Below are 72,089 nucleotides of genomic sequence, written 5' to 3' on the forward strand. Positions count from 1 at the left end.
ATGAATAAAGAAAGACAGGAAAAGAAGAACAAAGAAGTGAAAAAATAACCAACAAACATATCCATCATGTAGCAAGTGTATCCTCATAGCTTCCTTTCAACAATGCACAGATAAGATATTTCGTAAATGTTTATCAATCACTGCAAATGATAGAGTACCTCACTTAAGTACATAAAATAGATAACTAAAAATAAATGAATCATACCAAAAAGAAATTCAACAAAATGCATTCTATACAACAATGAGACAGAGCAATTCCAAGCAAACAATTTCCATGCAATGCCAAGTGACCACTAGTGGCTTATATAGGAGTAAAAGGAGCACAAGAATGTCTAGCACTCAGTAAGAGGTGGACCAATATGTGAAAAATCTCAAGGTAGATATGTTTACTCAAAGGGCAAAAATGAATGATACTTTTGTCATGGTGATTGCCGAAGAACCTTCACAAAATTGTTCAACAGTGCTTTGAATTGCTCATTCTTGCATCTCCATCTTTTCATCTCTAATCAATTTCAACTAAGTTGTCTAGCAAACTCAACATTACATTAAAGAGTAATTGGTATGGGCAAAACTTTTAAGACTAATAGTGAAGCATTTTGAAAAATCTTTAAAAAACTATACATATAGTAAAATTTATTAGTGATAGATTCTTATTGGTCTATTACTAATAGTTTCAAGAGCTAGATCTAACTTTTGTTATATTTGCAAATTCTTTTGGTTTGGTTGATAACTATATTTGCAATTTTTCCTGCATCAAAATAGATTCATCCAACCAATTACAATCCAATAAAATAGCAAACAAACTTAACTTGAACAAGATAGCAAAAATTTCATTTTATTACTGTTGGGTAAAAAAGTTTCCAGTAACAAGATCAATGGAAACTCCATTTAACTATAAATCCAAAATAAAACTTGTTCAGCTGCTATACAATGATCCACCATCATCTTTTAACACTACAAGAAAATGGAGCATTCCCGACGCCGAAAACGACGTCGGCATAAAAAACATCGGGAATAAGGGCTTTTCCGACGCCGTCAACAACACGTCGGGAGATGCGTCGGGAAAACAATCTTTCCCGACGTACCACGAAGGCGTCGGTAAGAATACGTCGGGAAAAGGGTAAATTAATTTTAAAAAACGAACTATTCCCGACGCCGTGAACAGTGCATCGGGAGCGACGTCGGGAATAGGGGTTTTTCCCGATGCCACATGAAACGTCAGGAAAAACATTTAATGAGCGTCGGGAATTCCCCTTTTCCCAACGCATTTTGAGGGATTTTCCGACGCCACGTCACTGCGTCCGAAAATCCCCTTTAAAATCGTTTCAGTTCTGTATTTTACAGAACCGAAACTGAGAAGGAAAAGAAAGGAGAAGCCGAGATCGTCGTCGCGATTTCCGTCGCCCTTCCGCCGTTGTTCCGCCATTGTCCGTCGCCGCCGTCAACCACTTTAGGTAAGTGGAAAATGAAAATTTATTTAGTTTAAGTTTATGTTTTAGGGTTTTTTTTTATGAAAATTAGTTTAGGATTTTCTTTTGGAATAGATTTTTGTTTGTTAAACGTATTTTTGTATAGAGTGTGTGTAATTTGTGGTTGAATTGAAATTGAAATTTAAAATTTGAATGGTTTAGGATTTTTGTTTTAGAAAATTGAATTGAGAGGGGATTTTATAGTTAAATGAAAATTGAATGGGGGTTGAATTGGAGGAGGGGGTTTATTGTTAAATTGAAAATTGAATTGGGAGGGGGGGTTTATATTTGAATTGAAAATTGAAATTGAAGGGGAAGGGGGGTTAATAGTTAAATTGAATTGGGGGGGGGGGGGGGGGGAGGGGGATGTATAGTTAAATTTAAAATTGAATTTGAGGGAGGGGGTTTAAGTTAAATTGAAAATTGAAATGGGGGGGGGGGGGAATTTATAGTTGAATTGAAAATTGAAATGGGGGGGGAGTTAATAATTAAATTGAATTGGGAATGTAATATGTGTGTTAAGTTTTGTTTTGGCTATCCTGCAGTTATGGTAGCCTGTTTGTGTTGAATATTTTTATTGTTGATTTGAGATGGCTATCCTGCAGTTATGGTAGCCTTTTTTGTTTTGAATTTCCTGGTTTCAAGGGGTGGTAGTAGGATAGCTTGAAGTTTTTTGTTGTTAATAATTAGGTTGTGTTGGCTATCCTGCAGTTATGGTAGTCTCTGTAGTTTGGAGGGGTTTGTAGGATGCGAAGATATTTTCAAGTATTTTGTTGTTAATAATTAGGTTGTGTTGGCTATCCTGCAGTTATGGTAGCATCTATAGTTTGAACTTAGTTATTGAAAAATAGTGAAAATTCATGGGAGTAAGTTATGGATGTGAGAGAGTGAGAGACATATGTTTCTAATCAAACCTATTTATGTTTTAGGGACTTAAACGATGGATAAGGGTTGGATGAAACTTAGAAATAAGTTATCCCTTGAGTATAGACATGGAGTGACCCAATTTTTAGAATTTGCCAAATTTCACGTTGATGCTTACGGACGATTGAGGTGTCCATGCAAGAGATGTTTGAATTTAAATTGGAGCTCATTAGAGGGTGTGGAACGACATCTGCTGACTATTGGAATATCTCCCTACTACACAGAATGGGTGTATCATGGAGAGTCATTAAGCTATAGAGGTACAGAAAACTTTGAGGAAGGAACTAGTAGTAATCCTTTTAATGAAGGAACTAGTAGTACACAATTTAATGAAGAAGGTGATATCTTTGGTATGCTAAATGATTTACAAGCCCCTATTGAACATGAAGAGGAAATAGAGGAGTTTCGTTTTGAAGATGAAATGACGATGAATGTTGGGGTAAATATAGATGAAGATACAACAAATAATATATTTCAGGACTTATTGAATCAAGCACGTAATGAGTTGTACCCCGGTTGTTCTGAATTTTCGTCGTTGAATTTTTTGGTTAAGTTGATGCATGTGAAAGTTCTAAATGGTTGGAGTAACAAGTTGTTCGACATGTTGTTAGAACTCTTAAGAGCAGCATTTCCAATGTGTAATAGTACTATTCCTAGTTCATTTTATGAAGCAAAACGAAAACTTCGTGACTTGGGCTTGGGATACGAGACTATTCACGCGTGCAAGTATGACTGTGTATTGTATTGGAAAGAGTTTGCTGATTTGCAACATTGTCCTACATGTGGCGAGGCTAGGTACAAGGTTAATCATAATAGAGGGAAAAAAATTTCGCATAAGGTATTGCGCCACTTTCCTTTGGTACCTAGATTACAACGCTTGTTTGTATCGCAGGAAGGGTCTGCTGACATGAGATGGCATAGGGACAAACGTGTTGAAACAGATGATGTCTTGAGACATCCAGCTGATGCAGAGGGGTGGAAGCACTTTGATTCTGAATTTCCTGATTTTGCTTCTGATCTACGAAACGTGCATTTGGGCTTGGCTTCAGATGGGTTTAACCCATTTGGTCAAATGAGTACTTCGTACAGTATGTGGCTTGTTGTGTTATTTCCTTACAATTTGCCACCATGGAAATGCATGAAAGAGACAAATTTCTTTATGTCACTGCTCATACCCGGTCCTAAATCTCTCGGTAGGGAAATTGATGTGTATCTCTAACCATTGATTGAGGAATTGAAAGACTTATGGACGTTAAAGGAGTATGTTAGAAACAAAGCACATCCTGAGGGGTCAATTGCAGAAGGCTATGTCATGAATGAATCTAGCACCTTTTGTTCACGTTACCTACGTGGTATAGAGACTCGATTCACAAGAGATGAGCGAAATGATGATACCATTGTAGAGAACGAGGTAATTGGTGACTTTGAAATTTTCAAGCAGTAAGTACGACCCTTAGGTGCATCCATTGTAAATTCAAAGTGACTTTGAACTGGACGAAGTGTTGCACGTATAATATCCGTTGGAAAGAAATGTATGGCTATTTAAGTGTCGGTGGTATGACACAGACGTAAACAAAAGTCAAAGAACACATATTGAAGTAGGGTACAAATCTCTCAACACATCCCGTTTTTCGTACGCGGAGGAACCTGTAATTCTTGCAACTCAAGCACATCAAGTTTTTTATGTAGATGATCCAAAAAATGGTAGCAATTGGAAAGTTGTGCAAGTTATCCAAAATAAGTGTATTTAGGACGTGCCAGAAGTGGAGGATGTTCAGAATGACCATATTAATATACTAGAAGTTGTTGTAAGCCACCAAGTGGATGACCACATCGAGGATGACACTCTATGCAGAAATGACGTTGATCCCACAATCGTTGAAAGACCGGTTGTGCGTCATGTCACTAATGACTTCATCGACGATGTGGATGAACACTTGTCACATGCAAGCGATGAGGAATTATAGTGACAAATTAAACCACGTATGCACATATTTATATCTAGTTTATATATTTTTATTCTAGCTATGTGTTCGTATTTGGTTATTGAATGTTTGTTTTCTATATGTCCATAGTCATTATGTCATATCAACGATCAAATTTTATGGAGACGGACGATATGTTCCTCCAGTTTGAGGATGATTTAGATAACATTGCGGGAGGGTCGTCATCTGTGGGCGACAATACGGGTGAGTCTAAGAATTTTCTTCATTTTTAACTTACAAATATTTCATATAGGGGTTTCTAACTTTATATGTTATTGTCTATTTATTGAGTAGGGTCTTCTTCTCAACAAACGACTCCGACTCCTAGGAGACGTACGCAGTCTCGACTCTTGGAGTTAGAGCGCCACGTTACAATAAATGGGCACATTCCGATGACGATCGTCCCTGGAGCGGAGAAGCTTATTTCTCCACACGTCGTTCGCTTCAGTCAGGCGATAGGCGTGTGCGTGCGAAAGACATTTCCCGTCCGTTGTCTTAAGTGGACGAACGTAGAATACATTGAGGTCGTCAAGGGCGACCTCAAGGTAATTAAATGCACTACACATTTATATATGATTTCATGTGAAACATATCTAACTTTAACCAATCTAATGTGTTATGTTTGTAATGTGTAGCGATTGTTTGTGCTTGATTTCAATGATCAAGCAATGAACAGGTTTGTTGAGCATCAGATGCTCACGACCTTTAAAGAGTTCCGGGTCGACTGTCATAGACATTTCAAAAAGTACAGCGACCCGGAAGAGGCTCGTGCCAACCCACCAAACGCATTGGTTGGACGTGATGAGGATTGGCACTTCCTCTACGACCATTATATCAGTCGTGCATTCCAGGTATTTGTCATGATTAATTATGATAACAAGTTTTAATATGTATAAGAAATAAACAATATATTTGTTTTAATGTAGGAGCAATCACGGACAAACAAGGCTGCTAGACAGAAGCAGCCTTACAATCATAGTAGCGGGTCCAAGTCATTTCTACAACGACAGTATGAGCTCGCTGAAAGAAGAGGGCAGCTGGTCGATCGTGTGGAATTATTCCGGGAAACACACGTTCGAGCTGGGACATTCGTGTCGCAGGCCGCCGAGGATGCGCATGTAAGTTATACCCTTATTAATTATCCACTTTTATTATATATTTTTGTGCGTTACCTGACATAATTTTTAAATTTGTTGCAGAATCAAATGCTGGAACTCTAATCTCAGCCTACCCTAGAGGGTAGTCAGCCACTCTCTGAGGATGAGATATGCGATCAGGTGTTGGGTAGACGACCAGGCTACTCAAAAGGCCTTGGTTGGGGACCCAAGCCGAAGGCCCGTAGAACGACAAGTGCAAGCAGTTCGTCCACATCTTATTCGTAGTCCACAGAAAAAGAGATTGAATTACAAGCTAAACTTCATGAAGCTTTGGAACGGATTGAAGTACAAGATAGAAATCACCAAGCATTAGCTTCACAAGTGGAAGCTATGAAAAAGATGATAGAAGAACTAACTCGTGCACAACAGGGACCACCACATGATCCCTAGCTCTGCGGTACGCCGTATATGTCTCTATTATTCTTAAGTTTTTGCAATATATGATTATGTATTAAACTTAGTTATTTTTATACCATTTTTAGGACCGAAGGTGTAGAATGACGCACATACGCACCTCGTTGGGAGACTTTTCATTATGTTTATGTTTTTTCTATTTTGAGAACTATATTTTGTTGTAGTCAACTTATTCGTATTATTAATTTTAATTCTATTTTTTTAATTTGTGTTTGTATATTTATTAATTTATTTTAATTTAATCCAAAACGTCGCAAAATTTTTTTGAGCAATCCGAACATCATTGTGAATGTTTGAGAAAAATATTATAAGGAAAAAAGTAAAAATAAAATATTTAAAAAAATATATAAAAAATATTTCCTGACGTTCATTACGTCGGGAAAAAAACGTCGGAAAAGAGGTTTTCCCGACGCCGGGAGATGCGTCGGCATAGACGGCGTCGGGATAAGGTTTTCCCGACGCCGTCTATGCCGACGCCGTGTTGGTACGGCGTCGGGAAAGCCTCTCGCGATGCATTTCTCCTGACGTTCTTCCCGATGCCGTTTTGTACGCTGGGATATCCTTTCCCGACATACTTTGCATTTTCGCCGACGTATTTGTGCGTCGGGAGTACCCCCGTCTCTTGTAGTGTAACTTGCTCCAAATCTTTTAATTGCAAGCTATAAGTTGGAGAAGTGAAATTTTAATTTCCTTACATATATATTAAACCATAAAGAAAAATATACACTAAACCACCATTTTACGCAACAAATCTCTATACAGTTAGTAGCCATGAAGGAAAACAAAAGATAGTATATATATATATATATATATATATATATATATATATATATATAATGCATACTTGATGTCTAAACACATTAGGTTATTCTATTCCATTTGTATCCCTTAAAGTGCCTGTTAATATTGGACATGTATGGATTGATAGTAACATTAAAAGACATCAGCTACCAACCATCTTACTCAATATGCTACCAAAGAAAATATTATCTTACCAAACAAATCGCTATACTGATAGTACTCACAATGGAAAAATTGAAGATAATTGAAAAGGCAATATAATCCAAACTCGATGTCTAAACACATCAGCAAAACTAAGCAACTTTGTTTAGAGCATTGCATTATGAACTTGCTTTCCACTAAAAAATTACTCAGACCACTAAGAAACACAAGCGTCCTAATTTATCACCTAAGAAAATTGAAAATTAGACATAATTTTGAAGTCATTGACATCTCCAGTCAAACTTCTAAAGCTTTCTTTAAACCTAACTTTTGAACATGGAACTTTAGAATCACATTTTAAATCCCGTTTCATATCCTTTAAATCTAGCTTAGTAGTTAGTATACCCATATAGAAAAGTTTAAACAAAATGATTTTCCTAAATAAATTTTTTTTTCTTTAATCAATTCAAACAAACCGTCATAATTTGTGGTTATAATCTACAAAGTTCTGTTGAAAATTAAACATGTTTTAAATATATGAGTTATATGTGAGTTAATTTATGTGAATTAGAGAATGATGTGAGTTAAAAATGTTAGGAATAATTTAGTAAGAGTTTCACATTAGGAATAATTTAGTAAGAGTTTCACATTTATTTAAATGTAGGATTTAATTTGTTGTATTTAATTGTGATATGAGTTATTCTCATGACAATCCTATAAATAGAATTAAAATGTTGTAATCTAAATCATTTAAGTGTGAGTTGAATACGCACAAGCATTCCAATAAGTTTTTGTTTCCTCTCAAATATTCTATTTGGTGATTATTTATTTAGGGTGTTCATCGCACGTACACTTACAACAAAGTGGTATCAGAGCACTTTGCTGTAAGCGTGTGATGAACACCCCAAATAAATAATCACCAAATAGAATATTGAATTTCGAAGAAGCTTCGCTGGATGAAGAGATAAAAGCCCATAAAAAAGAATGATATGTGGGAACTTTCTACTCTTCCAAGTGGAAAGAAAGCAGTAGGTGTCAAATGTATGTTCAAGATAAAGAGAAATGAAAAGGGAGAAGAGGAGAGACACAAAGCAAGATTAGTTGCAAAAGGATATTCTCAAAGAAAAGGCATTGATTATGATGAAGTATTTGCTCTCGTTGCTCATTTGGAAACCATAAGGTTGTTAATTGCTTTTGCTGCTCAAAATAATTGGAAGATCTTTCAGATAGATGTCAAATTGGCATTTTTTAATGGATATCTAAAAGAAGAAGTCTACTTAGAACAAACTCCTGGTTATTGTGTGAAAGGCCAAGAGGATAAAGTTCTAAAATTGAAGAAGGCATTATACGGATTGAAACAAGCACCAAGAATGTGGAATAACATAATCAACAAATATTTCCTTGATAATGAGTATTTGAGGTGTTCTTATGAACATTGTCTTTATATTAAGGCTAATGGTCATGGAGATATTTGGTGGTTTGTTTATATGTGGATGACTTAATTTTTACAAAAAATTGTGCAAGTATGTTTGAAGATCTCAAGAAGGCGATGACCCAAGAATTTGAAATGACAAATATAGGGTTGATGTCATATTATCTTGGCATTGAGGTGAAGCAATCAGAGGAAGGTATTTCATATCTCAAGAATGATACACTACAGAAATTCTAGAGAAGTTCAATATGATCAATTCTAAGCCCGTCACAACTTCGATTGAAACTGGGACAAAACTGTCAAAATATGAAGAAGGAGATGATGTTGATCTTTCATATTTCAAAAGTTTGGTTGGGAGTTTGAGATATTTGACTTGCACACAACCAGATATTCTTTTCATCGTTGGATTGGTGAGTCGATTTATGGAATCTCCTACAACTACTCATTTGAAAGTGACAAAGAGAATTCTTCGTTACCTCAAAGGTACGCTTGACTATGGGTTATTTTATTCTTCATCTAAAGAATTCAAGCTTGAAGGCTATTGTGATAGTGACTGGGTTGGAGATACTAATGATCGAAAGAGCACTAGTGGATATGTTTTCTTCATTGGTAATACCACATTTACTTGGAGTTCTAAGAAGCAACCTATTGTGACATTATCCACTTGTGAGGCAGAATACGTTGCTGCAACTTCATGTGTTTGTCATGCAGTTTGGTTAAGAAATTTGTTAAAGACAGTTGGAATTTTGCAAGATGATCCAACTATGATCCATGTAGACAATAAGTCAACGATTGTTTTAGCAAAGAATCCTGTGTTCCATGATCGTAGCAAACACATTGATACAAGATTTCATTTCATCAGAGATTGCATTTCAAGGAAGGAGGTTCAAGTTGAATATGTGAAAACTGAAGATCAAATTGCAGATATTTTCACGAAGCCACTCAAAGTTAATGTGTTTAACAACTTAAGAACTTTGCTTGGAGTTTTTTTTTAAAAAAACATGTTTAAGGGAGGATGTTGAAAATTAAACATGTTTTAAATATATAAGTTATATGTGAGTTAATTTATATGAGTTAGAGAAAGATGTGAGTTAAAAATGTTAAGCATTAATTTAGTAAGAGTTTCAAATTATTTATGTGTGTGATTTAATTTGTTGTATTTAATTGTGATATGAGTTATTCTCATGACAAACCTATAAATAGGATTAAAATGTTGTAATCTAAATCATCTAAGTGTGTGTTGAATACACGCAAAAAGTCTTCCAATAATTTTTTGTTTCCTCTCAAATATTCTATTTGGTGATTATTTATTTGGGGTGTACATCACATCTTTACAACAAGTTCAATGCTATCAATCCAACAATATTTTTCAAAATCATTCAAAATGAATGAAAACATGATGAAAAATCCAATGGTGAAGGGGGATCTTAAATTTGATGTTTTTACATAGATGACTGCAATAGTCCATATGAAAGAAAGCAGAAGAGAAATAGAAAGAGAATCCAATCAAAAACATAAAACAAAAAGAAATTAAACTTTATTATAAAAACTAAAAAAACATAAATCTGTGCTTAAGCCAAGATTTCACCTTCTGCAACCAACAGATCTTGGCACCAAACAAAACTTGACTATTGTCCAAACCACAGCGAGACGATGTGGGCACCAAATGAAACGCGAGATCATCTGGGTGTGTCCAAACGACAATGAGACGATCTAGTGAGACAAACTGCTGTTCGAACAAAATGACGGTGCGATGTTCTTCAAGATGGTGGCGCGACTTACTTTGACAGATCTTCGGCGGTGGTGTTTTGACAATGGAAGAGTGAGTGATTAAGAAGAGAGGGTTTGGGGAGTTAAGCGTGAGAAGAGAGGGACGGTGGGAGAGTGAGAGTAAAGTGAGAAGGAGATTTAATTTTACAAAAATTAAAAAAATATGATAGTTTTATTGTTAGTTTTAAACCAACATTAATTCTTCCTCTTTGATGTTGGTTTAAAAGCGGCATTAAATATCCGCATTTTAAAAACTGATATTAAACATCCGTTTTCATTTTTTCCATCTGACATCATAGGTCATATTTCTTCTAGTGCATGTATAAGAGAAGTATAAGTTTTCTATAACGTCGATGAGTTTGGTTGGACTAAGTAAGTTGTTGTGCACGCGTAAGTCAAATGTATGTTTAATCAAGAGAAATCAATAATAATCAAAATTGCACAGGAATCCCTCTTAGTAGGGTTGATTGTCGGTCGGACAGGGTGGTTTTGTACAAAAACTGGAGCTAAAAATCGGCCTAGTAAGTTTATACTAAGGGAAATCGACAATCAATTTCAATCGTCCGATTTTTCCAATTCATTTTGGTCTGTTCAATTTATTTAATATTTAGGTTCGATCAGGTTCGGGTAACAAGGCAGTCAGTTTTGGTCGATTTTTTTAAAGCTTTTAATTAACCAACCACCGACCATATTTTTAATAAAATCAACTATTGGATGTTGGCTTGGTCGATTTCGTTCATTCGGATTGATTTTTCGGATGTTGATGCTCACTCCTACCTTTTATACTCTCATAAACTAAATTTTTTGATTTCTAGGTTAGAATTTCCGCTTGTTTTTACTTTTATGTTTTTAATTTTATATGGTTTATATTAAGTCCAGACACAACCCTTCATAACTCGTGCTTTCCAATAAATGGATCGGTACTTCTGACTAAAAATGCGTTGAGTAATAGTAGTAGAAGAGTTGGGTAGATATAAATGTATTTGATTAGTCTTTTGGTAGGGACGGAAAAAGCTACCATCACCCTTACTTCATTCGGAATTAAAACTTGGATCATAAAATCACAAAAATGATTTTTTTTTTTTTCTTTTTGTTTAAATATTGAAACAATGAATATTTCATATATAGTAGGAAGTTGGGATAAACATGTGGGAAGCATGCAGACAAGAGTTATAGGTCTTCTCAAAAGGACAAAGGATTGTAAGTTTTTTTTGTCAGGTTCAAATGAAAAATGTATGAACGGCTCCAAACTACGGCATTGAAAGCAAGTGGGCATCACTTGTGGGGTGGCGTTTTTTCCTCTTTTTTTCTTTTTTTATTTGGAACTTACATTAATAATTGTCCTTTTTATTTCCTATTCTTGACACGTGTGCATTATCCCCCTTTCACCTCCTACCATGCACTTTCTTCTAACTATCAACAAACAAATTTGAAGGAAGCAAAAGTATTATGGATTCCATTTTCTAAAAAAATATTTAAAAGAAAAACGAAATGATTATTAAATATGGTCTTTGCGCCAAAATATTTATCTTGTATCAAATCATTTCGAAAACGAAAAAAAATTCACAAGCTCACGGTAGAAAATATTAAAAATGTCTCGTCAACCACGCCATCGACGATATGCGTAATATATTTGGTACACGATCGTTTAGATTTGATTATTGTTTAATAGACGATCGTTTATATTTGAATACTCGTTAAATTTAAACGATTTATTTTTCCAATTTTATCGGTTTGGTTACACAATCATTTTGGTAGTCAAATGTAAACAATTTTTCTTTTCAAAATTTGGTATCTAATCATTTAGATTTAACTAAACGAATTTTCTCATGATTCTTTTGATACAGTTTAGATTTATTTATTATTTTATTATTTTTTTTTCAAGATTTTTTGTATACAATCATTTAGATTTGGGCGTTTTTAAAATTTTTTTTTGTACATGATCATTTATTTCGATCGTTTAGATTGGTAACTCAATCTAAAAGATTTTTTTCAAAATTCTTTATACACAATCCTTTAAATTTGTGTATAGTTTTGGGTTAGACCAAATCTAAACATCTAAACGACTTAAAAACTAGGAAAAGAAATATGGAAGGGTAAATATGTAATATTTAAAATATGATTAATTTGATGAACTTTGTTAAACAAACCGGTAAATATTTAGGAGTTTGTTATATATTTATAGAAAAAAATTCAATTTAAATAGGGTTGAGATAAACTAATAAAAATACATTGAGTATAAATAATAATAATAATAAAAAATAGAATGTAACACGAAATCAAACCCCTAAAAACGTTGGAAGTGATTCGTAAAAAGCACTTAAAATTCATTATCTAGAAGTTGCCATTGAAACCCATAATTAAGGACATGCCTTAGCAGCCCCACCAATTAGTCTCTCATGAGCTGATAAGGATCAACCAAGCCAATCCAAAAACGACACTCCAACTCATCTCCATTCTCATCCCCTCTCTATTTATACTCTCTCCACACTCTTTCATACCAATTTCTATTTCTCCTCTTTCTTTTTTCCTTTTTCTCTATGATTATTAATTTCTAAATTATCATTTACTTTTTTACTTCCAATTTTCACATCACTATGATTCGCTTTGTCCGATCTTCATCTCCGAATCTCATCCACCGAATTCTCAACCGAAACTTTCACTGTTCCGATTCTTCAATGGCGGTCCGGTGCGGGCGTCGCCGGAAGGATTACTCTTCCGGATTTCTTTGGCCGACATGTCGTTTTGAATCCACCGAAGCTGCGCGACATGTGGATCAACTTTATGTTCCTAACCATGACGATCAGGTTTGGTTGTTTTGTTGTGTATTGGTTTTTTCAACTTTTTGTGTTTCATGCATGTGATTCTTTTCTCTTTTATTAATTATTATTATTTACATTCTTCCTTTTCTCTCTCTCTCTCTCTCTCTTCTAATTTTATTTGCTATTTCCTCAACTTGATGGTGACATTATGGATGTGGTTTTAAATTAAAATAAATGTCATACTGAGGGAGTTCAAATTGAATATTCATAGTCACTGATTAACCCCTGCACTTAGGAACAGATTGCATCTATAACTTTTAATCAATTTCCAATTTCTTAAACATATTTCCAAGTTGATGAAACGGATCTAAAATTAGGTAGACTTTTAAACAACAGAAATCAATATTAAATCAACAATGCTCTTTCTTTTTTAAAATAAAAACAAAACAAATTATTGTTGTTGGACTAAAATAATATTTTTATTTGAGAAATAAATTATTTTAATTTGTTATAATAAGAAAATAGTAAACACTGCAACAAAAAATTAAAAAAAATGCATCTAAAGACATTTAAAAATAGCCAGAAGAGATAGTTCTACAAATAGTGGCTACTTATAGCATTGACAATAACTCAATTAATTCAATTCTGTTCATACTGTTAAGTACTAATTTAAGCTAACATTAATAACTAAACCAACTTTTTTACAAAGACATAATAAATGTATCATTTACTAATTTATCTTCGCACTAATTAACATTTAAAAAGGTTTTTCATTCCTTTTTGAAAACAAAATAATGTGTGTATGTATTTATTTGTAGGATAAGTTTTTAATTAAATTTGTTTTGAAAAACTTAGAGACTAAAGTGTGTAATTCAAAAGGATGAAATAAAATTATTCTTTTTTTTTTTTTTTTTTTTTTTTTTTGTTCACCATTATATTCATGAATCATGTTTTCACCTCTCCAAACAAATTTGTTTCGTAGCCATTTTGGTTAGCTATACCAATTTCTTCTCCCTCCACATTTATTTTTCTTCTCATCTAACCATCTCTTTAACGTTTTCGTTTTCTCTTTTCCGTTCATTTTCCCACCAACTTTTTCTTACAATTAACTTTTCTTATACTTATCTCTTTATATATCAACATTTCCTTTATTTATTTATTTATTTTTTATGAAAAGTAACTTTTAAATTCAACATATGCAATTTTTATTAGAAGTAAGAGGATATATATATATACTCTGCTGAAGTGTGCAATTTTTTCCTTTATTCTTTTCTGTTAATTATTATGATCCAAAAAAAAAAAGAAAAAAGAAAGGTACAACGAAATGTTAAATATAATTTAGGTTTGATTTTATTTAGAAACAATAATTTGGTTACATGTTTTATGAATAAAAAATATTGCAGTATTGTATGATATATGTTGATTAGAAGGAAAGTTTATTGGCGTAGGAGTTGGATTTTCCGGGAGGAAGCGTTCCATTTAGAAATGAAATGAGATTCATTTCGGAGTCCACTGAAAAGCGAGTTCCATGTTATCGTGTGCTTCATGAAACTGGGGACATCATTACACCAAACAATTTCAACCAGGTCTTACTATTGTTATTAACTAAATACAAATATTTCCATTTCATTTATATCTCTCTACATATTTCTTTTCCTAACTTTTTATATAACCCCTACAATCATATAAACTTTGAATATCTTATTTAATGAAATTAATAGTTTCCAATCAATGAAATATATACACACCTTTACTAAGTGTACAGTCACAATTTTCTGTTTATATCTACTTATATTTATTAATTAAAACAAATTTATAATAAAGTATTCTCTCGTACGACTTTATTGTATAATTTTATTATTATAATATGTTGGTTGTTTTACTTCTTAATCGCTACATCTTTGTTCCAATTGATAGTTGACCAAAGATGTAGCGATTAAGATGTACAAAGATATGATTACTCTTCAAATAATGGACAACATATTCTACGAAGCACAAAGGCAAGGAAGAATCTCATTTTACTTAACTTCGTCTGGAGAAGAAGCCATCGCCGTTGCTTCTGCAGCCGCACTTCTTCCCGACGACGTTGTTTTGGCTCAGGTAACAAATGAGATTATATTTTCATATTTAATTCCTTCTTTCTAGACCCAACCATGATTGAGATTTACAAAAATTATATTGAATCTCTCATCTTATCAGTCCAGCAAAATATATATCTTAACCAATTAATCTATAATTTGCAGTACAGGGAGCCTGGTGTGTTATTATGGCGTGGGTTTACGTTGCAAGAATTTGCAAATCAATTGTTTGGAAACAAAAGAGATTATGGAAAGGGTAGACAAATGCCTATTCACTATGGCTCCAACCATCACAATTACTTCACCATTTCATCTCCCCTTGGGTAAACTCTTACATTCTATTAACTAACTTCTATATATCATATGTATGTCACAACAAATGCTTTTAAAAATAAAGTACTGGACATTAACTAATATTCATATAGGGGTCTACTAGTATTTTTGAAGATAAATTTATAGTGTAATCGTGAAGAGTATGACACTTTTGTAGTACTGTAAAATTTCCTTGATTTTATTCTATGAATCACACACAAATATTAAATATACTTGGTTTTAAATCATTCCCATTAAAAGTTTTCACTTATCCATGTTAGCTACAAATTGGTGTTATAACTGTGTTTTTAGAAGACTTTAAACTTGTGTGTGTGTGTGTGTGTGTTTTCTTTTTGATATATTTTAGATTTGAGAACATTTATTTTGACTAAACTAACGATTTATTATAAACTAAAATTTTAATTTAAATAAATCTTCAAGGAATAAAAAATTGTAAAAAGTTATACCAAGAATATGTTAGTTTTCAAAATTTGACATTATTATACAAATTAAGGATCTGAAATTGATCCAAAAGACTGAGAAGAAGAATAAATCGTTTTTCATTTTTGTAGAACACAACTTCCACAAGCAGTTGGAATTGCTTATTCTCTTAAAATGGACAAAAAAGATGCATGTGCTGTGGCTTATTTTGGAGATGGTACCACTAGCGAGGTAAATAAAGACTCCAATTTTGAAATACTTTGAAAATTTGTCAAAAAGTAACCCTCACCAAGTTTCATCTTTCACAATATATAAATCTTTTCACTCAAAACGAGAACCACGGTTGAGATTTGAATACAGAATTAACTTTTTTGCTAAATATTCAAATTATCAGTCTTAGTAAACTTTGAGCATGCATAACCAAAATTTACATAATTTTCTAAATCTTATAAAATATTATTAAATTTAGAGAAGATTTGAAAAGATAATTGGTAAATCCATTTAGATAATTGATGTTATAACAATTTGAAAATCGTGTAAATAGATATTGGTTACTGAGGTTTGTGTCAACCCACTAAAAACGAATGTATGGTTTTATAAATAGTTTTATTTTTATCTTTAATAAATTAATTAATTAATGCAAGAACATTAAACTTTCCATTTTGAAAAATGTTGCAGCAATGATTAACAAAATTTATATTAAAGAATTAGATAAGAATAAGATATTTATGTGCAAGAATATTGTTTCTAGCTACACTACCTTATCTCTTACTTAAAAAAAGAAAGGAAAAGAAAAGAAAAGAAATTGTTGACATATATGACTTGGGCTCAGGCATTAAAGGTTGATACGTATAAGTGGCCTTTTCTTTTTTCTGGCAAGTATGGATAATGGAATCTCAAAGCTTGGTTTTATGATCCCTTTTTCTAATCTACCAATATCATCGACTTTCAACTTCTTTTTAAAAATTGAAAAATATACCAAAATAACTGAAAGTTGATTCAAAATTATGTATGATTTTTATTTTAAAAGATGATTTGTTCGTCTAAATATCACTCAAATTTGAAAGAAAAATTAAAGAATGAAATTGAAATGATAAACAGGGAGATTTCCACGCAGCATTAAACTTTGCAGCCGTATTAGGAGCACCGGTGATATTCATCTGCCGCAACAACGGTTGGGCAATCAGCACATCAATCGAAGAACAATTTCGAAGTATACAAAAGATCCTTAATTAGAATTTCACCAAATATCACTTCTTCTAAATACTAAACCCTAATTAAGATGCTGGCCTTGATTTTTAGGCGATGGTGTGGTTGTGAAAGGACAGGGCTATGGAGTCCGAAGCATACGAATCGATGGAAATGATGCCCTAGCTGTTTACACTGCGGTTCATAAAGCTCGATCCATGGCAATCAGAGAGAAGATGCCGATTCTTATTGAGGCTTTGACTTATAGAGTTGGCCATCATTCAACATCTGATGATTCGAGTAAGTATCGAACGACTGATGAAATTCAGTATTGGAAAATGGAGAGGAACCCTGTGGATCGCTTTGCTAAATGGATCTCTAATAACGGATGGTTTAGTCAAGAAGATGAGTCAAACCACAAAATCACGGTTAAAAAACTGGTAAATCTTTAGTTATTTTTCGGTAAATGCAAAAACTTAACGTATAATAGTAAAATGGATATCTAATAATGATCGATGGTGCTGATTTTGTTGGCTCAGTTGTTAGAAGCAATTCAAAATGCAGAGAAAACAGAGAAGCCTCCACTTTCAGAGTTATTTAATGATGTTTATGATCATTTACCTAAAAACCTTCAAGAACAAGAAGAAGTACTAAGGCAAACAAGGAAGAGACATCCCCAAGATTACCCTTCTGACGTTCCTCTTTAGATTCTCTATCAAACATCAACTGTCAACTCTCCAAATGGAAGCTTTTCCCAAATAAATCTTCTGATACAATGTTGTTATATCAGCTTTGCGGGTTAATACCATGTTCGTGATATGGCTCTTAGGGAACTCTTGGCAATAATGTTTGTGTAAAGAGTGATATGAAATATGAGTAAAACTGTATTTATCGTATGAATGTGTTCCAACTTATTTCGATGTACAAAATCAAAGTGCTTGTCAACATCAACATAATTTAAGACTTCAGACGTAAATACTATCCTAAAATTCTGTAAAAAAAACTGTAAAGAAAGGAGGAAAAAAACCTAAAAAACAAGAATTGATAGGATTTCAGGATCTGTTTTCATATGTCACTTTGTAAGTTCATGATAAATCAAACTCAAACCAGAAAGAACCAATTAATCGTCAACCTAGTAAGAACGACTGAAAGAATACAAGAAAATTAAGTGTCAAGCAGACATTTTAGTTTAACGAACGTATAATCTATTAAGGGAAAACTGAAGATCCCCTTTAGGGTGTGTGCTGAAATGGAATAACTACGGAACAAGTAGCCTAAAACAAAATGAGAATCCTCCTACATTTTTTAGTATATAAATCAATACGAGCAGCAGCCACCAGCCGTAGTGGTCGTTTCGGGAGGTTTCTCTTTGAAGATATTCTTTTTTAAACCTGTTGAGCCATCAGCCAGAAGACTGGGGGTGTCCAATATCTGCAAACACATCATTTTGGGGCATCACACTAGTAGTAAGTAAGTTTAAACATAATACAATTAAACTCTTGAACTACAACTCCACAATTTGTATCAAGCGTTATACTATATGGAAAGAACAAAAGTGTTTCGAGTTTTCCCTTACCTTCAACACAAGCTCGTCAAAGCATTGCTCCACATTGACCCGAGTTTTCGCACTGCATTCAAGAAATAGACATCCATATTCTCGAGCAAAGTCAATTCCCTCTTTTTTACTGACGACACGTTCACTTTCCTGAAATATTAGGTTGCTAGACTTTAAGATTCTGGCATCGTATTCAATTCAATTTCTTAATCTGACATGAACTTAGCAAATTTATGTTTAGTGGATGATGTCTAAAAACAATATTTGGATTTCGTAACTCAAGAAATGTAAAGTTGAAACGGATTTTATTAGTTTCACATTCTAAATTTTCTACCAAACACATTAAAAACCATGGAGACCATTTTAAGATCACCTACAAATTGCTAAATGTCTAACATCAAGAATAGTGGTTACTTGATCCAGACAAGAAAATATCAAATTTGTAGCCAAAACACAACCCAAGATCAAGAGAAAATATAGGGGATGTTTCGGATATTGACTTGAGTCAAGTTTTAACTCAATTGTTTGGTCCAACAACTTCACAAGTCGGTGTCAAATAACTCAACTCCACCAACTTTTACAACGTTCACTAAGTGTGCACGTTAATGGTTACAATGACTCCACCCACGGGCCATGGTCAATGACCAACTCCATATCAAATAAGTCTACAATTTAAACATAGACTTCCCAACTCCACAAACATTCATTAACTTCAGACTTCATGACTTAAGTCAGTGGTCCAAAAAGCACCATAGAGAAATATAACATATTTGGCACTAATCAGTTGCAAATTTAGACATAAATCTCTAGTTAGCTACATAGGGCACCATAGAGATATATAAGATATTTGGCACTAATAACCTGGAAATTTAGACTTAAATCTCTAGTTAGCTACATAGGGCAGGATATCACTCGACCAAGATGCTAAAAGAACTACATTGAGCATAAATAGAATACAATAGGCGTAAGAAAGAAAAAGATTTAGGAAATAAAATCTTCCATATTATTCTTTCCAAAAAACTCTAAGGGTCAAGCCCTACTAATTCTAATAGATTTAAAAGCATACCTTATCCACTTTGTTTCCAACAAGCATCTTAATGCAATCCTGATTTGTTGAGTACAAATCAATTTCTTTAGCCCATATGTCAGATAGATTTGTGAATGTCTCTCGCCGTGTCACATCATACACTAATTGTAGAAATGTTAGGTCAGCTTGAGAATGAGAACTATTTGAATAAAATGAAAAATAATCCAAAAGAAAATTTATCAAAACAGATCATCCCTAAAATCAGAATGATGAGCTGGAAACATTTTATGACAAGAAAAAGGTAACTTATTGGGTTAATCAAACCTTCTTTAAAATAGTATACACAATCTAAAGGTTTGTGTCTGAGACTCTGGGAGTCCCTATTCTCCTTTGTTAGTATATATTTAGTACAAGGATTCTTATTTTTAAGGGAAAAAGGAGCACGAATGTAATATTTACAATCTAGAGGCTTGTGTCTAATGTTTCCAGCTCATCAATTTAACTTACGAATGTAAAAGTATATTAGTGAATTAAAGAAACAGTTGAATAGGTCAATCACTTATTAGACACAAAGTCGAAAGTCGAAGGACTTGTTAGATGCAAAACTAGTATTTGAAATATAGATAGAAAAAGATGAAATCAATAGAAGATACCCATAATGATTCCTTGAGCTCCTCTATAGTATGAACCTGTTAGCGTTCGAAACCTCTCCTGCCCAGCTGCAAGTAGGGACCATTTAAATACAATTCAGGCAGACAAACAGTACGGAATAAGATTTAAACGTATTAAAGTTGTAATTTCTTAATTATCAAGTTTGCCACAGAATGGCATTGCCAAATAGACCTCAAAACGTAGGTATCCACTGAATCAATTTCATCATATGATAACAGTGCCAAGTTACATTACATTGAGTAGAATGCAACATACCTCATGTCTCAGCTAATCACTAAGACCTTTTTCTCCTTTTTTCCCCCCATATATTCAGACACTATCATAGCAAGTCCTAAGCAGTACTAAAAAGATGACGTCCTACTTTTGGTTTTTCATCAATGTTTTTTTCTTCCATTCATTGCAAAACAGAAATTGTTTTGTCCTTTATTTATTCCTTCCTAATAATTTCCAACAACAGTATCATACCACAAGATGACCAGTACAACCTTACATTTCATGAGAGTTCCGAAGATTCTAAGCCATGGGCAGTAAGTATACGTAAATCCACCCATAGCTACTGGAATCATAGAACTATAATTTCCAACAGCACCATTTTCTAATAGGACGATCAATCAATTAGTGCAATTTTTTGTGCATAAAACACCCAAGACACTGTTTGGTCAGAGATGCATGTTAAATCGACCCTACAATTTCACACTTTTAATATATTTTCAGGATATGTAAGTTAAAATTGAAGGAAATTGACTCTGGATAAAAATTTCATAAAATAAGCAAATTCACAGATACTTCTGTAGCCTTCGGAATATGTTAAATGCATATCTAGCATAAAAATTAAAAGGTATAAAATAAAATACAGAACAATATAACACAATTGGAGAAACCAAAGATGACTGAAATAAATCATAAGGCACCATTTCTTTTACCCTATCATGTTTATACACATGCACATAGCCTGAAACAAAATGGAAAAAAAAATTCACCTGTATCCCATATTGCAAGCTTCAATTTCTTGCCCCCAACTGTAACATGCTTGATCTTGAAATCGACACCTAAAAATTATGTAGAGAATAAGTATCAATCTGATATGTAAGAATATGAGTAATAGACCATAAAATAATCTTTTCTATCAGAAACAAAAGAGAATATTTCACTGATGTAAATAAAGTATTTGAAACCGGAAACCAAATCAGTAACAAAAAGGACCCTGATGGGGAGGGTCAGACGTTGGGCATAGTCCCCTTTGTTGCATGTACCTTCGTCTTTATCACCTCTCTTCATTAAATTATCCCTTTGCAGCTTTTATCCAATTCTGGCCATCCCCTCTAATGGGGAGGTTTCAATGTTTCTCTTTGCTCTATGTTGGCTACTAGGTTTGGTTCTTTCCAGAAGATAGGTATGCTCGTTTGTTACCCCTAATCGTCCAAGAAGTTTAACTTTAAATCCTTTATCTTTATTTACTAGCTATTGAAGGTTAATATCTACAGAAGATTAAAAAAATTTCATTTGGTAAATCTTACACAGAAGTGTTATCACTATTGACCTTATCCAGAGATCATTTACAAACCAATGGAGCCTTAACATGCTGTGTAAGGGTACTTCTAAGGAAATGGATCATGTAGGGTCGAGTTGTTGTCAGCTCGTAGGTTCAATGTGGGACAGTTTGACGGATACTTTAGAGGCGCATCTGTCTCATAAAATTTCATGTCAAGCCATGACCCAAGAGTCATTGTTCCTTCACCTGTCTTTTCAAGACAATTGTGCTTGCTTCCACACAACTCTTTCATATGTTTTTCACTGTTAAATACATTTGAATTCTTCGCCAAGAATTATGTTATGGAAAACAAAAAGTTCACAGAATTCCTTCCTAAATTTCAAAAGTTTCCTTTAGATTTTAAAAACATTTATAAAAGTTACATAGAACTGAACATCAACGGTTATCAAGCAAGGCCTGAATCTTTCTACCAGTGAAATTCAATACAACTTCAGTTCAAACCGATATTACACAAGGCTCAATCCGAATTTTGAACACGTGGAAACAAAAGAAAGGAAAGTAGAAATGAGAGGCGTACCAATAGTTGGAGAAAGATCCTCAAAGGAATCAGAGGTAAAGCGCAAAAGAAGAGTACTCTTCCCTACCCCGGAATCACCAATCAACAGCAACTTAAATAAGTAATCAAACTCCGGTTGACTCGAAGACGGTGCGGACGACATTAGAAACACCTTAATCAACAAATTCAAGCTTTCAATCAATTTCACGATCAATCAAAACAGCAAATACAATTACAGAGGAAGAGCAAAGCAAACAGTGAATCAAATAGTAATCTGGAAGATTCACTGGGTATGATTAGAGCGAGAGAGATTGGAGAAAGCTTTGAAATGACTCTACACTCTGAATTCAAAAACTTTCTTCTCTCACCGATTGATTCGTTTCTCCGTAAATCTTTTCTTTTCTTTTTTTGAAAAATGTGCCGACGCCTTTGATTATTGTATTGTAAGAACGAATCTATTTTTGTGCATTGCAATCGTTAATTGTGTACCGTTGGATTTATCGTCATGGTCCCAAAATTTCCTTAACAATCTTTTTTATTTTTTTAATACTTCAGGTCATCCTTACCAACCCGATATAAAAATTGATTTAACCGGAATGGAATTCAACTGATGAATCAATTCTACTCACCTCTCATGCTAAACGTAATTACATTGTTTTCGTTCACATTAATTGACACGTGTTGGACACATTACTAATCCATTGAGCCTTTTGTTACTTTGCCTTTGTTTAGTTCCCTTTTCTCTTTATCATTATCATTTTGGATCAACCGGCAATGATAACAATAATTGTATCTCATACTCTCTAGCAATGTCTATAATCCTAGTGGCAACAGTAACTGAATTTGCAAGCTAAAATTGAACCATTGTTAAAAAAAATATATGAAAAAAATTAGTGGATCACATTGAAGGGAAATACTTATGCACGTCGACGTCTCTGAATCTACCAAACGCCAATTTGGGACACCACTACTTGGAAACCTTCCTATTCTCTAGGTTGAGATTTGGTTCAAAGGAAGTTTTGTTTGGAAAGACTTCCAATATGTATCGTATCAGTACCTCTGAAGAAGAGGGAAGTGTTGGAAAAATAAATGTTGATCATCGTTGTTATGTCATATCGAACAACTGCCTTGAAAGCAAAATTTGGCGCAACCTTAGTGTTAGATTGCATATGTCGTTGCTCCCCAAGGTTAACACAACTTAGGAATGGAATCAAGACGCTCTCCGAAAGAAATTAAGGTTTTGTTTTGTTGATGGAAAAAGACCACAACCACAAAAACTTTTCTTTATATATATATATATAAAAGAATTATGGTTTTTGAGTTATAAAATATATTAAATAATAACAATTATTAATTTTCAACTCTTATAAGATAGTATAATGATATTCATTCCCAACAATCCCCTGCAAATGGCTACCATTGCAATCCAATTAAAACAATAATAAAGCATTTTCTTTGAGTGAAGAAAGAAATAGTATAAACTTAAACATCAATATCTTTCGATTTGAATGGATGCGCGGTGAGGTGGGGGCAACAATTCAATTAAAGAAAGTAAGTTACCTTTTGAACTTTCAATAACTACGATTGAGACCCCTACAACACGTTTTTTACTTCTTAATTTTCCATCGACCACAATAAAGTCTATCGCAATAGACAACTCAAAATTATGTTATTTAAGGTCGTGCGCATAGAAGCTTAGGTGAATGTGAAAGCTCTAGAAAAGATCCTTAAACTTTTTCATAGAAGACGGCAACAGCTTCACAATCACGTTTATTGTTTCATCAAGTCTATTACAATAGACCCCTCAAAACTGAGCTATGAAGACTTCACAACTAGTCCATATTAAGACCAACTTCATCAAGTCTGTCAAAGACAAACCATTCAAAACTGAACTATGAAGATTTTACACTTATCCATCAAGTCCATACCAGGACCACCTTAAAGAAGGACTATGGAAATTTCAAGGTTTTAGTTTCATCCATCAAATCCATTTAAAAACTACTCATACATGGCTATGGACCATAAAGTATATCGTAATAGACCGACCACCCAGAAAAGGCCTATGGATCATCAAGTCTATCGCAATAGATCACCTAAAAAAGGGCTACGAACCATAAGTCTATCACAATAGACCACTCAAATAAAGGGTTATAGACCATCAAATGTTTGAGTCTCATACTTGTTGAAAATCCTAGAATTACTCTCTCCTTGTTAGGCCTTTGGAGAGGTGATCTACAAATTTTTTCAGACTACTTCAATCACAACTCCATGTTTTAGACGAATATGTCTTCTTTTGCCATAACACATTATTTTTGGCAATATCCTTTGGTCGCATATGAATCTTAATACATATATACTGGTATAGAGGCCCCCACAATTGTACATCTCCCATTAGGTTATATGTCATTCATACTAATGGTCCCATATAATGGTACATTTAGGATTAAGAACACATATCCACCAGTAAAGCTTACTTCGTCATTCTAAGTTACCCGCTTTGCATACACTACTATTTAGTATGGTAGACAATTATTACAATGCAAACCAAAATCTATTATAACCTTAAGATATATTAATAAATGACGAAGAGCAATAAAATAATCTTAATCAGAATTATGTCAATTCATGATGTAAGTCATGCATAACTTTGTCAAATATGACATATGTGAGATATTATTTCTACTCACGCTAACATGGTAATAGACATGCTCAAGTAGATCAAAATACTGTCCCAATATTAACAAACTGATTTAAATACATAAATTTATATGCAACACTTTTATGAGCATAACATAATCAAGGTTCAACAATATCATTTCATTAAGGGGAATAAATTTCATGAACAAACCCATTTAGTTCACAAAACTCTATTATAATGTATTCATGATCTTTTTATTTAATTAACTTTCTACTTCTAATCTTATGCATATCATGCTTTATTTTCATCCAAGAATGCATAGGCTAATTCAAATCATTACAATAGCATTCATTACTACACCATAAATTTATCAAACCATACAACATATTATAGTATATGCTCATCAAATATCCAAATTCAAGCGTGCACTAACAGGACTTAGGAAGGAGATAGAAGGATAATGTTCAGAGAAAGAAATTAGAGTTTTGTTTTGTCGAAGGAAAGAAAAACAACCACAAAAACTTTTCTTTATATATATATATATATATATATATATATATATATATATATATATATATATATATATATATATATATATATATATATATATATATATATATATATATATATATAAGAATTATGATTTTTGAGTTATAAAATATATTAAATAATAACAATTATTAATTTTTCACTTCACTCTTTTTATATTTGCTATTTATTCTTCTCCTCTTCATATTATTAATTTTTTCATATTATTACTTCTCATTCTTCATATTCCCACTTATTTTTGTTTGTGATTTCTTTATTTCCTCTTCTAGAATTTCTTTCTTTTGCTTCATCTCTTGTTATTTTTTCTTCTTGTTTATTTTTGAAAACCCCTTTTAAAAATTAGATATAAATTTTGAAAATCAAATAATACATTAATTTAAATATTAAAAATTTAAAAATCAAAAGTAAATTAACATATAATTATGAAAAATTAAGAGAAGAAAAAATTAAAAAAAAAATTAAACATATATACTAAAGATTAATAAAGAAAGCAAGAAAATAACTTAAGAAATATTAAACATAAATACAAAAAATTAATAAATAAAAAATATAAAAATATAAAAAATATAAAAAAAATAAATTATGAAAGTTGAAAATTGAACCAGCATATCTTTCCACGAATGAGTCAACAAAAGATTAAAATATAAAGGAATGTTCCCATTTTATAAAAAATATTAAAAAACTATACAAAGTAGTTTCTTCTAACTCTATTGACATTTTTATGTAATTTCATTTCTAATTTTTACTAAAAAGATACAAAATTTATTAAATATGAAATATTAAAATTTCATATTTAATATGAAACAATTTTGACTAATTTTTAATGTTTCTTCTTTAATAAATTTTTACTTTTTTCCTTCCCTTATTAATTTTTCATATATTTATTTAATATTTCTTAATTTATTTATTTATTTTATTTTCTTTATTATTTCATATTTATATGCTTTGTTTAATTTTAAATTTTTAATATTTAGATTTATGTATTACTTCATTTTCAAGTTTCCTATTTAATTTTAAATTTTTGATTCTATTTAGATATTTTTTCTTTTTTCGTATTTACGTATTTAATTTAATTTTAAATTTAAATTTAAACTAGAAAGATTTAGGAAAAAATATTGAAAATGATAATGTAAAAAACGAGAAACAGAAAATGATTATTAAATAAATTTCAGTTTGTATCTTTTTTATAAAAACAGTAAACTAGAATAGCTATCAAACATAATTTCGTTTTTTTTTTATTTCTTTTGTAATATTCTATTTATGGAAGTTAATTCACATACTTTACCTTTATTATTTCTAAACGTAAAGTATAAAAGCTATGAAAGTCCTCTAACTGTCTCTTCCACTCGGCGTGAAGAATCTATCCAATGATATTTTAGATATATTTTCATCCGAATGATTTCTAATTTGACTTCTAAACATAATTAATTATAGGAGTATTTTAAAAAATATAAATAAGCGGTAAACTATTTACACCATATAAAATAATTTCGAAAATAGAAAAAATCCAAAGACTCACGGTATAAAATATCAAAAATATCTCCTTAACAATGCGCGTAATATATTTGGTAATGCGATTTGGTACACGATCGTTTAGATTTGACTAATTTGTTACACGATCCTTTAATTAATTGGGTTAAACGATTGTTTAGATTGGTTACCCAAAATCTAAATGATTTTCTTTTTCAAAATTTGGTATATGATCATTTAGATTTGGGGTTCCAAATCTAAACGTTTTTTTTTTCAAAATTTGGTATACGATCGTTTAAATTTGGCTACACGATCATTTAAATTTGGCTAACGATTTTTTTGAATGTTCTTTATACACAATCTTTTAATTTTGGTTACCCTAATTTAAATACTTAACCAATTTTTCAAGATTCTTATACATTATTAGATTTGGTTACCTAATCTAAAGACGATACAATGCATGCAGTGAATGAAAAAAAAAAAAAAAGAAGAAAGAGGAAGATATGCACGCATCTAAAAAAGAGAGAAAAACAAGAAAGACAAAGAAATAAATTTTGTTTCCCAAATCTAAAAAAAAAAGAGAAGAAGTCTCAACTAAAAAAGAAAGTACAGGAAGACAATTAAAAAATTGCAGTAAGGAGAAAAAGATAGAAGGACAAACCTGAAATATTTTAAAAATAGTTACGCTTTTATGGTCGTAAATATTTCACTAATTTGTTATATTTAGGTAAGTTTCCCTTAATTAAACTTAAAGAAATAATACAAAAAATAAAATAAAATGATATTAATGTGAATATATTTGATATTTTTCTAAAATATAATAAAATAAATTAAAACTTTTACAAAATACAATAAAATTTTAAATTTATGGTTGAAAAATCTAAAATTTATTATATTTCATAGATATTTTCAATACTATTATCAATAATTTTTCGATATAATATTATTAGGGTCAATATTTACACAGTATAGAACAATTCCAAAAACGGAGAAAGCTCACAGTCGCACAATGAAAAATACAAAAAATATTCGGTCAACCACACTGTCAACAATGCATCTAATATTTGATACATAATCGTTTAGATTTGGCTATTGTTTGATATACGATCGTTTAGATTTGGATAGCCAAATCTAAACGATTTTTTTTTTTCAATTCTATTGTTTAATTTGGTTACCCAATTGTTTAGATTTGGTTACACAATTGTTTAGATTTGGTTACACAATCGTTTTAGATTCGGTTATACGATCATTTAGATTTAGTTACACCATATTTTAGATCTGGTCGTTTAAATTTGACTAGATTTGATAGTTTAGATTTGACTACCTCAAATCTAAACGTTGTTTTCAAAATTTGGTACACATTTAGATTTTCTAAACAAATTTTTTTCAAGTTCCTTTTGGTACATGATAGTTTAGTTTTTCAAGATTCTTTGGTACACGATCGTTTAGGTTGGTAGATTTGACTAGTCCAATTTAAACAATCTTTTCAAGATTCTTTATACACCATCTTTTAGATTTGGTTACCCTAATTTAAACAACGTAAAAAAAGAGAAGGAAAAGAAGAAAGACAATGGAAAGAAATCTCATCGGAAAAAAGAAGAAGAGAAAAAGAAGCAAGGTGATAGAAAGAAATAAGATTTGGTTACCCAAATCTAAACGACATAAAAAAAAGAGGAGGAAAAAAAGAAAGACGATGGAAAGAAATCACAGCGAAAGAAAAGAAGAGAAAAAGAAAAAGAAAACGATGGAAAGAAATCGCAACGAAAAAACAAAAATAGAAAAGAAAGAAAGACGATGGAAAGAAATCAGCGAATAAGAGAAGAAAGATGGAAGGACAAACCTCAAATATTTTAAAAATAATTAACTTCGTGGGCTTCATGACATGATCCGTAAATATTTCAGTAGTTTGTGATATTTATGAAAATTTTCCATATTATTATATGACCATTTTAATCTATTAATAAAGTATAACAGTGTGTTAAAATAAATGAATAAAGGATGATAAATTGATATATTGTTATTAACATCAACACCCACATTTCTAAACCCTTCTTAGCATCTAACTCTCCATTTCTTTTTTCTTCTTTCTTCTTTCTTTGAGATTTTTAAATGTATAGAGGGAAACACTGAAAAATTCATTTTATTCAAAGCTACGAGACTATATAAGTTATAAAAAAAATGCTATCTAAAAATTACACGAAGAGCAAACATAAACATAATTTAATAGCTAGTACACAAATTTATACTACCAACTTTGGAACTATAAATTTAAATTTTCAATCGATAAAACGTTGATTTTCTTTTCTAACTTAAAACTAAATAAATTAATCCTAATGTTGAATAAAATAAGCAAAGATTTTTTTTGAATAAATAAAAGTGGTTTCTTATAAAATAGAACAAAACGCAAAAATATTCACATCGTATATGACAATTTTGAAAAAGGAAAAAACTCACAAGCCCAAAATGTGAAATAACAAAAATACTCAACGATTAATTGATCACATATACGTGTGAAAAAAATGACTTTGTAACTAGTTTAAACGATCTTATATAATTGTACCCAGTTTAAATGAATTTGTGTCCTTGTACTTAGTTTAAACAATATTGTACCCAGTCTAAACGATCTTAAAAACTGGCGTGGCGTAGAGTTGTTGAACAAATCTTTTAGGAAAAAAAATAAATAAATATTTATAATAGTAAAATTTTAAAAATATATATTAATTTGTGAAATACCTTATTTTGTTTTAATAAATACAATTTATAAACCATGTTGTCCTAATTCTTTTGCAGGTTATTCTTCGCACCAAAAGATTTCTAAATTTGATACTTTAACAGAATAGGAAAACTAAGAAAAAAAAACTTTGTTCAATATTTTCTTGCCATTCATGTCTTCTCCAATAACAGAAATTTCTCAAAATAGAGTCTCATTCTTCATATATATAAACATCCAAATTTGTCTTAAATTCTTGGGCAAAAACCTAAACCACAAAACCCTCCTTTCCTTTCCCTAAAGCCCTAATAATTCTTCGCCATGGATGAAACGCAGGTGATTGTCGTCGGAGCTGGTCCGGCTGGACTCGCAACATCGGCTTGCTTGAACCATCTTTCGATACAAAACATTGTTCTCGAAAGAGACGATTGCAGCGCTTCTCTATGGCGAAAAAGGGCTTATGATAGGTTAAAACTCCACTTAGCGAAAAACTACTGCAGCCTACCCTACATGCCATTCCCAGACAATGCACCGACGTATATTTCGCGAGTTGATTTCATTAAATATCTAGATGAGTACATGTCGTCTTTCGGGATCCAGCCGAGATGTTGTCGGACGGTGGAACAAGCTTGGTACGACAAGGAGGAGGAAAGATGGAAGGTGGTGGTGGAAAATACAAGTAGTGGTGAGCAAGAGAGGTATGTTTGTAGGTTTCTTGTGGCAGCTACTGGAGAAAATAGTGAAGGGTTTTTGCCTAGCATTCCTGGATTAGAGAGCTTTAATGGTGAGGTTTTGCATTCAAGTGGTTATGATAATGGGCAAAGGTTTAGAGGGAAAGATGTTTTGGTTGTTGGATGTGGGAATTCAGGTATGGAGATTGCTTATGATTTGTCTAACCATGCTGCAAATACTTCAATCGTCGTTCGGAGCCCGGTAATGAATAAATAATTTGATTATTTTTTTTTAATTAGAATTAATATTAAAAATTAGTAAATGAATGTAATGTGTTATTTGATTTGAAATTAAATGCAGGTACACGTGTTAACAAAAGACATAGTTCGACTAGGGATGTTTTTATTGAACTATTTTCCATGTAAGGTTGTGGATTCAATTAGTATAACTCTTGCAAAGTTGAAGTATGGAGATTATTCTAAGTATGGGATTCAAAGGCCAAGAGGAGGTCCTTTTCTTATCAAATCTAAAACTGGTCGATCTCCTACCATTGATGTTGGATGTATGAGAAGAATTCGAACAGGAGAGGTTAAGGTATATATATAATAACTATGGTTTTAAAGACAAAAGTTCTATTTCAATTTTGTTTAATATTTTTTTCTTCTTCTAATTATTCCTTTGATATAAATGTATTATATATATATATATTATTTTGACATATGGCATATATATTATATTGTTTAGGTTTTTCCATCCATAACTTGTATAAAGAGAGATCAAGTGAGATTTGCATATGGGATTGTGAACTGCTTTGATGCAATCATTTTTGCCACCGGGTACAAGAGCACTGTCATCAATTGGCTACAGGTATATGTATCTTTCAAACACACACATATATATATATACACACGCGGATTTGTTAGCATGAAGAAAACTCAACTAGCATAAAACATTTTTAATCTTGAATGTATGTAGGATGAGAAAAAGCACTTCAATGAAAATGGAATGCCAAGAGAAAGGTTCCCAAATCATTGGAAAGGGGAAAACGGATTGTATTGTGCTGGATTTGGACAACAAGGTTTATTTGGAATTTCAAATGATGCACAACAGATTGCCACTGATATAAGCTTGGCTTTGGGTCTAAACAACATTGCTGTGGAGTGATAATCATGCATAACGACGTATATCGACAATATACAAATATCTAATTAAATCCACAACTACGCATACATATATAGGAACTTTTTCTTTTTTCTGTTTTTGTAATCTCGAGTCTTAATTTTGTCATACACAGAGAAAAGTTATTCAATAAAAAGTTTAAAGTATTGTGTGGGTATTTTGGAAAAATGTCATGCTTTATTTTTGTTCTATAATATTAAATCGGCCTCCTTTTGTCGTTTTTTCTCTTTAATTATTTGGTTTGAAAAGTTAATATATACTATCTAATATTGGATACTAAAACCTTCTAGCTACACTACAAATTAGCATACCAATTAGTATGGAAAAGAAAAATTTGAGACATGGACATTTTCGATCGTTACCTTCCAAATTCTAGTTAAATCACTAATGCCACTTTTCCATCTAACTATTTTCTTTATAAATATAACAAGCCAGTAAAATATTTGCAGCTCGTGTAATAAAACCCATAAACTTAGCCATTTTTTTAAATATTTCGGACTTGTCTTTCTGTCTTTCTTCTCCCTTTTGCAGCGATTTCTTTTTATCGCATTTTTTTAACACTACAAGAAATTGGCCTTTAATGTCGGTTTAAAACCGACATTAAAGGTATTTAGTGTCGGTTGGCAACCAACATCTTTGCGAGCATTATTACGACATTAAAGACCTTCAATGTCGGTTATAAACCGACATCTTTGATAGTGTTATTGTAGAACTTTATTGTCGGTTGACCTTTAATGTCGGTTTCGAACCGACATTAAAGATGTCTTTAATGTCGTTTTTAAACCGACACTAAAGGTGCCTTTGGTGTCGTTTCTAAACCGACATTAAAGGCCTTGTTTTGGGCTCGTTTTTTCAATTTTATTTTTATTAAATTGTTTCACCATTGTCCATTTTTTATAAACCGAAATTGAGTCCATGTAAATAAATATTTTTCCTCACTCCAACAAATTAATAAAATTAATATTATTTTAAAAACTATAATATTTGTCTTTTACATTTGTACACAAAAATGAAATCTTAATATTGTATTTATATATACATTCTACAACAATACATGAACAAGATCCTAATACAAGACTTTAATAAGAAATTCTAAACGTCTACTCAGTCTTCAATCTTCAACAATAGCCTGACTTTCTACACAATCGCTTCGCTTTCAACCCGGTGTCTTCAATCATTCAACAAGCAATATCAAAATAAACCATTTAATTTGACTACTGAAACATTAAAAAATTTATTTACAACGATTAAAAGGACATTGAAATTGACTTAAATAAGAGAAGCTAACACGATTAAGGATGCACACCTTCACAAAAAAAAAAAAAATTAAAACCCAATATATAAAAAGGTAACTACCCTCTGTTCGAGCATTAGTCTTCAGAGTTTTGATGAAAATGACTTTCTCAAAAGCTTCCTTTGTACTATTTGTAGGTCAGTGATCAGAATAAGCTACATCAAAATACTAAATTAAGTAGCCTACTGAAAAAGTTTCACATATATTCTAATATAGCAGATGGTATAAAAAAGAGACTTACCCATTCTAGGATCATTCCCTTTCGCATTTGACCATTGAAAACATCAAGTGCTTTTTGTCCTGTCAAGAGTTCAAGAACCAATATGCCAAATGAAAAAACAATAGTCTTTTATGAAGATTGTCATTATAGTGCTTTTAGCAATTTGACTATTCTCCTAACATTAGTATGATCCCAAAAAGACTGCTAATAATAAAATAACAAATGGGGTATTGATTAAAGTTTTAAATAATACAAACCTGCAAAGAGACCTTCACAACTTGAAGTATGAGAAAAGAAATCCAAACAACAAACAAAATGGAGATTCCTTTCTCATCGTATAAATTGAAGCACATTAATTCATGGAGAAAAAAGGTCAAGATAACAAAAACATTCAGTTCATTCAGATTCTCCATTTTTATAAACAATGAATCAATAAATTTGAGCCCTACCAGTTCTGTTTTCTGTTCTTTGAGAATCAGTGGGTCATACTCAACATCAACCAATACTGCAAAACCACAAAAAAAAGAAAAAAAGAAAAAAAAAAGATAAATACAAAACATTAACAATTTCTTAGCTAGCTCCATCTTCCCTTTTCCTTTTATCCTATTCATTTTGATTATTTAGCTAAAAATTCAAACTATCAGAATCGAGCCAAAATAATTGTCAAACAAGGTGATATGCCTTTTAGCTAAAAAGTCGAAATTGTTATTAAAAGACTTCAAATAACCATTTCGCCATGAGAATTCACAACAGTCTCATATAATTGTTTCGCAAATTCTTTATGGGGAAAAGGAAAAAGACCAACAAAGAGCAAATTTTATGACCTTCAAACAAAACCAAACATTATTAGAACATAGGAAAATCAATCAGAAAACCTTGAGAATAGTTTCTTCTTTCCACATCTCAATTCCCTCAAAGAAAGACATGGAGGAAGTCCCTGTGAATCAAACAACCAAAAAAAGAACCCATATAACTATGCATAAGTCTGGAGTTGGGAAAAGAAAAAAGAAAGAAAAACATCAATAGTGATTCCTATCATGATCTATAATCTGCACATCCTTCGTCGGATGAGCCACCCTTAAATTGTACCAAACCGATGATGTAGAAGCTCCCATTATCATACGTACAACAAAACAAACACATCCCATTAATTATAAAAATTTTCTTCAATTCAAAGAAAAATTATTTGAGGGATTTTAGATTTTAAAGAGCAAGCAATACATTTCAAAAATACAATCCATTAGACAAAAGCCTTTCAAGAGAATACAAATTGCATTGTTGAACCAAGAGAAACAAAGTTCGAAAAAAGTATAAAGATCTATATACACCAAAAACTATTTCCTTGAGTTTTAAAGAGCGGTTGCATTAATCTCTATTAGCTTGAATTAATCAGTTTGTGTATGAGACAAGAAATGGCATGTATATGGTGATGGAAAGGATAAGCCCAATAAAGTAGAGAAACATACAAAATAAAGTAAGGTGTAGTAAAGCACAGTAAAGCACAAACAAAGATAATGCAAATAGTATCCCAAAAATAGATGTGCAGTGGAGTGACAATTGAATGTCATAAACAAACATAGAAGGAAATAAGAAAAAGTTACCTCAGGCAGGAAGCATCAGATTCAAGAGAGGTATTAATAGCAGCATCCTCATAACTTGCAACAAATCTATCACGTAAGCACAAAAATATTTAACATTAGTAGTTAAAGATGCAGAAAATAAGGAAACACCCATGTCACTACAACGCATAACAAATCTTTGAGTTGTATGCTTGTTAAAAGATTCGCAGCAATCACTAAAGCCACCTGCCAAAAATCAAGGCAAATATTATCATTAGGAAGGAATACTACAATTTAAAAAACTCGCTTGAATTTGGCCACGAGCACAACAGATCTTGTTATCTTAAAATCTCAACCATCCTTAGTTAATTTATTTCCCTAAACAATGTAATTATAAGAGAATGTAGTTACAAACTCTACAGATCTATGAAAGAAAGACAATTAATAGCATAGCAGCTTCCTGCAAAACAATCAAGAAAAAACTAGATCAGAGACAATGATTAAAATGCCGCGAATCCAAATATTTGATAACACTTGAACCATGTCCATACAACTAACAAATAATTACAAAACCAGAAAAACAACGATGCTGAAGTAGCGGTTTTAAGACTAATTGAGCCAATTAAAAATCTGCCGGATTAATGTGCAATTAATTTCACATCACGCAAAGACATATATAAACAGTCTATACTCCAGACACCGCCTTTCTCGAGCAAGTCAAATTCCATCAACAATTAAAGACGAAAATGGAATCAAATCCAAGCAACGAAAGTGCACAGTATACACTCTTATAACAGTTAGATGCATAGTTAATCCAATATTAGATCTTCTCCCTCACACATCGAACCGTTAGGAAACCATCATGAAAGTGACAACCATAAATACCAACTATACATTAAATAATCTCTCAAAGTCAAGAATTCAAGTGAGAAAATCAAAAGTAGGAAAATATATACTGTCAAGGATCAATAATAAAAACAAAAAAATCTCTAAGGTTTCTTAAATGGAAATCTGGCCACAACATGAAAATCTTAGTCAGTGTTATATTCTACAACCATGCTCCAAATATAAACATATAAAATGAAGAAGAAAAAAAATGATAAAATGAAACAAAAAAATCTGGGTTGATCCATTGCATTTGGCCGTCCCCTTCAATCAAACATTTTCTCCAATTTCAGGATAGGCACCAACGCTCACACTATACATAATTTCTCTCTCTGTAAGTGGTAGAAAGTTTAGAATCTGATCAACTTTATTTGAAGTTAGTTCCCTCAGCTAAACAGGTAAAATGGGTATGTGTGTAAAATTTAAGCATTATATCTTTCAGGTTGAAGTATACGGTATCAATACAATATACAGTATCAAGTACCTTAGTAAGTTACCAGAACAAGAAGAAATAAGATAATAATTTTACCATAGAAAACCCGATACAAAATCCATTATGCAATTATGTTCTTGTTGGCACCATGACTTTATTACCATTTTCGTCAACTGGCTTAAGAATCTGGAGAGAGCACATCAATTCTTCATCAACACTCATCAGTGCACCGACATTATCAAATTCACCACAGTTGTTAGGGGTCGAAAATATTGTGACAAGTTGTCTCTCGGAAAATAATTCATATCCATCCTCCGCAACCTAAGCCAACAAGATTTGTATCTCAAAACTTAGAGAAGAGAAATCAATGAGCAAAATGAGGAAGGGGAAAAAGTGTTGCTGATTACCTGATGGGCACGACAGACAAGATCCAAATAATGTGTTTTTAATAACTCTTTCCACCTTATCAGGACCAAAGGTGTACGAGACTTCTCTATTATTCATTACCCAACCTTTAACGTCTTTACTGGGATCTGAAATCGCAATTTTAAACTCAAAATTGAAGATACTTCTCCATGGCTAACCTTTCCATAAGTGAAACAATGAACTAGAACTGGAATGATCATCTTCACTCTCCTCTGTTGGCGACTGATGATGACTCCAACTTCACCATCTAATTGAATACCTTCCGCGAATTACTGAAAAGGTTTTAGAGCAGAAATCGCCGACTAAAAATACGAGGTATCAAACAATAGACGACGAAGAGGTTGCCAGATTGGTGTTCGGTAGATTTTCGAACATCTCGGACGGTGCGACGTGGATAACAGATCTTCGAAGGTCTGAGACAGTGCAACGGTGGACGACGTGGCGGTGGTAAGCACGAGGGACGACTGAGCATGAAGGCTCGATGGTGGATGGCTCGACGGTGGTGGTTCAGTCGTAGACCTTAAATTGAGATTGAGAAGAAAGGGAAGAAAAGTGTGAGAGAGTAATGTGAGAGTTGAGAAAAATCGTGAGATGCCAAGAGTAAATTAGGTTTAATGTGGCTTTTAACTTTATTAACTTAATTTTATAAAATTAAAATAATTAAAAAAATTAATCATAGCTTTAATGTCGGTTTTAAACTGATATTAAAGCTCTCTCTTTGATGTCGGTTTAAAACCGATATTAAACATCCGTATTTTAAAAAGTGACATTAAAGATCCATTTTCATTTTTTCCAACCGACATCAAAGTCCATATTTCTTGTAGTGCAAACTGTTATTTGATTCAAGATCGTATATCAAATATAAAATATCTAGTTTTTTGTCAAATTTTTGTCTGGTTGTTCAAGATCATGTATAGTACTTGAAAAAACGTCGTAGGTAGCCAAATCTAAACGATCGTGTAAAAGAAAAAATAAACAATCGTGTAGACAAATTTAAATGATCGTGTACCAAAAGAATTTTAAAAAATAATTTAGCCAAATCTAAATGATCATGTACCAAAGAATCTTGAAAAAATAAACGATCGTGTAAACAAATCTAAATGATTGTGTACCAAAAGAATTTAAAAAAAATCATTTAGAAAAATCTAAATGATTGTGTACCAAATAATCTTGAAAAAATAAACGACCGTGTAAACAAATCTAAACGATCGTGTACCAAATTTTGAAAAGATCAAATCTAAATGATTGTATACTCAAATCTAAATGATTGTATAACTAAATTAAACGATCGTGTAACTAATTAAATGATAGAATTGAAAAAAATAAATTGTTTAGTTTTGACTATCCAAAGCTAAACGATTGTGTATCAAACAATAGTCAAATCTAAATGATCGTGTACCAAATATATTACGCACGTTGTTGACGGAGGATTTTTGGTATCTTCCATTATGGGCCTATGTGCTTTTTCTATTTTTGGAATTGTTGTATACAGTGTAAATATTTTGTTGTTTTGTTATATTTTTTAAAAGACCCTATTTCTTTTTCTTGCATAACAAGATTTAACTATGACAATTATACTATCTTTCATCTAGTAGTAAAAAAAGTAACTTTTACGAAGAAAACTTAACCTCCAAAAGAAATTATTAATTATTAAGGTCATGTTTTATAACCATTTCAATTGTTTTTAATTTTTTGTTTACTAAAAGCGCTCATATATGTTTTGTAACTGATTTTGTCTTTTGTTTATGAGAAACCAAAATGTATTCCTCAAGTTTTTTTTTCCCAATTTTTCTTCATAATTTGAAAAACAATATTTTTGTTTAAAATACCAAAAAGTGAATTATTTACCAAACATAATTTACTATTTAAAAATTAATTATAAAAAACAAATGAATTAATATTTTAAAGCAATTTTTTAAAAAATATAACAAACTAGCAAAATACTTAAACTCTATAGAACAATTCCAAAAACGGAAAAAACCCACAAGTCTATAATGAGAAATACCAAAAGTATCCTAGTCAACATGCAACGATCAAACACGCGTGTCATTAATCTTGTTCTAAGCGATCGTTTACTACAGTTTAAACGATTGATCAATAATCGTTTAGGTCATGATACATGATCGCTGTTGAATAAGAAATTTTGGAACCAATAAAAAATTGTCACATCATTTATTAAAATATTTGTATTGGAGATTAACTAAAAATTGACACGTGTCCCAAATTAAGTTTAAAGACAAATTGGTCAATTCTAATGATGTCACATGTCTTTATTATAACAATTGAATCAAATTAATTATTTTGGTTCAATTAAATATTATTTACTTGGTTTAAAAATCAATTGAGCCCAGAAATAATTTAGTCCAAAGGTTAAATATGACCTAAATTCATGTAAGTGAACCCATAGGACTGGTCCATGGACTAACTAGGCCCAAGTCTATAAAAGCCCATTAGGGAACTCTATAAATAGAGGAGTTCTCTCCATTTGTGGGGGGTTGGAAATTTTTGACTCTAGAAGGTTTAGAGAGAATTCTCCCAAGAACTAGAAGACTCCCTCACTCCTGAAGTTAAACACCCTCGAAGGTTGAAGCTCCTTTGAAGATACAAGTTTTCTTCCAAGACTTAAACTTCAAGAACATCATGTGCTTTGCTTTCTCAAATCAAGCGTAAGCATCCAACTGAGGGAGAATCAGAGGATCAAATTCTAGAGATCGAACCGCATTACATCAAGTCAACACAAGCACAACATTAACACAAGTTCAATTTCACGAATCAAATTTCTCCAAAAATCTTGTGTGAACAAATTGGCACGTCCGGTGGGACATTTATACCTCTCATCTCTCTTTCATCATCCAAATCTACAAATAAGTTAATGACACTAAGAAAAGTTGCACCCAAAGCTACTGTCGCAAATGACTTTTACATTGACTTGTCATCCAAAGTTACTCAAAGAGAAGCATGCAAGAACAAGAACAAGGTTCTGTGCTTAAGAAGAAAAGTTGGGAACAACTGATAGAATCTCTTAAAGGCGGGATCATCATTAGAGAGAACCATTTGTTCAACAACTCTACGTCTGCTTTTAATCTATAAGATAAAGAATCACACCTTGAAGTAGTGTCTGTTAAGATGTCAGATGTGATAGTTGAGGCAGCCATGACAGAGATGGAGAGGAAAACTAGAATAACCATCTAGAAAGCAATAAACTGTTTTCCCCCAAACCTGTCTAACATCTAGTCAATGAAAGGTAGGGGTAAGTGGTCCTTTTTCGTCATCACATTCTGCTTATGGTAGTCTATACAATTCCTCCACCTCGTAACTGTTCGCATTGGAATTAACTGTAACGCCCCGAATTTCGAGGTAAAATTTTAGCATTTTATGTGAATTTTCGGGATTTTAAAATTTTGTAGATGATGAAATAATAATATAATATGATTTAACGTATTATTATTATTAATTTCCATCATTTTAAACTTAATATTAATGCCTTTATTTTTTATTATTTATCATATTAATTATTTGATATTAATATTGTATTAATTACTTATAATTAAAATTGGTGTTATTAATTTTATTTTTATTATTTAATACCTTCTTTTATTATTTATAGTAATATTGTTATATTATTTAATTATTTTGTTTTACATATATATATATATATAATAATAATTTTTTTTAAAAAAAAAAACCCTAAAGGCGCGCGACCCCCCCCAGCCCAGCCGTCTCATCTTCTTCTTCTCCTTCATCGTCTTCAGCGTTTCACAAAGCTGTCGCCGCCGTCTCTCCATCTTTCTCTTCCGTACGCGTCTCCATCTCCCCCGTCACGTTCCGTCTCCATTTCCGCCTCCAGCGTCGGCAACGTCGTCAGCTCATCGTGTTCGTCCGCCGCGGCTTCCTACCATTTCGGGTCTCCTCTCGGTTTCAAAAACTCGGACGCCGCCGTGCGTCCTTCGTTCGACCGTATCCGCCGTTGAGCCGTCGCCCTCCGCCGCATGGAAGCAGGGCCAGTCGTCGGACAGCCGCGACGCATCTCCGTCGTCGAACGCCCGAAGGTTTGTTGTTGTGGTTGCCCGATTTCAGCCGACCCGACCCGAGAACCCGTTTCCAGTTCGACCCGTGTTTCAAGCTGCGAGCCGCGAGCCGAGCCGCAAGCCAAGCCGCGTGCCGAGCCGCGAGCCGAGTTGAGCCGAGCCGCGAGCCGAGTTGAGCCGAGCCGCGAGCCGAGTTGAGCCGAGCCGCGAGCCGAGTTGAGCCGAGCTATAAGCCGAGCTGTGAGTCGAGGCCAAGCCGAGCCGAGCCGAGGGTGAGCCGAGCCGAGCCGAGCCGAACGCCTCCAAGCCAAGCCGAGCTCCCTGTTCACCGAGCCACCTAAGCCTTCCTTCCTCCACTCCGGGTCACGTTTAAGTTCTCGGATTTCCGCGGCAGGCTTGTTTGGAGATAGCTTTCTTTTCCTTGGGTAAGTCAACGGTTGTTGCTTAGGGCCAAGTAAAATGACTTCTACTAGTATCATCGATTAAAACCTTCGTGTTTTCGTTTAGGTGGATCCGTTGAGCGTGGACTCGATCGAGGGGCATAACCGAGTATCAGGTAAGGGTTTTTCCTACTACTGGACCTCGGATCGAGGCTGGAAACGTAGTAATCCACAGGGGATTACACGTTAGTAACTGTACCGAATAAATGTTTGTGTGGTTGACTTTTAAGTATTGTTGCTATACTCTTGTCTGATGTAAAGGTAACGCGACCGCTAGTTGTAGCTTGTGTGCTATCGGGTGTAAGGAGTTGCTTGCGGATAGACCCCGATGCTGGATGTTCGGTATAGTGTGGTTATGTTAATAGGCTACGTTGTAAATTGGAATTGTATGTCGATGGACCTTGAAGTTTACGGTTAGGTACGTGGTAGTCATTGGTCTGGACGTTCATTTTGGAGTTGGTCGGGGAAGGACGGTGAGTCCGATTTTTGATTGATTAGTTGATTGGGTCTAGGGGTTACCATAATGGTGTGCGAATTGGAAACGCGTATAGCAACTGAGGGTGTAGTTGTTTAAACCTATACTATCTGACCGGCAAAGCATATGGCGAAATTGTAATATGAGTGTTGATGGGGTATGACTGTGGTAGACGGTTTAGTATGGACTGAGGGGTAACGGTTAGCTTCATTTATGGGGTAGTGTACCTTACGGATATGTGCATCCTGCGGGAGCACTAGACTGATATGTGCATCCTTCGGGAGCACTAGACTGATATGTGCATCCTCCGGGAGCACTAGACTGATATGTGCGTTCTACGGAACCACTAGACTGTTATGTAGGGTACCCCTGAATAGGAAGTTAACTGTTGTTCCTTAACGGGCCCAGTAGTGGGTCCCTTACTGGGTATGTTTATACTCACCCTTTTCTCTTCTTAAACTTTTTCAGGTAAGGGCACGGCGAGGGGCAGACCGACGAGAGGCAGGAAGGACGCGTGAAGGCCATATGGATGCGTCTGGTTTTCTTATTGCTTCCGCTATGTATTTTGTCAGAATATTTGGTTTGTGATTTTAAACTGATGACTTGAGTTTTTATTTGAAACTTTTGTGACTGTGATTTAAAATAGGGCCCGACACTGTTTTCTTTTTTTGTAATATTTCTAACGTTTTAAGAAATCGTAACCGGTCCGTTATAAATTTTATGTTGTGTGGTCGAGTGTTGGTATTGAGTAGTGACCTCAGCTTAGTCCGGAAAGTTGGGTCGTTACATTAACTCATTTCACTCGTTCTTAACTGATCATCCCGCCTTTCTTAGGGACACAATGGACTGGACTAACCCATTCACTATCTACGATTGGATAAATAACTTCTGCGTCAAGCCATTTGATGATTTCCTTTTCAACAACTTATTTTATCGTGGGGTTCAATCACCTCTGGAACTAAATGGTGCTCGTTTGACCCTCTTTTAACTTGATTTTATGGATGTAATAGGATGAACTTATGCCTTGGATGTCTGTTAGAGTCCACCTTGTTTCCTTCTTTTGGCGTTTGAGTATAATTAATAAAGCCTTCTCGTCTGTGGCATCCAAGTTGGCAAAGATGGTAACGGGCAGAGTGTCATTCTCTCCCAAGTATGCATACTTCAGATGGTTGGGCAAAGGCTTGAGCTCTAGTTCTGGTGGTTCTTCAATTGATGGCTTTGTCTTTTCTCTCTTTTTGTTTGCAGATCCAAAGGTTCAAACTTCTTTTCGCCAGACATGACATTCACTTCTTCCAGTATCTAATCTGGTTCATCTTCTTCAAGGAATTCTTTAGTGCTAAACAACTCGTAATAGGCTTCTTCCTCGCAATAGTCCCATCCAAGGGACTCTATCGCACTGTAGTTCTCAATATCAGTGGGGAACTTCATTGCATTGACAATGTTGAACTTGATCTCCTCATCATTAAAACATATTGTCAACTTCCTTTGGTGGATGTCTATAAGGACATGACCAGTTGACAGGAATGGCTGCCCTAAAATGATAGGAACCTCTCGATCAGGTTTGTAATCTAAAATAACAAAGTTTGCGGGAAACAAAAACTTGTCCACTTTCACTAAAACATCTTCAATCTTGCCCTCTGGCTTGGCAATGGATCTGTCAGCGAATTGGAGCCTCATATGAGTTGGATGTACCTCTTTTATCCCTAATTTCTTGAAGATAGAAAGAGGCATCAAATTGATGCTTGCCTCAAGGTCACATAGAGCACGACCCAAAATCCATTCCACCTATTGAGCAGGGAACCGTGAAGTTTCCAGGATTTGTCATCTTCTCTAGCACCTGATTCATGAAGACGTCGCTTATTGCTTGCAGATGGGCTTGTCACATTTAGCTTGTGGCACATAAATGTTTTCAAAATTTATAATATTTAGGTGAAGGTGAAACGACTACATTCAATTTTGATTATTCCTCTTCTACGTTTGGATCGTTTGACTCTTCTGAATCGTCACTCTTCATGCAGTCATATAATCTCAAAGGCTACATCTATGGTTTCTACAAGAAACAAAACTTATCATCCTCCTTCAACAACGATGAACCCACCTTCTAGTTCTTTTTCCCAATCTCGATCGAAAGGTCCAAGAATCAAGATGATTCCTGCACGTAACCCTTTACGATGTCTCTGGCGACTTCAGGAGCTTGGTGACTTATCATCCACGGGTTCCTCTGTTCCGCACCATGTGTCACACCCCATTCTGGACTACCTACTAGCTTAAACCGAAAGACGGCATGAAGCCGACTGACAATGCTTTTCTCTACCGATATTTGTCGACTCTGCTGTATTCTTTACATGACAAACTTGCTAATCTAGTATATAAACTATTATACATGCAACAAAACAGAACGGAACCTAGACTAATCATATACATACATGAAATGTAACCTAAAAATAACTGATTTCGCAAGTAAACTTGGAGACACCTTAACCAAAACATAACCAACAAAAGTTTACACAACCGAAGCTCCTAAAGCTTACACAAACTGTAGAGTATCTATATCATACAAAGATATATACATCATAACACAACAGACTCTATGCACAACTCTAACCACGCATTGGCAATCGATATCGGAGCTTCAGTAGACTAAGGTAGTCTATCATGCATCGGGAACTCGATCTCTACCTGGAAAATGTGTAAAACATTTTGGAAGGGTAAGCTATAAAGGCAGTGAGTGACAATACTTTAAAACTGTAAATCAGAACCCATGATAATCTTTGAAAACCTATAAATCTAACAAGCAAAGTGTTAACTGTAAACATTTTCAGAAAATAGCTCATTCAAACATTCAATACGTATATCGATAAAATCTAGTAAGACATTTCCTATTTATAAACTATTTAACTAACATGGCTTCATTACGTTGTGTAGGGCACGCACAGTACAACCAATGTTTATTAGTTTTATGATGTAGTGGGGCCTGCCCAGTGTCACAATCGTAACTTCTCAACATGATTGTGCGACACTTGTTTAGCTCGATCAACAAGTTAGTCAATCGAAATTCAGAATCCGCGGACAAACTCGCGGTATGATGTAGCCTCCCTCCACGTTCTTGAGAAAATGTTTTTATAAAACAGGAGATAGAAAGTAAATAGTTGAAAACATCATAAAGAAAGCATTGAAGAAAGTCAATTGCAAAGAAAATAGCTTAGCTTACAAAGAGTGCGACAAGGCTTGGGCGAGGGTCGGACTAGTCATGTACCCCTTATAGTACATATTGAGAATTTTGGTCTTGGAAGGCTTGCATATGAAAAAGCCGAAATGTCACACTATGAATCGGCGACACCTAAACGAAAGAATTAACCTAGACTACTTTCAAGACATAAAGATAAAGTGATTTAGGGGTGTTCGGGCATACGGCCACGGGTAAATAATACCTTGGACAAGTATGCCTTTGACATTCTCCCCCACTTAAACGGTTGACGTCCTCGTCAACTGGTAAAGCTGGAGCTCTTCGGTCTTTTGCGTTCACGCTTCAAAGTCTTCGACAGGTCCTCCACTAGTTACCTCCACGAGGGGATTCTTCCGCTTCATCAGGAATTTATGTATCTCCCTCGTGGGCCTTCTACCAGTCCTTACTCTGTCAGCAAGGGCTTCCTCGACTTCTCTGTCTTCCTCCAGGTCCAGGTTGACAGATAATCGTACGACATTGTTGCACCGTTAATTGGGAGCTTGGTCATCCACTCGAACTCAAGAGGGCATTGCTCTCGATCTACCCCCTCCCTCATCGGCCTTGAAGCTTCTTCTAGGCACACTCGAGCGATGTCGGCTATCTGTTCCCATTCCTCTTCAACTCTATGAACTTGAGGGTGGTCCCCTACAGAATGCCTCTTTCTTTTAAACTCCAACGGACTTCTCTTGATCAGTGAGTCTGTCTGAGTTCTCTGACCGAATTGGGCTACCTTTGGCATCTGAACCCAATTCTTTTGTCTGCCATCAACACAATGATGCAGATATTCTCCGAGCACACAGTTGAATTGCTCGGCTTCAACTTTGGGAGTCTTGGTCGCATCGACGACCCCTAGACTTGGCCCCTTGATCATGACTTGCTTCAAACCATTGAAGGTGGCCTGACATTTGAGGTTCTCACTCCACTGAGTGTCTTTTTCTCTCAACAACCCACTTTGGTGGCACTCCCCCACATGATCCGGCACGTTTATCTGGCTCTGCACAGAGTAACACTCTCCTCCCTTGGCATCAGTAAGACTCAGTGGCACCACGAGGAACTCGTATGCTTCATTCCTAGTGACACAATTTTTCTCGAGTCCCTTTGCCTTCGTTGTTCTTACTCGATAGTACCTCGGTCGGTCGTCTGACTTTGGGAGATACTTCACTCCACGTGAGCGGTCTACCCACCTCGTGAGCATGGGGAGTGGACATTTACGCCAAATTGTGACCTTACTCTGGATACGGCAGTCAATACATGGGTTTTGCGGCTTTAGCTGTGCCACTCCCTGTGGCTATTAAGTAGAATATAAGCACAAGCAATGTTCCTCTACCTACTCCAGTTCAGCATGGGTTTCGCCCTCCATCAAAGGGGTAATGAATCATTTCTACTAAGGCTAATCATTGGAAATTAGCTTTCAAGTATTACCAAAACATGAACTTGTATTGAAATTGATTGAAAAATATTTGCAATTTTCAATCCTTATGAAGATCGCGTATTACCAAGTTGAATGTACAAAACCCTGATGGGATGATTGATGAGATAATAGATCAAGGGGGAGATATTCATCGTTAACTTACTTAATCAAGAAGTAGCGATTAAGGGGGAGATTTTGATTGATTTAGAACAATCATAGACTTAAGAGTAATTAGTTTGTGTATTTTCTAACAATTGTAATTCTGTATAAAGGGAGGATCATTTGTAAACTCTGTACTGTGAATCATAAGTTTTAGCTTACGATGTATGTTTGTTAGTAATAAAATCTTCTCTCACAGGTCAAGTACCCCCAGACGTATATGCAAAGTCATTGAACTGGGTTAACAACCTCTGTGTTTATACTATATCTACTATATGCACTTATTGTTGAACCTACTGTAAGTGAGTGTACGTGTCTCCTATCTATTGACTTTGCTGTTGACTATTTCATTTTTTTTCACTATCATTTCGCAGCGACATGTTTTTAGGCAAATACACCTTCTTTTGCCATAACACGCTATTTTGACAATACACCTATAACAGTGTATGAATATCAATAAAGATATACTGGTATAAAGGCCCCACAATGGTACATCTCCCATTAGACTTCTATGTCATTCATACTAATGTTCCCACACAATGGTACATTTCTCATTAAGAACAAATATCTAATAGTAAGACTTACTTCATCATTTTAAGTTACTCGATTTGCATACACTAGCTCTCTAGTATGGTAGACAATTTATTAAAATGTAAACCAAAATTTTTTATAACCTTACAATATCATAATAAATGACGAAGAGTAATAAAATGATTTTAATCAGGATTATGTGTATATATACTCAATCTTCTCACAACATATGCAATAACAAATCTTGTATAGTTTATAAAAAACATAATACTTCCTATAATCCTTGCATATTCAGATTGAGAAACACTATCTCATTTATTTTCCTTAAGGCTCATACTAGCAACATAAGGTGTTCTTACAAGAGCACCATTAAACTGTCAAATCTCTTTAATAGTGTTCGATGTGTGATTGACATAAATCAAAATATTCTCAATAATACTTAAGCTCATCACATTAGTCTCACATAAATTTTTCACTTCAAAATGTGATAACTCTATAGCATTACTAACATTTATGTTTGTATCACATAAATTTTTCACATCAACGTATAAACATATAATCACACAATCAATTCCAAACAACTTTTAGGAAACACATATATAAACAATTCATTTCTCAAGACATTGTTTACTAAATTGTTGTTAAATTTTTTCTCATCATACTTTCTGAAACTAGTTAAAGACCATAAAGAAATTTGACTCTTTAAAGTTACCATTGAAGAATATCATCTTTACATACACTTGATATTTTAGAAGGCCACATATAACTACAAACGCTTTTAAGGCTCTATAGTGGCTTATTTAGTCATATGAGAACAAGAATCAAAAGAATCTAAATTCCACTTTTGATTCAAAATATTTTTCCATAAGTTGCATCTATGTACTTATTATCAGTTTCCTTATTCAATGTGGGACTTTGGTTGCATTCCCAATGATCCTCCCCTCAAACAAAGGTCCAATTGAACCTCCTCTAAAATAGACATCCATCCACATCTTAACTCTTATATAGGCTAACTCCTCTCTAGAGTATATTGCATATTCAATAAAGCTCAACCACATGGATAATACCTTGACTATTTTTAAGGTTCCACTGCACCTTTGTTCGACCTATGATTATATGATCAACAAGGCTAAACCAAGGACGATATAACTCTCATACCACTTTTAGAGACAACTTAGTGTATATGTAACGACCCAACTTTTCGAACTAAGCTGAGGTTACTACTTACTGCTAAGACTCGACAGTAAAACACGCAAACTCATAAAAAGACATGTTTACGATTCATTAAAAACCTTCAATACATAAGAAAAGCAATTCCAGGCCCTATTTTAAATCACTTTCCAAAAGTTCCAAAACGTAATTCATGAGGTCATCAAGAAAAAACAGAAGAACAATTGTTCAAACCATGACTCCATTTAATAAGTAAAAAGAAACAGAAATAACAAATATGTTCAGCGGAAGAATAAAAAAACTAGATATGTCCATATGGCCTTCACGCATCCTTCCTGCCTCTCGCTCGTCTGTCCCTTGCATTACCTTTGCCTGAAAAAGTTAAAGAGCAAAGGGTGAGTATAAAAATATACCCAGTAAGGGACCCACTACTAGGCTCGTTAGGGTAATAACAGTTAGCTTTCTATTAAGGGCTACCCTACATAAACAGTCTAGTGGTTCCGTAGAACTCACACATCAATCAGTCTAGTGATCCTGAAGGGTACACGTATCAGTCTAGAGATCTCGTTGGATACAGATATCAGTCTAGTGATCCTGAAGGATACACATATTAGTCAAGTGATCCCGAAGGATGAACATATCAGTCTAGTGATCCCGGAGGATACATATATCAGTCTAGTGATCTCGAAGGATGTACATATCAGTCTAGTGATTCCGAAGAATATATATATCAGTCTAGTGATCTCGAAGGATGCACGTATCAGTCTAGTGATCCTGGAGGATGCATGTATCAGTCTAGGAATCCCGAAGGACATCGTGCCTGCAAGATACACTACCTCGTAGATAAAGCTAACCATTACCCCTCAGTCCATGCTAAACCGTCTACAACAGTCACATCACAATATCGTTCAAGCTAACAACTCAGTTTATAAGCTTAGTCAGTCAGACAATTTAGGTTTAGTTAACAGTCTCATTAGTCACTATACATATATCCAATTCACACAATACTATCACCTTATCTAAGTCCAGTCAACGAATCAAATTATCACTATGTAAATATACCTGACAATCATTTCGTCTCAGTCCAAACGCTGGCAGAACTACAAGTAAACTATATTATGCATAACGTCCATATTATGCTTAACGTCCCTATTCGGTCTATAGCACAGTCCATCAGCGAATACACAATCTACACATGAGGTTCTCGAACCCTTAGTCCATCAATGACGTAACTCAATAAATAGCAGCCCAACAACATACTTCAACTATACATAGCATCAAGATTTTCATAATCTATCGACATTACTATTTCAGTTAACAGCACGACCCATCAATATAACTAAATTACACAGAACATCCGGGCATCCGTACTCCATTGGTAGAATAACCCATTCACATGTATATACATGTAAGCTACAACTAACAATCATGTCACCTTTAATTAGTCAAGAGTGCATACTAATGATGTTTTCTAGGCACGCATACATTAGTCAAGTCAATACAGTTGCTAGTGTATAATCTTCATATGAGTTACTACGTTTCTAGTCTCGGTTTGGGGTCCAGTAGTAATAAATCCCTTACCAGAGATTTAACTACAATCTTTGTTCAAGTCAACGTCCAAACGAATCCACTTAAACACAAATATAAGGATTTAAACGATGACACCACAAAAATCCACATTTAAAATGCTCCAAAGCAACATCTACAAACTTACCCAAATAGAGGAGAGTTGACTCCAAACTAAACTTGCTGTATAACCTAAGAATTCGAGCGTTACCTCTCTAACACCTTCAAGGATCAAAAGTTAATCCAACCAATAAGTTTAACGTTTTATTTCAACATTTAGACTCGAATCGACTATTGAAAACGTTAGGAACTCACTAATTCACCCTTACTAAAGACTCACCGTGACTCAGCGTGGAGGGAAATGACTTAAGTGGCTCGATGAACAGGGAGATCGGCTTGGAAAATTGGTTTGGCTTGGGAGGCAGCTCGGCTCGGCTCGCAGCTCAGCTTGGTTAAACAGACTTCGACTAGAAGAGGAGATGATTTGCGTCGGGTCAGATAAAGATAGCAACGGTGGCTGGGTCTTGCAAGGATGTGGCAGATGAAAGACAGAGAGGGACTAAGATGGCCGGTAGTCGATGGATAGAGGAAGACCGAAGACGCGTCACAAATCACTCCACCACGTGGCTGCCGGACTTCACAAATAAAGACAGATCTTACCGGCAGATGAGGAGATGCACGGCGATGGCGATTGGGCTTCGTCGAACGGCACACGAGGAGAAGACAAGGGCTCGACGGTTGCGGTGGCGGACGAAGAAGAGAAGAGAAGAGATTAAAGATGAGAGTTGGGGGGAGAGGCGCGACTGGAGGAAGAAGGAGAAGAAGAAGAAAACGCAAGGGGGGCTGGCGGCGGATGAGAGAGAAGAAGAGAGATTTAGTTTTTTTTTTAAATAATAATAATATTAATAATAATATAATAATAAAATTCATATTATATTATTATTTTATTATTTTATATTATATCATATTATTAAAATTTACACCTTTCATTTTCTTTTTCTTTTCTCTTCTAAACCAAATAAATTTTAACACCTAAAAATTTTTAAATCCTGCAAAAATTAGTACAAGTGTCAAGAAATTTACCTAAAAAATTTGGGGCGTTACAGTAGAAGTCCCCAGGTCTTATAAGATATCCCATATTTGATAGCTTAGACAATATCCTAAACTTCCATAAATTTCTATGAGCTTCATAAACAATGAATTTGCATATTTTCATACTGCTAACAAACTTTAGTAATATGCAAATAATATTGTATGACCGACGTTGATTACAAGTAATAGTAATACTTTCAATTTTATGAAAATTAACAACTAAATTACGCGACAATTTATGAAGTAAGTCATGCATAACTCTGTCACATATGACATACATTTCTACCCATGCTAACATGCTAATAGACATGCTCAAGTATATCACAATTGCATCTCAATATTCACAAACTAATTTAAATATATAAATCTATGTGCAACCCTATATGAGTATAATCAATAAATACAGTCAAAGGTTTTCATACTAAAGATTTCTTGAAACACAAGATATGCTACCTTACTTAGACACCCCACACTTCTAAATATTTAGATGCATAACATATTCAAAGTTTAACAATACTATTTTGTTGAGGAAAATAAATTTAACAATCCATTTAGTTCACAAAACTCTATTCTAAGGTATTCATGATCTATTTGTTACGATTCATGTCATAAATTATTTCCATCAAAGAATGCATAGACTAATTTAATTTCATCGTAATAGCATTTCATTTATGACATTAATAACAATTCAAAAATTATGAACCAATATGCTTGTCAATGAAATATTCAATATATTATTATCAAATATATATTGAATATCATGCTCAAATATAGCAATGAAATAAAATTGCCAAATTCTCATGTCATATAAAATTTGAAATATTGTTGAGCCTTAACCTATAGGAAAAACCCAACCCAAAGTAAAAATCTACGTAAGAAAGCTCAACAAATTACCAACCAAAATATTTTCATTGTATTTAAAAATAAAAAAAATGGATTGAGATTTCAAACTAATCAAGAATGTCATTATCCAAATTTACAATAACTTGACTCTCTATCACATGTATCATGAGACAATTTGCTACTCATGAAATATCTAAACATATATTCATCAAATATATATCAAATATCAAATATTCAAACCACTTAGAGATTTAATCACAACATTATAAAGTCACATTTGTGGAACAAATTACTAGCCAAAATATCATCAATAGGCTTGAAATCTAAACGTAGATTTCTATCATGATTACATCTGGAGAATCATTGTTTAATATTCAAATATGAACAAATCATCAAAATATCATCACTTAGGAAAAAGAAACTATTGTATTCGATGATCAACAATCACATAATTCATTACACATGCACATTTGACAATCAAAGTATAAAATCTCTAATCAAAGTCCTAACTCAATAGGTTGAATTGTCTCATTCAAATTAAAGTGGATAAATCATTCCCATGTTGAATTGGCAGAAAATGATTTAAAAAATAGTTATAGCTTTGCGGAGCTTTCCATGTCAAACCCTTACGAAACCTTCTGGGGGCACGTGCAGTGAAGAACTTAACAAGCTCATCGGTGGACATGTCGAGCAAAGCATTCAAATTGACACCACGAAAGCTAAATTTTTAACGTCCTTTTTTTTGCTGTTGTCTAGCAATTGGAACATCATCTTCCACATCTGCCATGGTTAACGTCTTCGGATCTCCAAGATGAGAAGGTGTAGACTTAATCGATGCGAGGATGCTTCAAAATTTGCAAGTGAAAATGAGTGGCAGTTGGATTTGGTTTGGAGATGGTGAACAATAGTGTTGTAGACCCTAATTTTTCCAGATTTAATGAACATTTGAAAAGAAAGTTTGCTTCAAAATTGTTGGAAAAACAAATGTTAATCATGTAGTGCCGTGTCGAACCACTACCTTGAAGCAAAGTTTTTCTCTACCTCGATGCTAAATTGCATATGCCGGTTGCTCCCCAAGGTTAACATAACTTCCCAACTCAAGCATGTGCTCGCGAGAGTTAGGAATGCAATCGAAGAAAAACTTTTACTCGAAGAAAGAAAACTAGGTTTTTTTTCTTTTTAAAAGAACCAATGATAGTCATTCCTACCACGTCAAAACCCTATTTTTATTTTATTTTTTTCCAAAAACTTTTTTCTTTAATATATATATATATATATATATATATATATATAAAGGATAATAATAATAGTTATTATTATTAATTTCCAATTGAAAATTTATTTATAAATCAGTACAATGATAGTCATTCCCAACAAATTTTCCTTTTCTAAAAATCATTTCATCAAAGACAATATGGTCATGCACATTTTTTCCTTGTAAACATTGCACACACACAAACATATCATGAAATTCAAAATTCTTAACTTTGTATAACTCAATTATGTGTTTAAAACCAATAACTTTTGCACTAAGGGAAGAAAACAAAGCATACCTTCTTGACAATGCATCAGCCATTATATTGTCCTTAACTTTCTTGTAGTGAATGACATATGGAAATGTCTCAATGAACTCTAGCCATTTAGCATGTCTTTTGTTTAACTTGGTTTGACTTTTGAGGTGCTTCAATCTTTCATGATATGTGTGGATGATAAATTCTTTTGGCCACAAGTAATGTTGCCAAACTTGTAAAGTTCTAACAAGTGCATCTAATTCCTTGTATATGTTCGATAGCTAAGTTGTGCTCCATTTAACTTCTCACTAAAGAACATGATTGATCTCTTTTCTTGCATTAAAATAGCTCCAATCCCTATTCCACTTGCATCACATTCAATCTCAAAAGATTTGTCAAAGTTACGCAAAGCAAGACAAGGTGCATTAGTCGATTTATCTTTTAATTCATTGAATGCATTTTCTTGTTTTTCTTTTCGTTCAAATTTCACATTTCTTTTCACAAGTTCATTCAAAGGTGAGACTATGCTACTAAAATTCTTAATAAACCTTTAATAAAAACAAGCCAAGCCATGAAAAGATCTCACTTAAGCGACTTTGGTTGGTGTGGGCCACTTTCAAATAGCTTTTACATTTTCTTCATCAACTTTAACACAATCCTTTCCAACGATGAACCCTACGATGTTGGTTTTTTTCTAGACAAAATCTAAACTTTTTGAAGTTGGCATAAAGTTTTTCTTCTCTAAGTTTAAGCAAAATTGTCTTGACATGTAAAATATGTTCATCCAAGCTTTTTGAGTAAACAAGAATATCATCAAAGTATACAACAGCGAACTTTGCAATGTATTCTCTCAAAATATAATTCATTAGCCTCATAAAAGTGCTTGGTGCATTAGTAAAACCAAAGGGCAAGACCAATTTTGTTTTGAAACCGTTTTCCACTCATCTCACATATGCATTCGAATTTGATGATAATCACTTTTAAGATCAATTTTTGAAAACAAATTTGCACCATATAATTCATCCAACCTGTCATCTAATATAAGAATAGGATGTCGATATGTTACCGTTATTTTGTTGATGATCCGACAATCAACACACATCCTTTATGTTCCACATTTCTTGGGTACCAAAATCACCGGAACCGCAAACAAGCACTCATGCTTTCTCTCACATAACCTTTGTCCATGAGTTCTTCTACTTGCCTTTGGTTGGATTGGTTCTATAGGCAGCCATATTTGGAAGAGTTTTCCCGAGTATGAAGTTAATATGATGTTCTATTCCTCTTAAAGGAGGTATACTCGTTGGTGCATCTTCATGTGGAAACATGTCATTAAATTCCTGCAAAAGAGACTTAAAAGCACTAGGCAAAGCATCATTAGAGTTAGGTTTAGTCACTAAACATATTCCTTTGCACACAAGTACAAAGTTTGGTGTTTCATTTGAAAACAAATCTCTCACTTCCTCCTTTCTTATAACTAAGCTCACATTCTTTATTTTTTCCTTAAAATCACTATTTTCTCCCTCTTAATTTTCATTCACCTTTTGCCCCTATCTTTTTTTTTTGCTTTTTTCCCCTTCTTTAAACTTGCTTTCTTCTCTCCTCTCTCGTTCTTTAAACTCTTTTCTTTTCTTTTTTAATTTTATTTAATCAGATTAGACTTCAAATGGAGACAATGGAAGCAAATTAAACTTTTTTCCATTTAAAGTAAATGTGTATTTATTCAACAATCCATTCTAGGTGACCTCCTTATCATATTGTCAAGGTCACCCCAATAATATATCACCTGCATGCATTGGTACTACATCACAAAGGGCTTCATCTTTATATCTTTCCAAGGTAAAAGAAATAAGAACTTGGGAGTTTACCTTAACTTCACCTTTGTTTGTCAACTATTGAAGCTTGTATGGTTTCAAATGTGGACGAGTAGTAAGTTGAAGTCTTTTTATCACAAAAGTACTTACCACATTGGTGCAACTTCCACTATGAATTACCAAGCTACATGGAGTTCCTTTAATCAAGCATCTTGTGTGAAACAAGTTCTCCCTTTGATCTTCGACCTTTTCTTCCTTGATTTGTATGTTAAGTACTCGTCTTGCAACTAACGACATGGAGTTACCTCCTTCAACGTACTCATCTTGATGTGCATCAGATTCTCAAGTGGTGCATCATGCTCATTAGATTCGTCTTCTAAATCAATTATCCCATTTCTTATCACCAGGACTTTTTTAATTGACAAAATCTTTATTTATGTGTCCAAACCCTTTGCACTTCCAACATTGAATGTAACTATACTTCTCCTTTACCACTTTTGAAGCTTTATCTTTTTTAGTTTTGGAGCTCTTGACTTCCATTCTCTTGGCAACCATAAATTTCCCTTTTGATTCACTCCTATTTACAAAACCATCCTTGTTCTAGACATTAGAATTTGAAAAGGTATGAGACTTAGAAGTATACCTCTTGGAATGTTCCTTTTTTCCTCTCAATTGTTCTTCAATTTTGATTGCATAATGGTACATATATTCCAAGTAAATATGTGAACTTTTATTAATAGGATGAGCAATTTCTCGATTCAAACCTCCAAGAAATCTAGACATGGTGTCTTCTTCTTCTTCTCGAATTTTTGCTCTTTCCATTAAAGTTTTCATCTTTTGATAATATTCCGTCACACTTTTTGTTCCCTACTTCAAAGCTTGCAATTTAGTTTTAAAATCTCATTCATAATGTTTTGGAACATACCTTTTTCTCATAGCATCTTTTAGTTCTTTCCACGTTTCGATGAGATCTTCCTCTTTCCTTCATCTTTCAGATTTGAGATGTTGATACCAATTTCCGACATGGCTAGTGAATTTGGCAATGGAAAGTTTCATCTTCTTATTGCCACTAAATGTGTTACAATCAAACACATGTTCTTTGTTCCTTTTCCATTCCAAGTATGCCTCCACATTTGCCGTTCCACTAAAGGGTGGAATGTTGAGCTTAATTATTGCCTTTATTTTCATGAACTTGTTCAACTCTACAAGGGTGCATAAAATTATTTCTTCCTCTTCCTCCAACTTGTTTTTCGTGTTCAACTAAATCAATCACTTCCTCTCTTCTTGCTAGGCTCGCTCTTCTCTTTAATGTTGTGCCCTCCTTTCTTGCCTATCTTCCCTCACCATTTCCGTCATTCATTGAATGACTTGAAGAATGGCCATAGTAGGATCTTGTACTTGCGGTACTCCTTCACCCTGTGACACTTTTAAGTTAATAAAAGGACTCGCCACATTTCTCACTAGTTTCACTCGAGAAAACTCGTGTTTATCACTCAAAGGTAGGCTTTTCGTACTAGGTCAAAGATGTAAGGGTTGACTTTTAATTTTTTTTTGAGTGCAATCTCACAAAAAAGTTGAATATAAATCAATTCAAATGAATAACTCTCATTGAATGTAACTCAAACTTTAGGATCCCATCATAAAATTGAACAAAAAGGAAAAATAATGTGCTTTGGATCTTCCAAATTCTTTTGCTACTTTTTTTTGCTAATTTTTCCCTTTTTTTACTAATTTTTTTAATGATCCAAAAGCGATTTAAAGAATAAGTGAAGAAAAGTTGTAGTTTGTCTTGTATTACATGTAAAGAAAAGTTGTCAACAAGAATAAATTGAAACAAGTAAAGATAAATTCACTTAAAGAGTTAGCCAATGATGATAAGCAAATGCTCCAATACCAAATGATAAGCGTCCACTATGTTTGTTAGATGCAAAGGTACAGGTCCTTGTAGGATTCATGCAAACACTTACAAAGAAAGCTACTTAGATTAAACCTAGAATCTATGATAGTCGCTCTTAGATCCTAAGACAACTCACTCCAGAAATAGTTTGATTAAGACTAATCCAATGAATTGGTTTTGAACATAAAATCTAAAGAAAGATCTGAAAAAAATAACATGGAAAGGGTTGAATAAGCACAAGCTTTTTAGTATTGATATTCTACCTTTTCAAGAGCATTACAAGCCATTTTATAGGCTAAATGATCATGCATGGGGTGGAAGCCCAATAGTCATACAATTAATTGCTAATTAAGAAAATACATGCATGAGGTGGTAGCCTAATAGCCATCCAAATACACTTAAATGCCTTTTGAAGAAAAGAAGACGTATGAATTTAAAACAAAATTGCATAATAAATTAAAGGTCAAATTGAAAAGAAATATGTAGAAAGTCTTCACAATGCCTTAAATAACTCTTCTAGAACTTTTCCCATGCCATCTTTAATCCATTCTCATATTGACTCATCTAACATTGTATATAATTTTTGGCTCAAAATTATTTGTCGCTTCATGTGAATTTGCTAGCTTTTGAAGGTTTAGTGTAAAATCTCTTGAATCTTCTTTGCCTTGCTTCTGAATTCACATCAATAAGTACATCACAACATTGATATACAAAACTGATACAAAACTAATACATGTAATGTAATACTCTAACAAACCAAAGACAACCATCTTCATTACATCCCAACTCAATAGATCTTGAATTAGATCTTAATGTTTTAAACTCAAAATTAGTTTTGACGGCTATGCGGAATGACTTTACCAAAATCTCTTTCCTATAAAACAAATCCTTCTCCTTAAAAGCTAACTCATTCTTAATATTTGTAATATTAACATCTTTAAAAATTGTTAATTCACCTCCCAAATCTGCCTCAACTATGGAAGAAAAAGAAGAATCAATTGAAACATCCAAAACTATATCTACAAAATGAGCGACTAAAGGATATTGGGTAGAATGATCCTTAACCAATGTCAAGAACCAAGTCACATCTTTATCTCAAACAATCTTAAGAACATTCTAAACACCATTACTACTTATAGGCAACAAAACTGAAAGTTCAATACATGACTCAACTTGAATTTTAGTACATATCAAGTTCATAAAAGAATAAAACGATGATATCACTCATTCAATCGAAACATAATATGTTTTGTAATCCACATAGCACGACCACTATAAAAAACAATAATCGCAAGTTTAACCATAACTACAATGAACAACAATAATTTTGAAAAAATAAAAAACATGTTGTGAATGCATTAGTCAACTAATACATAATATAAGTACATCATATCACTGATATAAATTAAAAAAAAACATAAATAAATAAAATAAAACTCTGTAAGAGCCTCTTTCGGTAAAAGATATGATAAAAAGAGAAGAAGATGAAGAAGAAGATAAAAAGATAAGCAAACAAAGAGGAGAAACCTAAAAGAAAGAAACAAAAGAGAAAAGAGAAGAACAGTGGAGAAGAGAAGAAAAAATGAGGAGAAAATGATAAAAAGAGAAGTAGGCAAAGAGGAAAAACCATGAAGAAGAATGGTGGAGAAGAAGAGAAGAAATTAAGGAGAAGATGAGAAAAAGAAAAGGAGGAGAAAGCTAAAAGAAAGAAATAGAAGAGGAAGAGAAGAACAATGGAGATTCAGAGAATATCAAGTGAGCAATTTAAGAATAATGAAAAGTTTAAAATAGAAAATATCGACCAAAATTAAAAAGTTTCTATATTTGCAAAATTGAAAAGGTTGGTGCTTACTGCTAAATTATATTATCATTGTGCTACCTAATACAATTTTTCTTTTTAGAAAGTGAAGTTATTCGTGACTTAAATTACGTAGGAAATTATTTAAAATATCTGTCCACACACGATACGTGGCCATAAACTAAAATAAATGTCGATAGAAATGCAATTTAAATTTTTTTCTTAAAACCACATAACTTTTTGTCCACGTATATATTTAAGTTGGCAAAGACGATGATGTGCATGCCCACACAATGAAATTATGTTGGAACATCATATCTTTGCCCATATTATTTTACGTTGCTAGAAAAACTATTGACAGAGACCAAAATTCTTGTAGTCCTAATTACACAAGAAGAACGATAGAGATCTATTCAAAACTTGTCTTCTATGCTTACCATTGGTCTTTCAAGTTCTCATACGGTTGCTACAATTTGTAAGAGTTCACCATAATGATCGTTTGATCCTAATAAATAGAAGAAGTATGGTCTTCTTTGTTCTCATTGTGGCAACACTACAAGAAATCGGGAGGTTCCCAATGCACAAAATGGTAACACCATTCTCGATGCCTTGCATAGATTGTAAAAAAAATACAAACATTAATTAAGTCAAATCAAGATTCCCGATGGCACATGCATGGCATCAGGAATGATGTTACCTATTTCCTACACCATTAGTGATTCGTCGGGAATGTTTCTAACGATTCTCGACAAATCACTAATTGCGTTGGAAACTGGGAAAAAGTCCTGATGTCTTTTGTGGTGCATCAGAAGTTTCCCTATATATTTCGTTTAAGTTCTATAATTCATAGAACTGAAAGACGAAGAGAAACTAGAAGAGAAGGAAGAGAAGAAAAGAAGTCCTCTGCTTGCTCATCGCCCATCTGTCGTGCCCCTCGCCACCATCTCCCTCACCTCTGTGCCGTCACTCATCCTATTTGGTAAGTTTTAAACCATTTAGAATATTGTTTAGAGTTTTGAAGTTAGTTTAAGATTTGTAGTTAGTTTAGGTTAGATTAGTGTAACCACCCAACTCTCTATACTAAGTTGAGGTCATTACTAAAAAGAAATAATAACAATAGACACTTTCTTTAAACGAGGGAAGACTAAATTTTTATTAAAAACGGAATATTAAAACACTGAAATATAGACTCGGAAGCAAAACTGAGTCCCCATATTGCATGTCATGGATCCTTCTCTATCGTTCGTCAGCTTTCCTCTACCTTTACCTTCACCTGAAATATTAAACATAGAAAGAGTGAGTATAAACATATACTCAGTAAGGGACCTACTACTAGTCCCGCTAGGTGTCTGTTAACTTCTTATTAGAGTCCTGAAGAGTGGTACCCCTGAACTGGCACGTCCCCGAACACGTGCAATCTGTGATCCCGTAGGAACAAGCTGGTCTTTGGTGAACCCAAGGGCACACCTAAGACGATCGGGCTGTGAATGGTCTCGTTGGATCACTCACATCATGTCTATGTCAATGTCAATGTCAGACTGGTAATCCCATCGGAATACGCAGTCATAAGCGTGAGTGATCCCGTCGGATCTCTCCATCATGTCTGTGTCAAAAGAGTGGTGATCTCGAAGGACACCCATGTAGGTACGACTCTAATAGATAAAGTTAACAGAACACTCTATCCATAGCATATAGCATAGCATAACATCATAACATGACATGAATATTAATCTTAACGTCCTTAATCATGTGATTAATATATCATGCATCAACATAAAGATCAACAGTCATCAACAACATACTACCAGTCATTAACATGATATCAATCATCATCATCAATCATCCATAAAAATGACAGTCATTATCAATAGCACAAGTTATGCATTTTAGCTACCATCAATGCATAATCATAATTACATGCGGTCTCTTAAATTCAGTTCGAATGTCTAGTAGGAGAATCTCTTACCTTGAGATTTTAGCCAAACAAAGTACTCCTTAGCTGATAGTAAAAAATCTCCAATTAACTTGATCCTAATCATAAAAGGAAAACTCATTATCTTAATTAATAAAATTAACAATTGGCTAACATCGAAAAATTCTCCCAAATTAATTAACTTCTGAAACAAAAGGGGTTGAAACCAATTCAACCTTGATTGGAAAAAATTCAAGATTTAAATCTAAAAAAATTAGCCAATTGAACCTTTAAAGAAACCTCAAATAGATCTAAAATTAAATAAATAAAATATTAATTTAATTTCATTGGCTTACCAAGGTTACTCAGATGGAGGTTGAAAAATTCTCTTATCCTTGATGGAAAAATTCATCACTTTAAATCCTCATGCTTCCAAGGAGACCAATCTTAACCACAACTGGTGAGGCGGCAACAACAAAGGGTTATCTTACAGAAGAAGAACCTTTTTCGTTTTCCTTTACTTTCTAACTTAAGCATTCCAATGCTATTTATGGACCCAAATAATAACAATAATATTTATTATTATTATTTCCTTTTCCTTTTAGTATATATATATATATATATATATATATATATATATATATATATATAATACCAAATATATACATATATCTTTATTTCCATTATCTTTCCTAAATAAATGTCTTAATTGCACAAAATCTTAGGCATTTATAATCATTAATAATAATAATAATACTTCTTTATTATTATTATTTTTCTCTCACCAAAATCTACAATAAACATATATATTTATTTAAACTATTATTCTCTCTTCTAAATAAATATATATCTTTTTCGTCCAATCAAATCAATCATCTCTCTTCTCATGGATTATCTTCTTTTCCAAACAAATATAATTATATTCCATAATATAATTAATTACACTTTTCCAAATTATTAGTTGAATATATATATATCCATATATATATACTCAATTAAATCCAATTCCACCAAAACCAACTTTTCCCTCTAAAATCTCAAATTAACTTAAATCCTCAATTAATTTAATCAATCAAATCTTTTCCAATAAATCACTCATAACTTCCAACATGAATTATCTTAACCCAACCATAACAACTTCACTCCATAATCAAGATTTATCTTTCTACAGAATAATTAATTATCTTCCACAATAATTAATTATTATTTATCTTTCTGTAGAATAATTAATTATATTCCACAATAATTAATTATTATTTATCTTTCTCCAAAATAATTAATTATCTTCCACAATAATTAATTATTATTTATCTTTCTTCCAAAATAATTAATTATCTTCCACAATAATTAATTATTATTTATCTTCCTCCCAAATAATTATCCTTTTACAAATAATTATATTTTCCCAAAATATAATTATTTTACTTTTTCTCCCTTACTAGATATCTTTTCTCCAAAATACAATTATCTTTTTCTTAAATAATTATATTTCAATAAATATAATTATCTTTTCCTTTAACGTAATAATTATACATATATATTTTCACATATACATATAATTATTAAATCTTCAACAAACTTTCTACTCTACAATTTAATTAAATAACATCCATAATTATTTAATTAAATTCAACTTCAACAACACTAAAAATCTACAACTTTACTTAATCCTCTTAACCTACCATTTAATCAAAAAACTCAACAAACATCACATACCAAAACCTTTAATTAATTAAATATTCATCCAAGAAATATTTAATTTCAATTCCCACATAAAACAAATAATTCTTATTAAATGAATTCAAAATATTGTCCAATAAATTAAATCTAATTAAACAAAATTAAGATAATTAACTCCAAAATTATCTTAATTTTTTGGGGGTTACAATTAGGTTAGTATGTTTAGAGTTTTTTTTAAAGTTAGTTTAAGATTTGAATGGTGGATTAGTTTTAGGATATTGTTTGATTTTTGTTTTTGAAGTTAAAATTGTGGAATGTGGGTTGAAAATTTGAAGGGGGGTTATTTGAGAAATTGAGTTGGTGAATTTAAAATTTGAGTTGAAAATTTGAAAGTTTGAGGGGAAGGGGGGTTTAATTGAATATTTGAAGGGAATGTATTAAGAATTAGAGGGGGGAGGGGGGGTTGAAGATGAAATTTTGAAGGGGGGTTGAATTGGAATTTTGAAGAGGGGATTGATGAATTGAACTTTTCAAGAGGGTGGGGGTGAGATTAATTGAATATTTGAAGGGGAAGGGTTGAGACTTAGAGGGGGGAGGGATTAAGGATGAAATTTTGAAGCGGGAAGGAGGGAGTTGAGAATGAAATTTTGAAGGGGGTTGAATTGGAATTTTAAAGGGTGGATTGAATTCAACTTTTCAAGGTGGGGGGTTATTATGTTTGAAAACAATAAACATATTCTATTTTAAATAAAATTGTCATTGAGGTTTATTGAGTAAGAATGTTATTGAATAAGTGAATTTTGAATTATATAACCCTAAATCTCCTAAACTAAGAACCCCAGGCTATAACATGAATACTTGGACTTTATATGAAGACATAAAACTGGATCAAGTTTGAGTGATAGCCAAGACGATCTATAGTATAGGGATAAGGTTATATCCTAACGTAAAAAGTAGTTGTAAACCCTGAAGTATAGGAAAGTTGAGTTTCCTTAAGGTCTTGAGAGGTAGGGATTTGAAAGAGTTAAGATTGGAAAATTGTTCAAGAAGTGTCACTGAAGGCAAAGTAAATGCATTTGAAAGTAAGTCTCGAGGTAGCCTTGAGTAATCTCGGAGCTGTGACAGACTGAGATGAATGATAGAAGGGTTTTAGAGTTGAATCACGGGCAATCATAAGGAATCCTAGACAAAACTTAGGATAGAAGTGTAATCCCGGGACAAGCTCGGTGCTTGTTTGTCTGATATTTAAAGAAAAGAGAGAAAATTGTAGAGATTTCTTGAGACAATCTCGATGCTAGTTCAATTGAGATTAGAAGAAGAGAAGATAATTATTAGAATTTTCAAGCAATCTTGGGCTCGAGTTTATTTGAGATTGGATGTAGAAAAACAAGTCTAATAGAGATCTTGAGTAATCTCAAAGTCGAGTTCGGTCGAGATTGAAGACCAAAAAAGGAAATCGAAGGATCTCAGGGTTATCTTAGGACTATGTCGGTCGAGACTGGAGATAGAAAGGGGTTTAATTGGAATCGCGGTTTGATCTTGGACCAATTCCCATCGAGATCATTGAAGATTTAGTATTCGGTGGAGTTGAAATCCAAGTGTCTTAAGTAAATTTCATGCACTTCGTGGCCAAGGAAGAGGTGGATTAAGGAAATTAAGAGACAAATTATGGAAGCTGGAGGTGTCATTTCAGATTCATGCAAGATTTATTATAAATAGGTAATTTTAGAGGAGAATTTCTCCCATTTTACTTATACGTCTTGGCTAAAATTACTCCCAAAAGTTTGAAAATTGAGTCTAAATTTTAGTTTAAGGCAAATGATTTAATTTGAGGAGAGGAAAGTTGAGTTTGAGTTGAAATAAAAAATGAAGGTCATTTTCAAAAGGAACTTGAACAGTCTTGATTCCAAAAGGGCTACAACATGCATCTTGTGGAATGTTTGGCTGAAATTTTTAGGTAAGAAAGTTAAGATATTATTAAGCAACTTTATAGAAGAAAGTTTTCCCAAATTAGTTATGGAGTTTTAGTTATAAGTTTTCAAGGAGGAGTCAAGTTTCTGATGAAATTTGGCATATGAGCAGTATTGAATGTTAGCCGAGTTTTAGGGTTTCCAGAGCAAGATGGGATGTTTTATGATTTTTAAGAATTTTAAGTACAAATTTGGTATTTTATGGAATTAAATGGAATTATTTTTCATTATTTCAGTTTAAAAGGAGATCGGGCAAATTTATAAACCAAGGATCTAAAGCTTGTATCTGTGAGTGAAAATGAATTTATTAAAGTGATTTTAAGGCATCTTCTTAAGCTATTATTTAAATCAAGGTCTAATTATGTTTAATGGATTCTTAAAAGGATTTGAAACATATGATATTATAAATGTTTTCTTGGATCCAAGATGTCTCAAACAACTTTTAATGTGGTAGGATAAGGGGCACCAAGGAATTTGTGGTAAGGACACTGATCCCCAGGGTCGGAGCTAAGGACGCCTACCTCCATGGAATAGATAATTGGATCCGAACAGGAAAAACAATGATTTAAGTTACTATTTCCTAAATGTTTTATAAATTTTAAAGTACTGATGTTATTGTTTATGTTATTGTTTAAAAATGTTCATGAAAGGTTATTTAGAAAACCTATCAGTCACTAGACTCATTTAGCTGCACTTTCTAGGTAGAGTTTGTATCCTCAGAGCCTGAATCGTTGTTATCTGTCTGCTGAAGAATTTTGTTTTACTATCGTATGTGTCTTGCTGTTTTGAACTTATGCTTAGTTGGTCTTTTGAATTATTTTTTGGTATTTATGTCTTAAAACTCGAAAATTTGTAGTTTAAAATTATATTCTATACAATAAAGTGGTTATTGAGGACTTATTAGTGAAAATAGAATAATATAATCTTGAATTCAATAAACTAAGGTTCCGAGTCTGTAGACTTGAACTTTATGTAGACACATAAATATGGATCAAGAGTTAGTTTATAACCCAAACGATCTATAGTGTATGAATAAGGTTGGACACCTTATTCCGAAAACACTATGGATGCCGCCCGCTCTAGAGTTAGTATAAACGATGTGATCCTTAATTGTTCATGTAGAGACCTGGGAGTGGGGGCATTCTATGTAAAGAATTTACTTAATACTGGAACCATGAAATAGTCATTGTTAAGTTATAACACCATTGACAATATAAAATTGACTATTTCAATTATGATGGCCTAGGTAACTTAATCTTAATCCTAAGCTAATTATGAACTTTTGTTCACACGGAATTATCCATAGGTCTGCATAGGTGAGGGCAGCTTAACGGTGCTGGCCAAATAAGCCTCCCATTTCAAAGGTAAGACCAGGTAGATAACTAGGGACATAGGGTGCAAGATGAAATCCACTCCTACCCACTTTATGGCTAGTAGATAGGTTTTCTTCATTGGCCCGAAAGTGATTTGGTTTATAGGTTAGACCTTAAACCTATTGTTCAATAGTAGATCAGTCGGACTTATGGAACAAGATGTAGTTTTGGGGGTAAAATGGTATGTTGACCCAGTCGAGGTGACGAACAGCCTGTAAAGGATTAACTTACTAATCATGGTTATATCAGATGGACAGAAATATATCTATAGTAAGGGGAGTGCAACTACGGGACTTTAGTGGAATGACACGTTAGTTAATGAATGTTGATTAGCTCGATCTAAAAGGGTTTAGCTAGTTAATCTCGGATCGTTGGAGCCCATGATATATAGGTCCATTAGGTTCCTCTATTAGCTCATATGTAATTAGCTTAGAACAATATGAGGGAATAATTTGAATTGTTCGAATTTGGTAAAGAGAGAGGAACCGATGGATATATGTGATATAGGTGTCGGTTATCAGTTTGTGTCACACCCCCTCCCTAACTACCTGTTAGCTTAGTCTGAAAGACGATGTGAAGCTGATTAACATCCCTTTCCTCTAACGATATCTCTCGACTCTACTGAACTATTGAACCTGATAAATATGCTAATTTTGTTTATAAACTATTTTACATGTAACACAACACAGTGGAACCTAAACCAATCATAGACATACATGAAGCACGACCCTAAAATAACTAATTTAGCAAGTAAACCTTATGGAGACACTTTAACCAAAAACATAACTAACAAAGGTTTCTACAATTGCAACCTTAGAGCTTACACAAACTGTAGAAAATCTATATCTTCAGAGACGTACACAATATAACAAAATAAACTCTATGAATAACTCTAACCACGTACTGGAAATCGATATTGGAGCTTCAGCGGACTAAGGGAGTCTATCAAGTACCGGGAGCTCGATATCTACCTGGAAAGTGGGAAAAATATTTTGGAAGGATAAGCTATAAAGCTTAGTGAGTGACTCAGTTTAAAACTATAAATCTAAAGATAAGACAACGACAAAACTTTACACAAATAAGTCTCTTTAATCAAGTTGTAAATATAAAAGTATAATAATAAGAATAGCTTTCTTAAATACTCAGCATGTACATTATTGAAATCTAGCAAGGTATATCAAGTTTATCAAAACATTTTAACTATCATGACAAATCTACGTTGTGTAGGGCACGCCCACAATTAATGTACTTTATATCAACCTCTTTGTTTTTAACTGTTCTACAACTTATCTTAAGGAAAGAAAACAAGATTCACAATAGATTACTACAAAAATAGCTCAAACACAGAGAGAGTTAAAAACATCTAGTCTTCTACTATCCTCTAACTTGCTTCTGAAATTAAGCTTATTTCCAATCGTATTTATCTTACACTTTCTTCATTAAAGTTGTAGGAAATTTCATAAAATTTACAACCATACGTAATAGAGCTTCTAACACTCTCTGTACAATCTGGAAAACTTGAAAGTCCAAAGTATTTACGAATTCGCACCCAAAATTTATGACCTGAATTTCTTTTCGAAAAACACCAATCTAAAATCTGAATTTGCTCATGCTTCCTTCACAAAACTTGTTAGAAATTGAATGTAATTTTCAAAACAACAAACCTCACCTTCTAATTCTTTCTAAGAAGTTCAAACCAACGCAAAAACTAGAAAATGTTTATGTAAATTCAATTTATCTAGAAATTGAATTGTGCTTGATGTTCCCCATCCTCTTCAACCTTAAAATTGTAGAATATTTGCTTCCAATTTTTTAAAATATTTTCTCACATAGAGCTGAAGTTGAAGAATCAAAAAGTGATGAGAAAAGGGGGGGGGGGGGGGGGGCGGGGAAGAGAGCTTTGGCAGTGGAGAAGATGAATGAGAAAAAAATTTACCTAATGATATTTTCCCACCTTCCTTCTTTCTTTTATTTATTCTCTTCTTAAAAACAAATATACATATAGTTTCACTTTTGTTTTATTTTTCCTTTGATTTCTTTCCATTTTTTTAATTCCAAATTGATTAACACAACTTGATCCAAAAGCTTTGCCATTTTCTTATTCAATAACTTAAATTCAACTTCTTATATTGTATCAAAGTATCAAAGAATCCAAAGAGAATCTCGGATTTACAGTTTCAAGTAGAGCTTTATATTTAAATGTGATTTAAATATTAAAAATATGAATATAGATTCATATTTGGAATCTCAGAATTGATGGAAATGACCAAAGTTGTAAAAAGTCAAAATGTTGACTTTTGACTTTGAAAAGTCAAAAAGTCAAACTTTGATCGACTTTATATTCAAATGTGTTTTATATTTCAGAAAAAGGGATAGAGATTCATGCTCCGAAGGTCAGAATTATTCAAGATGGATAAAATGGTAAAAAGTCAAAATGTTGATTTTTGACTTGAAAAAGTCAAAGTTTGACTTTGACTTAAATGGACAAAGGACCATATTGCATTGGACTAGTTACTGGGAAAATCCAACATTTTGTTGGATAATCTCACTAACACGTAGTGGGATAGGTGACTACATAAGATGTAAACACCTAGCCCACAAAGTTTCACTAGTTATTAGTCGATTATTAGGTGTTGAGATTTAAGAAAGTAATTACATGCAAGTCTATTTAAAGGGTATTTTTCAAATTGAAGAAAACTTTTGCTATTTTTTAAAATTTTTAATTAATAAATAAACCTAATTCTTTTTCACTAAAATCTTAAACCTAGTCTCTTCCTCCAATTTCCATCACTCTCTCATTTTTTCTTCACTTAACGGGTCCCACAATCCATTCTAAGTCTAGAGAATAGCGGGTACACACTAGTGGCAGTCACAAGTTTGTGATCATGAGGTAGGTAAATATTTCTCTTAACCCTAACTTCTTTTTATTAGGGTGAAATTAAGTATGTTAATCACTAAATAGTTTAGTTGCATCTAGAGTAATTTTGGATCCATACTTCCGCTGCACATGTCTCGATTTTCCATCATTAATTAGGTCAGATTTAGGTTAATGTTAGCTGAAAGGAACTCAGTTCATGTAAATATAAGTTATGTTATGTCTGTATAAAAGTTATATTTAAGTTTGTTTAGTAAAAAAAAAAGGAGTTTTACTTAGTTGTGTTTAAGATTTATGTGTTTTAGGGTCAGTTGGTGTTGTTCAGGAGTAGAGCGATATCAGTTGGCTTCATGCCAACTCTAGAGTCTGTAGTAGGTGATCTGGAAGGGGGTGTGAGAGTAATTGTAGGAGTAAAACGATAATTTTGACCAAGCTATAATTATGAACAACCTGTGAAGGATTGGCTTGATAATCATGGTTATATCGAGTAGAGAGAAAGAGTGCAACTATTGGATATAGTAGAGCATTTCAGTAGTTAACAAATGTTGATTAACTTGGTTAAAGAGTTAAACTGGTGAAACCTCAAATCGTTGGAGCTTATGATCTGCAAGTCCATTATGCTCCCATACTATCTTTAATTCGATTTAGGGAGTAATCTTTAATAATATAGATATAATTAACATATGGTCGTTTAAGTACGAATTAAACGATAACAAGAGATGAAATTTCTTAAATACGATTAAATATCATTTATATTAATAAGATTAATATTCCAACGATCGCTTTTATGAGAAGTCAGGATTAATGCAAAATTATTAATTTAATATCATATTAAATTAATATAATTGATTAAAACTGTTTAATTAATTAACTAAAATTGATTTTATTTAAAAGTCAATTATTTGAATTAAGTTTAAATTTTTTTTTTTAAATATAACCAACTAGTAAAATATTTACACTATATAAAACAATTTTGAAAATGAAAAAAGGCCACAGGCCCACAATGAAAAATACAAAAAATACTCTAGTTAACATTTGATTAAATAATCACACGCATGCGTGAGGAATTTTCATCTAAACTAACATGTACTATAGTCTAAACGAATGATTTACGATCGTTTAGGTCATGATACAAGATTATGTAATTTTTTTAACGACGAGAAAAAAACTTCAATTTTAAACGATCATGTGGGTCATGCTAAACGATCGTGTTGACTATAGTAAGCGATCGTTTTTATCATATATCTATCCGACCGTGTAATTCCATTTAAACAATTGGAAAAAGACTTCAAATCTAAATGATCGTATTAACCATGCTAAATGATCCTCTTGACTATGGTAAGCGATCGTTTATATTATATCAACACGGTAGTATAGTTCTTTTTAAACGATGGAAAAAGGGTTTCAAATTTAAAGGATCATATTGATCATGGTAAACGATCGTGTTGACAATAGTAAATGATCGTATTGACAATGGTAAACGATCGTTTAGATAATGTCAAAATCACTACAAAAAGTGGGGGGACTCCCAACGCACAAAAACGTCAGCAGAAGTGGTAAAAACATTGGAAAAAGACTTCTCGATGCAGAAAGTGACATCGGGAAAGTCGTCGAAGAAATGCGTCGGGAGAACAATTCCCGATGCATCATCAACAAGGTGTTGGGAATAACCTTCTCCCGGTGTTTCCTTTATCGACGCCTTCAATGCATGACAATACATAATTCCGACGTCATCATATCCGACATCACCTATGCGTCAGGAATAATGACTTCCAACGTCATTATATCTAACGTCACTTATGCGTCAAGAAAAACTATCCCCGACGTGTTGTGTGCAACATTTTCATGACATTTGTTGCGTCGGGAATTCCTTTTTATATGTAATTTTTATTTTTCCTAAAATAAACTATAATGTTTTTCAATAAAGTTTCTATTTTTTGAAATATTCACATTCATTTTGGATTAAAATAAAGGACATTAAAAATAAATTAATAAATTACGAAATACAAACACAAATTTAATAAAAAAATTAAGATCGATAATACAAAGAGTTCAAAAATATGATAGCGTTCATAATACAAAAAATTTAATGTTCATAATAGAAAAAGGCACAAAAAAAGTCGTACGTCATCTAACGAGCCTTGTACGCAATTCTACACCGCGGGTCCTACAACGATACAAAAGTGGCTAAGTTTAGTACATATATATCCATATCATTACTGTATACTGTCATTTCAAAAACATAATAATATTGAAAACATATATACGTACCGCAAAGCTAGGGATCGTGTGGTGGTCCTTGTCATGCTCGAGTCATGTCTTGTATCAGCTTTTGCATTTGTTCCACTTCTGAAGCTAACGCTTGGTAATTTCTTGTCTGCTGTTCAATTCGTTCCAAAGCTTGATCAAGCTTAGCTTATAATTGAATCTCTCGTTATGTGGACTGTGAACATGACGTCGAGGAAATGATCGCACTGGTCGTCTTGCGGGTCTTCGGCTTGGGTCTTTAACCAAGGCATTTTCAGTAACCTGGTCGTCTACCCAACACCTGATTACATATCTCATCCCAGAGAGTAGCTGACTACCCTTTGGGGTAGGTTAGGACTGGAGTTCCAGCATTTGATTCTGCAACAAATTTAAAAACTATAAGTTAATAAGTCAAAAATATATTATGAAAGAGGACAATTAATAAGGGCATAAGTGTTGCTTCGATAACTTACATGTGCATCCTCTGCAGCCTGCGATAAGAATGTTCCGGCTCGAATGTGTGTTTTCTGAAACAACTCCACACGGTCGACCGACTCCCCTCCTCGCTTAATGAGCTCGTGCTGTCGTTGTAGAAATGACTTTGATTATTGCTATGATTGTAAGGCTGATTTTGTCTAGCAGCCTTGTTCGCTCGTGATTGCTCCTACATGAAAACAATTATATTTTTTTATTTCTTATACATATTAAAAGTTGAAATTATAATTAACCATGAAAAATTTCGTCCATGAATGCACGACTCACGTAGTGTCACAAAGGAAGTGTCAATCCTCATCACGTCCCACCAATAGATTTGGTGGGTTGGCACGAGCCTCTTCGGGGTCGCTGTGCTTTTTGAAGTACCTGTGACAGTCGTCCTGAAACTTTTTAAAGGTGCTGAGCATCTAATGCTCAACAAACCTATTCATTGCTGGATCATTGAAGTTAAGCACAAAAAATTGCTGCACATTACATAAATAACACATTAACTTGATTAACTTAAATATGTTTCAAATGAAATCATAAATGTGCAGTGGACTTAATTACCTGGAGGTCGGCCTTGACGACCTCAATGTATTCTCTGCCAACATCCACCTCCTTAAGGCAGCAGATGGGAAATGTCTTTCGCATACACACGTCTATCGTCTGGTTGAAGCAAATGTCGTGTGGGAAAATAGGCTTCTCTGTGCCAGGGGCAATCATCATCGAAATGCACCCCTTGGTTGCAACGTAGTCTCCAACTCTAAAAGTCAAGACTATGCACGTCTCCTAGGAATCGGAGTCGTAGGTGGTTGAGAAGACGACTCTGCTCAATAAATTATAAGAACATATAATGTTAGAGAAAAAACATGAAATAATCCTATGTTAAAATGTATACCATTATTAGACTTACCTGAATTGTCACCCACCGACGAGGACCCTCCCGTAAGGTTATCTAAATCGTCTGCAAACTCGAGGAGCATAGCGTCCGTCTCGAGGAAATGATTGCGTGGGTATAACGACAACATAATGCTTGCGAACATAGAAAAAAATATTGAATAAGAAAATACGAACACATAGCTAGAATCAAAATATATAAACTACATAAATATGTAGGTACGTGGTTCGTCACTATAATTTTTCCTAGGATTGTTGTATAGTAGTCTAAACGCGGAGTTACGTGACCTGGCGTAAATGATGATTCGGGATCCTTGACAAAAATAATGTGGGTAACTAATGGATGTTATGAGAAATAAATGTTTTTATATGAATTCTGTAACGTCCCAAAAATTTCGAGGTGAGTTTTAACATTTTTACGTTAATTTTCGGGAATTTTAAGAATTTTGGGTGTTAAATTTATTTGGTTTAGAAGAGAAAAGAAAA

The 72,089-nt window shown here is 33.3% G+C and overlaps 3 protein-coding genes and 1 long non-coding RNA gene across 6 annotated transcripts; 3 read left to right on the forward strand and 1 right to left on the reverse strand.

Moving 5' to 3' along the window:
• Nucleotides 1-5,440: 5,440 nt before the first annotated feature.
• LOC127148397 (uncharacterized) lies at nucleotides 5,441-6,061 on the forward strand. The gene is made up of 3 exons (XR_007819360.1): nucleotides 5,441-5,496; nucleotides 5,578-5,932; nucleotides 6,018-6,061. It is a non-coding gene; the product is annotated as an uncharacterized LOC127148397 (long non-coding RNA).
• Nucleotides 6,062-12,504: 6,443 nt separating this feature from the next.
• Nucleotides 12,505-17,770, forward strand: LOC103488700 (2-oxoisovalerate dehydrogenase subunit alpha 1, mitochondrial). The gene is made up of 8 exons (XM_008447557.3): nucleotides 12,505-12,900; nucleotides 14,304-14,441; nucleotides 14,773-14,955; nucleotides 15,099-15,256; nucleotides 15,818-15,917; nucleotides 16,788-16,899; nucleotides 16,989-17,314; nucleotides 17,414-17,770. The coding sequence occupies exons 1-8, from the start codon at nucleotides 12,691-12,693 to the stop codon at nucleotides 17,579-17,581; spliced, it is 1,395 nt and encodes a 464-aa protein (XP_008445779.2). The 5' UTR covers nucleotides 12,505-12,690; the 3' UTR covers nucleotides 17,582-17,770.
• Nucleotides 17,771-17,902: 132 nt separating this feature from the next.
• On the reverse strand, nucleotides 17,903-22,679 carry LOC103488699 (ras-related protein RABC1). Of its 3 annotated transcripts, none has more exons than XM_051081943.1 (7): nucleotides 22,545-22,679; nucleotides 22,198-22,348; nucleotides 21,109-21,177; nucleotides 20,110-20,175; nucleotides 19,496-19,617; nucleotides 18,451-18,579; nucleotides 17,903-18,305 (listed from the first exon to the last, which is right to left on the reverse strand). In XM_051081943.1, exons 2-7 carry the CDS (start codon nucleotides 22,337-22,339, stop codon nucleotides 18,192-18,194), a joined length of 642 nt encoding a protein of 213 aa, XP_050937900.1. In that variant the 5' UTR covers nucleotides 22,340-22,348; nucleotides 22,545-22,679; the 3' UTR covers nucleotides 17,903-18,191. The 3 variants fall into 3 exon arrangements, with proteins under 3 accessions (XP_050937900.1, XP_050937899.1, XP_008445778.1); XM_051081942.1 differs by having other exon boundaries at nucleotides 22,464-22,557; XM_008447556.3 differs by lacking the exons at nucleotides 22,198-22,348; nucleotides 22,545-22,679 and adding an exon at nucleotides 21,382-21,597.
• Nucleotides 22,680-29,861: 7,182 nt separating this feature from the next.
• LOC103488697 (probable indole-3-pyruvate monooxygenase YUCCA11) lies at nucleotides 29,862-31,380 on the forward strand. The gene is given in 4 exon segments (NM_001319314.1): nucleotides 29,862-30,476; nucleotides 30,576-30,809; nucleotides 30,960-31,082; nucleotides 31,191-31,380. Coding segments are annotated over 4 exon segments (1,158 nt in total). The 5' UTR covers nucleotides 29,862-29,864; the 3' UTR covers nucleotide 31,380.
• The last annotated feature ends 40,709 nt before the right edge of the window (nucleotides 31,381-72,089 follow it).

Source organism: Cucumis melo, chromosome 3 (assembly GCF_025177605.1).
Source record: "Cucumis melo cultivar AY chromosome 3, USDA_Cmelo_AY_1.0, whole genome shotgun sequence".
NCBI lineage: Eukaryota > Viridiplantae > Streptophyta > Magnoliopsida > Cucurbitales > Cucurbitaceae > Cucumis > Cucumis melo.

Coding starts and splice junctions, on each gene's coding strand:
- LOC103488700 (XM_008447557.3), top strand. CDS start 12,691: ATGATTCGCTTTGTCCGATCTTCATCTCCGAATCTCATCCACCGAATT. Junction 12,901..14,303: donor TTCCTAACCATGACGATCAG/GTTTGGTTGTTT, acceptor TTATTGGCGTAG/GAGTTGGATTTTCCGGGAGG. Junction 15,918..16,787: donor GAGATGGTACCACTAGCGAG/GTAAATAAAGAC, acceptor AATGATAAACAG/GGAGATTTCCACGCAGCATT.
- LOC103488699 (XM_051081943.1), bottom strand. CDS start 22,339: ATGTCGTCCGCACCGTCTTCGAGTCAACCGGAGTTTGATTACTTATTT. Junction 21,178..22,197: donor GGATCTTTCTCCAACTATTG/GTACGCCTCTCA, acceptor CATAATTTTTAG/GTGTCGATTTCAAGATCAAG. Junction 18,580..19,495: donor TTGGAAACAAAGTGGATAAG/GTATGCTTTTAA, acceptor CTAATATTTCAG/GAAAGTGAACGTGTCGTCAG.